The sequence below is a fragment of the Electrona antarctica genome, assembly GCF_951216825.1.
Source record: "Electrona antarctica genome assembly, chromosome: 4".
Lineage (NCBI taxonomy): Eukaryota > Metazoa > Chordata > Actinopteri > Myctophiformes > Myctophidae > Electrona > Electrona antarctica.
The window spans coordinates 38,177,358-38,244,539 of NC_136809.1; the positions used below are offsets into that span (position 1 = coordinate 38,177,358).

At 40.0% G+C, this 67,182-nt stretch overlaps 2 protein-coding genes and 1 long non-coding RNA gene across 7 annotated transcripts; 2 read left to right on the forward strand and 1 right to left on the reverse strand.

Moving 5' to 3' along the window:
• Positions 1-399: 399 nt before the first annotated feature.
• On the forward strand, positions 400-14,655 carry ptcd1 (pentatricopeptide repeat domain 1; the record flags this gene model as incomplete). 2 transcript variants are annotated; one of them, XM_079498919.1, is made up of 13 exons in its annotated part: positions 400-632; positions 1,552-1,810; positions 2,284-2,424; positions 4,005-4,223; positions 4,745-4,846; positions 5,538-5,712; positions 6,459-6,587; positions 7,382-7,812; positions 9,280-9,396; positions 10,421-10,603; positions 11,202-11,299; positions 13,593-13,693; positions 13,991-14,655. In XM_079498919.1, 13 exons carry the CDS (start codon positions 400-402, stop codon positions 14,083-14,085), a joined length of 2,283 nt encoding a protein of 760 aa, XP_079355045.1. In that variant the 3' UTR covers positions 14,086-14,655. The 2 variants fall into 2 exon arrangements, with proteins under 2 accessions (XP_079355045.1, XP_079355044.1); XM_079498918.1 differs by having other exon boundaries at positions 1,540-1,810; positions 13,991-14,654.
• Positions 14,656-15,004: 349 nt separating this feature from the next.
• Positions 15,005-39,493, forward strand: LOC306922567 (uncharacterized protein). 4 transcript variants are annotated; one of them, XM_079500254.1, is made up of 21 exons: positions 15,005-15,077; positions 16,888-17,089; positions 17,365-17,473; positions 18,024-18,114; positions 19,400-19,550; positions 22,518-22,599; positions 22,886-23,011; positions 24,093-24,155; positions 24,433-24,549; positions 24,836-24,991; positions 26,067-26,135; positions 26,784-27,013; positions 27,763-27,842; positions 30,537-30,626; positions 32,125-32,202; positions 32,309-32,416; positions 33,661-33,784; positions 34,781-34,876; positions 36,594-36,654; positions 37,985-38,044; positions 38,757-39,493. In XM_079500254.1, coding segments are annotated over exons 1-21 (2,124 nt in total). In that variant the 5' UTR covers positions 15,005-15,047; the 3' UTR covers positions 38,758-39,493. The 4 variants fall into 4 exon arrangements, with proteins under 4 accessions (XP_079356380.1, XP_079356381.1, XP_079356382.1 ...); XM_079500255.1 differs by lacking the exon at positions 37,985-38,044; XM_079500256.1 differs by lacking the exon at positions 34,781-34,876.
• LOC306922568 lies at positions 38,975-39,616 on the reverse strand. Its single transcript, XR_013789942.1, has 2 exons — positions 39,196-39,616; positions 38,975-39,036 (listed from the first exon to the last, which is right to left on the reverse strand). It is a non-coding gene; the product is annotated as an uncharacterized lncRNA (long non-coding RNA).
• Positions 39,617-67,182: the final 27,566 nt, after the last annotated feature.

Sequence of the window (67,182 nt, forward strand, 5' to 3'; positions counted from 1 at the left end):
ATCATTAATGCAGAACTCCATATATGGATCATCGAGCATCCAGCCGACTGGCATTGTCATTGTGACAAGCATCCAGCCAAGCCCTATATAAATAGTGGTTATTAGGCCTACCCACAACCCAATAAGAAGGCCTATTCGTTTATAAAATTATATTTGTCTTCATGTCTCATACAGCCAGGAAGAAAAGAAACGGAGCCAAATCTACGACATAACCACTAGGGGGCAGTAATCACTATAATCCGTGCATCGACAAATCCATTAGCCAGGTCTATGTGTGGTGTGCTGTATCGACGATGGATTAGCCAGGTCTCTTGTCAGAAATCAAAACACATGATGGCGTGTTGTGTGTCTCGTCTGTCTTAACTTGATCAACTTTAAATTAATACCCAGCCAACAAACATGTTAAAATGTGTCGCCTGTTCGTGCATCATGAGAGACGGGAGAACAATGCTACTGGGGCATGTTGTGGCCAGAAGAGTCTCCATGGTTTACACCACGGCTAAGAAGAACTCATCATCATTATGTTCATCATCATACAGAACATTGAGAATACTAAACCACACTCCGTTGTTTACTGAAGGTCACTGCTGGAGGGGAGTCACCGGATCAGTCACACGTTTAGCCCTTTCCAGGTACATATGATCAGACCTTACATTTTGATTTAACCTTGAACTTAGCTGTTTAGGCCAGGCTTAGCCATGGTTCACATATGACGCTGTATTATGACAGTCATGTTTCAGGGCCAGGCTAACCACAGGTGTTTGTAGCAGTTGTGTGCTAGAATAAGTGTCAAATATCTCATTATTGTGAGGGGTCTTTTCCATGCCAAGGACCTATAGCTGAGAGAGAGAGAGATGAAGCAGGGACCCCCACTACATAAACGTTTGCTGCAGATTAAACTTTTTTCATAGATTCTTCTGACATATAATCAGTGTTGTGTTTTTAGTTTTTCATGTGTATTTTCAGACATAACCACTTAAACCCACAATACTTAGTAAACCTGGCCTTTGGCTTTGTACTTGGTCTGCTCTACTACACCAAACCAGATATGCTATAAAACTAAATGTTCCTATCACACAAAGATTTGGTGAAATTGGCAACCCACTTAAACAAATTAATGGGCTTCTGAAAATGTGTTAAAGTTACTATATTTACCCAGGGTAACTGGACTAAGCATCAGATACTTGTTTACAGCCAGGCCCTGCTCATAGAACATTTCATGGTAGTGGTTCAATGCCTTGCTCAAGGGCACTTCAGCGGTGGTAATTTTTAATGTGCCGGTCCGTGGATACGAACTGGCGTCCTTCCGGTATCAAGACCGCTCCGCAAACCGTTCGGCCACCGCTGCCACTTGTTCAAGAGATGGAGAGACAGGGACACCCCTGCTACTGGAAACACACAGTATAGCAATGATTACTATCAGTGCTTTGACCGTTTAACTAAAATAAACATCACTTACCCCACCTTACACTAATCCGGCTAATCATTTTTGGCCCATAATCGTGCAGCCCTAATTATGACGATTTATAATTGTCACAGGCCTCCTTCCAGGGGAGATGTGGTGTCCTCCTCGGTGTCCCCAGAAGGGTCTTCAGAGGACGACCAGCAGGGGAGGCACTTCGGTGCCCTGTCCAGCGACGTGGCCTCCAGGAGTTGGTACCGAAAGAGCAGCCCGGAGCTCCAGAACGCCCGCTACCAGGAGGATGACGACCATGTACAGGCAGAGGGAGAAGAGGCATTCCGGTCCCGTGGGAGAAACACCACCTACTGGTACCTCTTACAGTGCAAGAGACTGATCAAGGAAAACAAGGTGTGTGTGTGGTCTGTCACTCATAAACAAACACACACACAACAAACTATTGCTGCCTACTAGATGTGTGTTTTTATTTGGTGTGACCTCAGTGCCATCTGTCATTTTTTTAAATGCATATTTACAACACCTGTCCACAGGAGGCTTAGGAAAAAGAATCCACAAAGATAGTACATTCACAAATAGCCTACCAAAAAATACATGCGAATGCATTCACATATATATCCTATAAATACTTATAATTATATCTATAAATACCCAAACAAACCTGCCTTAAAAGTGAGTAAGAGTAGTTCACCCAAAAAGTGACTTATTTTCTATCAATTACACCCCATGAAGCCTTGGATTCATGGATTTTGTTTTCCTTTTTTTCGTATTCCTAAGCCAATAATTTGATGACGGACTCTTTGAAGACTCTTTGAGACTCTTGTCATATTACAGTTGTCCTCTTTGTGTCCTGTGTTGTCTCTCAGCTCCAGGAGGCCATGGATGTGTTCAGCAGAGACATGTTGAAGGTAGAGAGGCTGCAGCCAGAAGAATACAACTACACCATTCTGATAGGAGGCTGTGGGCGCGCTGGACGCCTCAAGAACGCCTTCAAACTGTATAATGATGTACGTATGCATACACTCACGCCATGACTGTTGGATTGGTAAATGGTTCTCAAATAGAAACTATTAGATTAAGATTATGCAGTATTATACAAAAAGTTAATTTTTTTCAACAGTAAATTCACAAAGACAAAAAACAGCCAGTAAAAATGCAGTTCTTTATGTAAATGCATGTGTCCATACTAGTTCCCGATTTATCCCTCTTAGGCCCCTTTCAGACGACGATGGTCTCCAGATAAAACGGCAAAGTCCCGTTGCGTTCTCAGTTTTTATTGACCCTTGAGAACGCACACTTTATGAAAACGCTATAATATCGCTAGGTGGCGGTAACGGGCTGCCAAATAGACCAGTCACCCACGTTATGTACAAGAAGAAGAGCCAGCTCCCCCTTCACGCAACAGTTTCATTGTTCCCTGTGTCAATCACACTACAACACACACTACAAGTACACACTTCAACCCCCACTTTTCAATGACTTACATAGCTTGCTGTGTTAGGTGTTAGACTACGAGACCATTGTCCCCATTGGCCGTGAGTTCAAGCCTCACAGCCGACAGTTTTTCGCGATTTTTGCGGTCACTTTATTTTCTCACATATTAAAAACGCTACCAGATTAAAGTTAGGAATAAATAATACTGAGGTAAATGTTAATTAATAGGTTAATAGGGGAGGGTGATTCCTTTTTGTTTAATCACCTGGGGAGTAGGGAGGGTGATGGTGGTGACAGACAGCCCAGAGCATGCAGGCAGAGCGCGCCACAGGATGGTTATATATTTTATAATACATTAGGCTACATAAACGCTGCTGCCGCGGCTGCCACCTATCACAATTAAGGCATTTTATTTACATCATGGTTTTACATTCACCATCGCTGATGAGCAGCGCTTTGTAGGCGAGGAGGGAGGCTTGTTCAGGAACTCCATTATATCATAATTATGCATCAATGTAATAATATATGCGCTGCGAGCCAACGTGAGCCATGATGTCATAAGTTTTGCGGATTCACCGTTTTGCCTGTTTACACGGAGAAGGGATAAAACGGCGTTCTCAAAGATTTCCACTCTGGGAGGTGGTTTCACTTTGATGCGTTTTCACCTCCTGAGAACACCCTTCTCGTCTAAAAGGACCCCAGCAAACGATACTTTATTTTGCCGTTTCTTATGAACACCATCCTCATCTAAAAGCCACCTTAGTCTTTTCATTCAGTGTGTGTTACAAAATATTTTTAAAAACATCATTAATCTGTAGTCTAGCACTCTAATAATGACATGGCCAAACTAGGAACTTGAAATTGGCTAAATTGGGTAATATCTGAGTGTTTGAATGTGTTCCAGATTAGGGCTTCAACTATCGCTAATTTGTTGTGGCTATTCTAACGATTCCTTTGGTATACATTACAAACTCACATCGCATCGTGATGCAACACATATTTTCACTATTTGAACATTTCTGACTATAATGACATTCCCAAAATATTGATTGATCATTACTTGATTATTTTATTAAATTAGTGACGTCAATTAATACATTGATTCAATTGATTTTGTTTGACTAAAGTGGTTGCTCCCCCTCTATTTTCCCAGATGAAGAAGCGTGGTTTAGTTCCCAGCGATGCCACGTACACGGCTCTGTTCAACGCCTGTGCAATGTCGCCGCATAAAGAGGCGGGACTTCAGCGGGCGCAGCAGCTGGAGCAGGAACTCCGGCGTAAGAACTACCCCCTCAACACCATCACCTACCACGCTCTGCTGAAGACCCACGCCATGACCAACCACCTGCCCGCCTGTATTCACACTTTCAGGGTACCAATGAATGAATGAATATTACATTTTTGTGTCGGGACAATTGCTTGACCCACATGGGACAAGCGATTGTCCCCACATGGGATTATCATTAATTAAAACACAAAAACTTTCCAGCTATAGTAAATATACTTTCCAGTATATTTACTATATTTTATATTTTACTTTTGGACAGGTCCATTTGTTAAAAGTTTCTTTAAATCACATATGGGTCAATAAAACAATAACATGCAAAAATGTGTATGTTCCCGCTCCAAAAGAGCCACAACCCTGGTATCTTGCACCATTAGCAAAACACCAGTACATACAAATAAGACTCATTAACATTGAAGAAAATAAACAAGTCAAAGAAATTAAGTATACACAGTAGGATATGCAACAATAAATGATGATAAAAATAATAAATATAAATATAAAATACACAAAACGTAGATAATAATAATCTCAGTTACAATGTCAAATGGATAAATGAAGAGTAAGGATTTGACTTTGTATTACTATAAGTTTGTGTGTGTTTATAGGAGATGCTACAGAACGGCCATGCAGTAACAAGTGAGACATTCCACTACCTCATGATGGGATGTCTGGAGGACAAAGACACAGGGTTCAGGATGTCCTTACAGGTGAGCTACATGCATTCAGTGTTGGAAAAGATGATGACCGTAGCTTAAAGGGATATTCAGTGATTTCACTTAATTCAAATATCACTTATTTTGTCTTATTTTTTGGATAATCCTCCCTACTATAGAGTGTGCTGACCATATAAGGAGTTCCTCCCTGTCCCCAGTGAGCCCCTGGGGTCAAAAAACCCTAGTTTCGGTTTGGGCTTTGGGTGGCAAAGCCTTCATCCAATCAGGATGAGAGGGGCCTTCCTCCAATCACGAGTGGTGCACGTGCTGTTGGTCTGTTGTACATCCCCCACTGTAGAGCGTGTGCATGTGCACATCTTGTTACCGGGCGGACCAGGGTTTTTTCCAAATCACTGAATGCTCCTTTAATGTGCAACACATTGTTTTCTCACTAAACGGTAAACCAGAAATGCATTACAGTGTAAGTGTGTACAGGTTATCTGCATATTTCTAATGTGACAAGTGTGTGTGTGTGTGTGTGTGTGTGTGTGTGTGTGTGTGTGTGTGTGTGTGTGTGTGTGTGTGTGTGTGTGTGTGTGTGTGTGTGTGTGTGTGTGTGTGTGTGTGTGTGTGTGTGTGTGTGTGTGTGTGTGTGTGTGTGTGTGTGTGTGTGTGTGTGTGTGTGTGTGTGTGTGTGTGTGTGTGTGTGTGTGTGTGTGTGTGTGTGATGACTTTACTGTTTCAGGTGTGGCGTCAAATGCTGATGTCAGGCATCAGCCCAGACTTACAGAACTACAACCTGCTCCTGCGGATGGCGAGGGACTGTGGCATTGGAGAGTCCGCCTTGGCCTCTGAACTTCTGCTGAGCCCAGTGTGTGCCGGAGGTCAGCGAGGGACAGGCGTCACCACCAACACAGAAGGTAGGGCTGCAACTATCCATTAAGCAGACGGATACTGTACAGAGATCTCATGTATATGCACAAAAGGGACACAGACAGACGGTTAAAACGGGTGCTATGACAATTGATATAACGGGTATTGCATACTAGGGTGGGGTATGCATTCCTGATTTTCATTGTTTCCAATTTGCATCGTTCCCAAGTAGGCCAGTGACGGACAGGCACAGATCTAGTATTGTTTTTTGAGGGGCGCTAGCCCCTCCTATACACAGGTTTAATGTTTGAATATAGCTTGTCTAGACAAACATTAAAAACGCCATTGACAATGGACAGAGTTTAATGTTTGTTTTGTCTCCAACACAAACATTAAATGCCATTAACCATGAACAGAGTTTAATGTGTGTTTTGTCTGTCACTGAGCAAATCGGCATATGCATGTCAGAGGAAAAACTCGGCCAATAAGGGACCATGATTCTTATAAACTTCTCCAGACTATACCCAATTCCGTCCACGATGATGTAAGATGGGTTGGTAAAGCGCCCCTCACTTAGTCACGACTCACTTCACACAGGTGTGATTTTTCTAGAATGTATTTGAAACTTTCTGCCTGTAATAATGGCATCCCCAAAATAGGAAGTGATTATTATTCAATAATTTTATTAGAAAGTTATCGATTCTAAGGATCAAACTTGTCGATTGAATTGATCATAAATCATGTATAATCAATTCAATTGATTATTTCAAATAACTGTTGCACACCTTTTCAGGGGCACGCGGTTCTATAGATGTTGATCTCCTGGAAAAGCAGCTGTTCATCCAGCCTTCCTCGCACAGTGACCGGTCAAGCGGTCAACAAGACGACAGCCTCTGTGGCCCGTACAGTGCCAGTATACCAGGTAGGTCTGTCCCAATCAGGGTTGGGATCCGGTGCCGGACAAATCGGATCCAACATTGAATCGGTTCCATGACATTTGGAACCGGTTTATCACACTGTCAGAGCTGGTATGTGGACTTCATGTCTGCTGTACTGGTGGTTCTCAAACCTTTACATCGCACCTTTACCACCATACAGTAACTCTGAGGCTTCGTACACACATAAAGAACGAATGTTCTGTGCTCTGCCTGTGTTTCATGGCCGTCCCAATGCTTTTCCAATGGAAGTCACGTGGTTTGACCAAACACTTGTGTTTGATTGCCCCCCTCCCCCCAATCAAACACAAGTGTTTGGTCAAACCACGTGACAGGCAGAGCACATAATATTCGTTCTTTATGTGTGTATGAAGCCTGAGTGGTTCCATTTGTAGTGTACACTCTCAGAGTTACAGACCTTTGAGGGTCCATTTGGAAGCGCCTATATGAATCATTAAAGGGAACCGTTCAGAACCTGGGGCTGGGTCTCTGGCTGCCCCCACCCTCTGGAATTAACTCCCCCCTCCCTCCCTACCTTCAAAACTGCCCTGAAAACCCACCTTCACTTCAGAATAGCCTTCCCGAGTTGACTTTGATTTTAACTTGTCACTTTTAGTGTTTTATTGCTTTTCTTCTCTTCTTTACCTTTTTCTAATAAAGTTGTTATTTTGTTTTGCTTTCTCCCCCGGCCCCCACACATGTAAAGCGCCTTTGAGTACTTTGAAAAGCGCTATATAAATCCCAGATATTATTAAATTAATCTTCAACTATAATGTGACAGCCCTACTACCAGGAGCACAAGAGGAGGCAGGCCGCTCCTTGCAGCTGGTACCAGTGAGGGAGACGAAGCCAAATGACCTGCCCAGTGTTCCACTAGAGGCTCTGTGCTCTGTGCCTGCGGTCCCAAACCTCCTGGACATCTTCGAGGGGAAGGAGAGGGGTGGAGTGGTCTCCCTGGGCACCATGGCCGGGCCGTCTGATCGGCTCGCCCTGATCGGAGGGGCCCGGGGCGTTCTGGAGAAGATGGCGGCCGACGGACTCCGCCCCGACATCAAGACCCTGACCGTGTTGGCCGACACCATGGAGCCCGGCGGCCAGACCCTACCGACCCTCCTGCAGGCCGCCAAGCAGCACCAAGTGAAGCTCGACGGCGGCTTCTTCAACTGCGTGATTCGCCGAGCAGCGAGAGCCGGGGATTTGGGTTCAGCAAAGGTAAACACACCCTGAGAGAAGCCTTATTCTCGGACACCCAGATTTATAACAGCTTTTTCATGTCAAAGACCACATAATGGAAAAAAAATATCTTCAGCCAGGGTGAAGGTTGAGAATTAATTTTATTATGAAGATTCAGGAACAGAAAAACAGCATACAGATCATAGAAACAAGCCTCCTGGCCTGTTCTGGCAGCACCTCAGGGCACCGGCCTCTTGAGCACCAATCTGAGACAGTTCTTATAGTGTCCACAATTATAGTGTAACAGAAATGCTATTCTAAATACTAAATAGTCAATAGTCTATGCTGATGATACCCAACTATATCTTTCTGTAGATCCAGATGATCTCTGTGCCTTAGACCCGCTGTTGACCTGTCTGTCTAGCATTAAATGCTGGATGAGTGAGAACTTTCTCAAGCTAAATGAGGATAAGACAGAAGTTCTCATAATCGGTTCTAGTGAGCAGAAAGAATCGATAAAAAGCAGACTTGGTAACCTGACTGTAGAAAGTAACAGTACAGAACTTGGGGATCACTATTGATTCTGAACTGAATTTTAATTCACACATTAATCATGTTACCAAGATTGCCTTTTTTCATCTTAGAAATATTGCACGAATCAGAGCCTATTTGTCACTGGACGATGCAAAAACGCTAATCCACGCCTTTGTTTTTTCTCGGCTTGATTACTGCAATGCACTTTTTTCTGGATTGCCTAAGAAATCAACTGACAGATTACAACTTGTCCAAAATGCAGCAGCCAGAGTCTTAACTAGAACTAAGATGAGAGAACATATTACTCCAGTCTTGGCCTCATTGCACTGGCTTCCGGTTGTTTTTAGGATTGATTTTAAAATTATTTTACTTGTTTATAAAGCTCTCAATGGTCTCGCACCTTCCTACCTACATGACTGCCTGCCGAAATATGTCCCAAACCGCCCCCTAAGGTCTTCCACTGCTGGCCTGCTCGCTTTGCCTAAAAAAATGGCAACTAAAAAATACGGGGATGCAGCTTTTTGCTTCTACGGGCCGACGGCGTGGAACAAACTCCCACTGTACCTTCGACAGGCAGCCTCTGTAGACATTTTTAAAGCTCAGCTCAAGACCCACTTTTACACCCTTGCTTTTAATTGATTTATGTCTTTTAAAAAAAATGTTATTCATGTCCTCACTGTATTGTTTATGCCCTGCCTTTCTTTTCTTTTTTGTGTAAAGCACTTTGAGCTGCATTTCATGTCATGAAAGGTGCTATACAAATAAAGTTTTATTATTATTATTATTATTATATAAGGATATATTCTAAAGACGACACACAAATGGTTACGCAAGTACACATTCGCTGACAGAGTAACACATAGACATAGTAAGCATGGAGAAGTCAGGTCAGCTGTTGGATTGACAATTGTAGTCGAGTTAGAATTAGCTGCTGTCAAAATCAACACTTTCTCCATCTTCCCGCTGTTCCAGGCCGTGTTGTGTACGATGAAACAGCGGCGCATCAGTGTGGACGTACAGACCTACGGCTGTCTGGCTCTGGGCTGTGACAAACTGCAGGACGGACTGCAGCTTCTCTCTGACATGCAGGTGAGTTCACACAGACTTCTTACTGGAACGCATCTGTGACACCTTAGCTTTGAACCACTTTAACCATCGTGTGCGTGTGTGTGTGTGTGTGTGTGTGTGTGTGTGTGTGTGTGTGTGTGTGTGTGTGTGTGTGTGTGTGTGTGTGTGTGTGTGTGTGTGTGTGTGTGTGTGTGTGTGTGTGTGTGTGTGTGTGTGTGTGTGTGTGTGTGTGTGTGTGTGTGTGTGTGTGTGTGTGTGTGTGTGTGTGTGTGTGTGTGTGTGTGGCTGCGCAACAGTGACACTTGGTGGTCAACAAATGCTATTTCCGTACTCGGATGGAAACGTACGTACATACATAGGGACACACATAGCTGTCTATAGGAGTGGCTAGCACCACTCAAATAACGTGTGCAAATCTTTGAATATATATTATTTCACAGAAAATGTTTTTTACTCATATCTTTGCTTCTGGGAGGTCCCTGGAACAATATATTGGAGTTGGCCAATTACATATCATTTTTGTGGTCCTTGACGTGAAATAGTTTGAGAACCACTGATATAAAAACATAGGTTTTTCAGAAAACTGCCATGATTTAGAAGTCATTTGTAGAATCTGATCTCAGCCTCAGGTCTCAATGGGTTAAGTAAAGTAGCAATAAAAACTGTGTAGAAATACTTGCGTTGTATTAAAACACAAGAGTTCTCATTATGCAGAATGGCCCCATTTCATGATCACATTATATGATTGTCTTTAGTATTTATTAATTAATGCATTTACTGTGTTCATCACTTTAATGTCACAGCTGGTAAAGGTGGGTCTGATTTTAATTCCTTTATGTGCTGCTGCGTTGCTTAACCTATACATCATTATTTATTATTAAGGATGTTTTTAAAAGTCCATAGGGTGGTGGGAAGCTTTGATCCTCAAAGGGCGTTTGTTCAATAACTTCGGTGCCACACAGCAGCACAGATCAGCTGCTACTTTTGACAAATGTCAAATTGTCAATGAAGCATCATTTCTTTTCTTTCTTTGTGCTTATTGTAGTCGGCGGAGCTGAGGCCTAACGTCTACGTGTTCTCTGCTCTGATTGGCCGAGCAGCTCGGAGGCTGGACTACCTCTATCTGAAGGAGCTCCTGAAGAGCATGAGAGACCTGGGGGTGTGGCCTAACGAGGTCATCATCAGACAGCTGGAGTTCGTCTCGCAGTATCCACCCAATTACGACCAGGTGTGTAATGATGTGGGGCTTGTGGGCCATGCTTATATGTTCGCATCAGCCCAGAGATGAGTCACTATTTTTTGTCTGAAATTGCTGCACGTTAATTAACTCTTGTATTGCGGCTAGCTGCTAGTCAGTGAAAGTAATACGTCAATCAGTTCTCAGTTGACACGACTGATTTCAGTTATTTGGATTCATGTCTTCTATGGAAGCATGTTGCACAGCGAAAATAGCCTATTCTACAAGCTCTTGTAGATAGGCTACTTTCGGTTATTTCTTCTAAAAAGATTAGTGCATTTGAAATGGTCAAACTAGCAATACTTTTAGAAGCATTTTCCATAAAACCCTAACGATCTCGGATATTTCATAAAAGCAAAGATTAAAGCCTCATTCTGAGATTTCCTCACCTGTTTGGCAGTATGTAGAACAGCAGGAACGATTATTACTAAAACATACCATTTTACATATAGTGTTAATTGTTTAGGAAACAGCACTACTAGTGTGGGTGGGAGCTCCTTTCACACCGTTTCACAAATCCCATAGACATTTTTTCTTGAGATTTTATTTTACTTTAATCAATGTGTCATCTCCCTTTCCAATCTCGCAGTACAAGACCAGGAACAACTATCTGGTTCAAATCGATGGATTCCGTGGTTACTACCAGGAGTGGTTGAGGGCCATGCCTGCCCAGAGCACTGAGTCAGGGTAGGAACCGTTACAGTTATTACTATGGTTGGGATAAACGATTCTGGTTCCTTAACAGTTCCCTCTTAAAGGTCAGATTCTTTAAGTGGTTCCCTTTAACGATTCTTCTAGGGAGTTCCAAATGGACCCTTACAGATCTGTAACTCTGAGAGTGTACAAATGGAACCAAATGGAACCTCACGGGTTAAAGAGTTTGAGAACCACTGGTATTGTAATTGTATTGCAGAAGTGAAGGCCACATATACTGTACCAGGTCTGACAGTGTGATAAAACCCGGTTCCGGAAACTGTTAAAATGTGATGGAACCGATTCCAGTTCCTCAATGTTGGATCCGGTTTTCCCGGGTCCTCCGGTTCTGGATCCCAACCCTGGTTATTACATAATCATCAGAATTGTTTTCCATTCATCCATTCATCCGTATAAAATAATCTGTTTTATACAGATATTAAAAAATATATCATTTTCATAAAAGAATAGCACTTGCTGACAATATGTCATGATGCGATGCGTTGTGACCCTTAAGATCGGCTATTTCCACTATTTTACAGATTTGTTTTCAAATATGTAGAAAATATGGCCTATTTTGATTGTATTTTGATTATTTTTAGCAGTTATTTCTGTCTATTTTAACTTATTTGTCATATCTGCCCTGTGCCATTTCTATTTACAAAGCCTAAAGGCTAAACAGTGTGTGACGCTGTGCTGTAATATGATAGGGTTGGGTTTTCATTTAAAAATAGAATTGATAAGAGGTTTCTGCCCGACAGCAACGACATGTTCAATACACTGTCACGTGGACTGCGGTCACGTGTGTGTTATGATTTGTTATGATTAGTTTTGTTATGATGTAGTATAGATATATATATATGAGGTAACTGGTGGTATTGTTATAGTTATATTGTATATATATGTTTAGACCTATCTTTGATATCTCTTATTATATATATATATATATATATATATATATATATAGCTATACATCCAGTAGACTTGTTATGAACCATATATTGGAATAGAGGGCGCCTTCTATTATATATGTGTTCTTCTCCACTCCAGGTTGGATTGGCTGTGTTTGCCTTGTAGTTCCATCAACGAGGGGCCGGCTCTAGCCCAGCGTCTGATCAACGCTTGGCTTCCTGATTGGCTGCCGGTCGCGTGCACTCGCTGCAGCAGTGCACTGTGTTCTCTACTTAGCCAGTTCATGTCTGACAGCTCGCCGGGGAACATCACTAGGATCTTCCCCCGACCCGCTGCTACTGATACGTGTAACAACTAGAGTACTAACTGTCAACTATCTAAAACCTTATTGTTTAAACCCATGTTGTGTCCGCCCTTCGGAAAGGCTTTGTTTGTTTCTTTTGTTTGTTTGTTATCGAGCCTTATTGTAAATATCTTTTGGAGTTATGTTTTATTATATATATAGTTTTATAATAAAACTTCCACGGGTTAGGGTTAGCACGGTTTCCTTGTTCTTCAGTCACATGTTACCTACCTACTACCCCTAGACTTATGATTCGTAACATACACCCCCCCCAAAAAACAACAACACAATTAAATCGTTTAATGGCCATATGAGTCAGAGACAATATTCTAGGTGGGGATGGTTATGCTTTAATTTAACATGATATCATGGGGAGAATTCGGTGGTGTGGTAGTTCTGCCAACAAGCACATGGATCAGAGTTATACAGTACTGTAGCTGCTTCAAGGACAAGCTGAACTATAACCAGCTATATAGCTATAGAGCACATAAGTCCTGACGTCACTTGTTGATTCCCCTGGTTCGCGGACGTTTTTCTCTATGGAGAATAACATTGGGTTTCTTAAAATCGTCTCATAAGAATTGTGGTCTAAGCGATATATATTGTCGGGGAGGTGGTTCTAGCTATCGTTTACAATAGTCAGTCACTCATATTTGATACAGTCTGTGTCTAGCGAAAATTGTACTAATTTGGCGGCGGTAACGTTAGCGATTTATCGCTGTCAGTTAATTCTTCATATCCATATGAGTCAACCCGCCAGGATAATTAATTTGTTTTTGGAACACAGTTCTTATTTGACTCTGTATAAAAAAGTGTATGAGAATTCAGAATAGGGGAAAAATACGAACGAGGTAGGATGTGTAAATTACATCAGACTTCTGTGCTCTTTTAGGCCTATTAGAGACATCTAGGTTCTTACAAGCTTTTAGCTACCAAATGTCATAATGTATTAGAACTTAGTATTAGAAGTGATAAAGGTTAGATACAAGCAACTATAATAACTATAGTATCATGTATAATTCTTTTACACAGCCCTGAGTCGGAGCAGATTGAAGAGACGGCGGCTGAGACACAGGATGTGACCTCACAGCAAGCAAAACCTGAGGCAGAGAAAGTGAATGTTGTTCAGAGGAGTAAGTCAAAGGTCTAAGGGCTATATCTTGCGCCACCCCTTATCGGATTATCCATGATCCCTAAACTCAATTGCCATTTTTTACTAATGTGAAATACTGAAAATAGCAGATATGCAAGAACATCACCCAAAAGGACGCTGAAATATACGGGCGCCGCCCCATTCAGTTTTTCTCGATTTCAATATGTCGAGGCCAGAAAGTCGTTTTTTTGCCACTCCCGCATAACTTCCGAGTATGATGATGTCATGCGCATACCCTCTATAATGGGCTTACATTTTATTTCTTCTCTCTTTCCAGTGACAGTGGCTCAGAGGAGTCGGCAAGAAACAGCCACAAGCAGATTCCACCTTCCTAAGAGGGAGAAGAAGAGGGAGAAGAAGTCCACTTCATAACTCAATTAATTGAAGAAGGAATCGATAGAATAATACAAATCTATATGTTGCAGCCCTATTTGGAAATGTATCTCCTTTTGACAGCTTGCTTGTGTCAGATGTACAGCTTGATGCAACGTTGCAACAGACTGAATCGTAGTGTAATTGTAGTGGTCAACACGCCAACACGGCATTGCAAACCAGTATGTTGTATAACATTGTAAGTGTATTTATGATAATTTTTTTGATAAATATGAATGCAATTCTATAAAAGATTTGTGTGAATGCTTCTTTTACCAAATTCATTATGGCTTGTAGAGCGTACAGTGACAAACGGCCCCAAAATACAACACTAAATTATATGATTATTATAATCATTTTGATTAATGGTAATGGTAATAGTAAAGCACTTAATTCTTTACATTCATCTGTATTTCTGAGGGACGTTGTTTGTTGAATGACTACAGTGGACTGTTCAGTTATTGCAGAGCTAAAATCATTTGATTCAAGACAGTTACTGAATAACCGAATAATCTTTATGGAGCCTTATTCTTTCCCTGATGCTTTTCATTTTACAAAACAATTATTAAAATGTAATAATAAAAAAAATGGGCAGGAAAAAGGACGGGTGTTTTCGATGAATCTAACATTTTTAAAGTCGAGTTTATCTAAATACTGACTCCAGCAAATTAGTGGGTAACTGTCTGGGGACTTCACAAAAGCCTGAGTAGACGATAAAGTGAAATATCCCTTTAAAAACATTATTATTATTATTTTTACATTTTAGAAGAAATGGTCTATTTTACACCGAGGTGCGGTGCTCACCCTTTGGTGCCCTGATTATGACAACGCTTGTCTGTAGGGGGCGGTAGTGGCACTAGTATAAGCACAGAAGAAGAAGAAAAAGAAACTACAAAAAGAAGAAGAAGAAGAAGAACATCACTTCCGGATCCCTGTTTGCTTGTAAGTGCCTGGCGCCAAACATGAGCCAACAACAACCCGAAATGAACATGGTAAAGACATATACTAATGTTTAATTTATGCTCATAATCCGTGACATTCTGTCACGTTAATGCACACGGATGCGTGTCGTTGCAGTGCAGTGGTACACAGTAGACATCAGACCGTTGCAGGGATGTTTAAGTGACTTTTTTTCTACCCGTTAGTTTTGTTTAGTTTTGTTGAATTGTTTCTGACCTAGCCCTGAAACATGACAACTGAAGCCAGTTTTACGCGATCGCTACATTTACAGTGAAAACGTGTATATAGACATTCAGATTTCAAATATAAAGTATTCACCACGTGGGCCACGGGTGTTAGAAATTTGCTGGTACAACGATTAGCACTGCATTCCGCGTTGTTTAATAAAAAGGCATAACAAATAAGCCATGACGCGTCATGTGAACCATGGCTATTTCTGACCGTAAGGTTACACATAACGTAGCCTAAATATTTAGGCTAGTGCTACACAACGTAAACTTGTCTGTACTACAGACGTTAGACGTTACATAAACTTTAACTTATATTCAAGTTCTCATACGTTCTCAACGACATTTCTTTGCTCCCTTCCATTATAGCAAACCGTTTTGAAGCAGTAAATGTAACGTGCATTGTTATGGCTTGAATCTGCAATGGGTTTTTTTTTGTGATCAAGTTATTTTATTTTTTGTTAAAAGAAAAGGGGGTTTCCCTCATTTTACAACTGTACTTCAATATTTGATATTTAAGGCCTAATATTTCTACAATTGCTACCAAAAACCTTCCTTTCTTCATTGATTGAAGTATTTATTAACAGTTTGCAGAATTACTGTACATTCCAAGCACAACTCAATACAAAACTGTTAACTGCGTGTGGACGACACCATAAAGCATTATACTTGTTTACAAGAGGGTCCACTGTTTTCAATTCTTCATAACATTTAGAGATGTACAAATATATATATATATATATATATATATATATATATATATATATATATATATATATATATATATATATATATATATATAGCGAATTCACAGGTGTTATCAAATTATACGAATTGTCTCTCCACCAGGCCGAAGGTGGTGGAGAGATACTGCTGACACAAAATGTATAAAGTAGCCGGAACAAGTAAATTAACACGTTGAAACAACTGACCGAAGCGCACCTAGTTTTCATAGTGTGCTGCACCCTCAGTGATACTGAACACAAACAAAAAAAGCCATGTGACAGAGTGATCAAAGTTGAATGAAAGTTGCTCTATATGGTAGAAATAGATGTTAATTAATGTTTTTGTTTTCACTAGCCCCATCGGGGAGCATTAAAAAAAGTACGTGTGTGTGTGTGTGTGTGTGTGTGTGTGTGTGTGTGTGTGTGTGTGTGTGTGTGTGTGTGTGTGTGTGTGTGTGTGTGTGTGTGTGTGTGTGTGTGTGTGTGTGTGTGTGTGTGTGTGTGTGTGTGTGTGTGTGTGTGTGTGTGTGTGTGTGTGTGTGTGTGTGTGTGTGTGTGTGTGTGTGTGTGTGTGTGTGTGTGTGTGTGTGTGTGTGTGTGTGTGTGTGTGTGTGTGTGTGTGTGTGTGTGTGTGTGTGTGTGTGTGTGTGTGTGTGTGAGAAATATGTATGTTGCTAGATCAGTGCTTCTCACATTTTGTCATGTCAAGGACCCCTCATCTGTGGCAACAACAACCACCTAGGGTAGCACTCTCCATGTGACATAACCACCCAGGGAAGCACTCTCCATGTGACATAATAACCAGTCAGCGGATTGGTGACTTTAAAATAGTTATGTGGCCGCATTATTTACCTTGCCGTGTGTGTTTTATTCTGTCGAACCCACCAAAGTCGAGGACGCCGCTGGCACCAAAGCCGATGCTTCCACCAGCGCAGAACAATCCGCTGACACCAAAGCGGCTGCTGCGGGTTCAGCAACAAGAGCTGATCGTCATAAACAGTGACTCGGAATGTGACTCGGAATGTGAAGGCGAGACGAACTACGGCGACCAGTCAGTCTACATCGTGGACATGGATGTGGAGAAAGAAAACGGTAACCTTTCATGCCCTGTGGTTGTTAATTCATTTATTTAGTTGTACATAGGGGGGGGGCGGGGGGTGCACAATAGCAGCACCCTGACTCTGTTTGACCAGAATGGAACAGAGCCTTAATTAGTATCATTGGTAAGACCTGTACAGGAATTGGAAGAGGCCTGGAAGTAAGAAGAGTTATTTCTAATGTGCATAGAACCTATCGATGCTATAACTACTAAATTAGGGGAGAAAAATGGGTAGAAGACATTGAGATGACTGTGTAACTGTGTGTAGTCCCAGAGCAGTCTCCAAAGGTAGTGGATGAAGACCTGATCATAACCTTCTCCCAACGTGCTAACGTACTGCCCCATGCTCGCTACGACTGTCCTGTTCACCCCTTCCAGTGAGTATTATTATTTTCATTATTAATTATTGAAGTGCTGCCCCATGGATCCAGTGCGTAGACTCAACCCTGGTGCTCTGGGCTAGTCCTGTCACAATTGTTATATAATCTGCAATTATTTTAGATAATCATAATTATTTCGCAAGTCATAATCATAAGTTTGAAAATACATTTTCCCCAAATATCAGAAATAACACATCTACAAGCTTTCGTGATGAGTTGTAAAGCTTGAAGATCAGCTAACTATTTAGATAGATAACTATTTATTTTTCATGTCTGCCCTGTGCGATTTGTGATTATGAAGCCTAAAAAAACCAGAAATTTAATTTGTAGTCATATGTTCCAGTGTTCAATGCCAAAAACACAATTCAATCGTTAATCTCAATTATTTGTTTGGCAATTAATCGTTCATCAACTTAAATTTGTAATCTTGACAGCCCTAGGTAAAACGGAAAGAATACAGTACCAGGGGTTCCAGGTGACCGAACATAGGGTTTTATAAATCATTTAGCATAATACTTCTCTTCCATAACATTTGTGTCCTCCTCAGGCCTACCGAAGTGAAAAAGGTTCCCATCCACAAAAATTTCCTCACATGTGAGCAATGCTACTGTTACATCTGTGACAAGCCCGCTTTACAGGTGGGTGGAAACTGGAGATGTTCCCTTAACCAAAAATATATAACGATACCGATAACTTCGATACAGACTAACAGAGTGCCAATCCGATACGTCACACGTGTGTCATTTTCTTTTAATAATATTTATTTTATTTGGAAAAAGCAGTACAGTATAGACAGCATTTCTCTTAGATATATACAAGGACACAAGTGCAATTCCCAGGATTTTTTCCCCAGGATTTCCCCCCCCCCCTCCAAGTGGGTTTATCTCCAATGTCTCTGTATAATCCTCGCTTTCTTCAGATGGACTACATATGGCATCAAGTCAACACTTAACAGGGGCAACAGGGCAACATCGCTTCAGAGTGTACATTTCAGAAGGAGAAAAAGAAGAGAGTGGGCAGAAATAGAAAGAAAAAAAAAACATTTTCTACAAAGATCATAAAGCAGGAAATTAGGACCAGTGAGATCACACAAAGTCTGCTCTCAGAGGGGCAATGTGTACTATCCAGTTGTTCCAAATTTGATAGAAATTGTCTAGGATTTATGTTAATTTTTCCATTTGAAAATATCCAGGACTATTCCGTGCCAATCGTCCATTGTGGGTGTGATTGGGGTTAGCAATCTTCTTGTTATTGACTTTTTGCTGGCTGCCAAGAGCACCTGCAGTAGCTTTGTCCCAGGTACAAGATTGTGAAGTTAAAAGGTATTGGAGTATTAAATACTGAACACAGTGATTTGTGAATATTGTTCCAAAACGCCCTCAACTTGGGGCACCCCCAGAAAATGTGAAAGTGGTTGGCTTTCTTTGCCCCACACTGCCTCCAGCACGGGCTATCGTCACCTTTGTATTTTTCCTGATACGGGGTCTTAAAATATCTAATAATATTTTTCCAACAATGCTCTCTCCAGTCCAGAACAGGTTGAGGTAGACTGGAACTCCCAGATCCTTCCCCATACTTCCTCTGAGAGTACAATTCCAACATCCCTCTCCCATCTTGTATTTACTTGGCTCCACTGTAAGGGCTGACTTCAGTATGAAAAAGAACTCTGATTCAACTGCAGAAAACTCTTTGAACGTGTGTCATTTTGAATGATAATCTAGAATGGTGGATCTCAAAGTGGGGTCCAGGCCCCAGGGACTCTCTTGAGGGGGTTCCAAGAGTCTGCAAATGTGTGAAATCAGGCATTAGGACGCCATCAAGGCCGCCAAAATCAACTGTAGATATAGTAAAAGTAGACCAAAACCTTTGACTAAACTAAACAAACTTTGCTGTCAAAATGAACACTTGTGTCTGTGTTTCCAGTGTGCAATGTGGACGGTCACTGAGGTGTGTCACTGCAACAGTCACAAGAACAACGACTACTGGAGGGGACTCAGAGACGTCAAACTCCTGGGATTCCTGAGATACTTCGACATCACCCTGTGTGAGATGGACACTCGCTTCCGAGAAGCAGGTCGGTACACCCTTACAGTACTAGTTACACATATCAATCATATTTTTGAGTGGTGCAACCACTCCTATAGAGCGTCGCAGTCCTCTACCATGGACCAGGAAATGATTCTCCGTTCATTTTCCTCATAGACATTTCAGAAAGTATTTATTTAAAGACGTTTACGCCGCAGATAAAGCCAACTCGAGTCGTGACAAATCATGACAACAAACACAATTTTTGGGGCCGAAAAAATAATTAGAAAGAAGAAAAAAACGGCAGGTTACAACACTTTTGTTGTTGTTTTTCTTCTTTGTAATTATTTGTTTGGTCCAAAATATTGTTTGAGTTGTCACGACTCGAGTTGGCTTTGTCCGTGGCGTAACCGTCTTTAAATAAATACTTTCTGAAATGTCTATGGGAAAAATGCATTGGGATTAATTTCCTGGTCCATGGTAGGGGGCGGGACTGCGACGCTCTATAGACAGCTATGTGTGTGGCTGGGTCTGTCCCTGTGTCCCAGCACGAAAATAGCGTTATAGCGTTTGTTCACCACCAAGTGTCTAACACACAGACACAGACAGTTTTTTGCATAGTTACCATCGTGTTATTTTTCCCAGAGGGGGGATAAGGAGATCAAGACAGGAAAGAAGAAAGTTTGAGTGCTTTTACCACAAAAACAGTACAAGTAAAGGGTTTCAGCTACAGCTCCTTATCAAATTAGAATATTCTGTTCAAGTTCATTCTCTCGTAATATTCAAAAAGTTAGACTTTTATATATTCTCAATTCATTGCGCATAAAGTAAAGTATTTAAAACTTTTTTTTTTAAATATTGATGATTATGGCATACAGCTCACGAAAAAAAAAAAAAATCCTTTCTCAAAATATTATTATTATTATATTTTTCGAATTTAGAAGCTCGTTTCACAACGGCACACTCGTTGGGTCTCTCTTTTAGCTTACTTCTTATTTACAATACAAGTAATGGGTTTTCAGATATTTACAGCTAGTTTCACAAATGGCACAACCGTAGGGTTACAAACCTGTAAGGGTCCATTTGACACTCGGAGTTGCATTAAGTTCCCCTCTCGACGAGTCATTTGGGTCCCGCCACCTGGTGGCGGGACGAACAAACAATTTCATTGGATCGTGAAAGTGTCGCTCACGGTGACATCCCCAACCCCACCCACTCTGTATAAAACCGAGGGTTGGGCCCGTGGGCGTCATTCCTCTACCTTTCTGCCGCAGATGCCAGATCACTCTGACAAAGAAATTCACCACCGGCTGTTGAAAAAGTTTTCCCTAGAACGGACGAGTTGTATACTTGTACCTGGAAATTCGCAGCCCCTGCGAGGTGCTTTTCCCACTCACAAACATTGCAGAAGTTTTTCTCCAGCAGTAAGTCCTTCTACGGACAATAAAACACAAGTGAGCAGTCACTAGCTTTGCGCTAGCCTTTAGCTATCTTACTGCTTCGCTTGGCCCAACTGTTAGCTGCCACATTCAGGGTTGCTGCTCGCCCTGCTAGCTTAGCCTCCCTAGTGCTACTAGCTTTCAGCTTCCCTCCTTAGCGAGCCCTGAGGTTACTGAAGTAACCCGAAGTTACAGACCTGTAAGGGTCCATTTGGTTCCATTGTGTAGGAACCGTTAAGGAATCAGACCGTTAATAGAGAATTGTTAAGAAACCCCAATCGTTAAAATCCTCAACGTTCCAACCCTAGTCACACACGCACATCACCATGAGTAAACTAGGTCAGTCAAACTTAATTGTCTAATATTGTTTTAAAAGGACCCCCCGTTTTTTTACAATCTACTTTAATATGATTAATCGATTAACCGCCAATAGGATAAAAAAAATCTAATGTTTTTTTTGTTTTTTTTAATAAAATCTGTTGCAAAGCCTATATTGTTGCGAACGCAGTGAGCATTTACTATGAGACCCACGTCTGTGTGTGTGTGTGTGTCTGTGTGTGTGTCTGTGTGTCACGCTGTAACACCACCCGCCCACCACCAGAGGGCGCAGCTGTATCACACACAACAACACACACACACATGCACGCACGCACGCACACACACGCACGCACGCACACACACACACACACACAAAAAACTTAACTTAAAAAAAAACTTAACTTAAAAAAAACGTAACTTAAAAAAAAAACTTAAAAAGGAAAAACGCACACACAAAAAACTTAACTTAAAAAAAAACTTAACTTAAAAAAAAAACGTAAAAAGGAAAAACGCACACACACAAAAAACTTAACTTAAAAAAAAACTTAACTTAAAAAAAAAAAAAAAACTTAAAAAGGAAAAGCTTTAAGGAAAAACTTAAAAAAACTTAACTTAAAAAAAAACTTAACTTAAAAAAAAAAAAAAAAAACTTAAAGGAAAAGCTTTAAGGAAAAACTTAAAAAAAACTTAACTTAAAAAAAAACTTAACTTAAGAAAAATCTTAAACACAAAAAAGAGAACTTAAAAAAACCTTAAAAAATTACGTAATTTATTCTAATTGTTGTTTTTGCAATTCACGAGCTGCGTTCGCTTCCCGCGTTCGCGCGTCTTACTTGTCATCCAAACCCTGACTATGGTAACTCAATTTTAGAGGATACCATTTATTTTGTTAGCTTAGGGCTTCTTAGGCCATAGGCCTACTGCAGGTGAAATGCTATATGGTGCAACGTTGAGTACAGGCCTACCAAACTGTGTCTGCATTATTGGTATTGATGGTAATGGTATCTGTTATTATTAGCCTGATTGAGGCAACATTTATGTGGATGGATAACGGAATACATTCGGAAAAAAATCCAAATATTAAAGTCTTGTGTCACGGCACCCACTTTGAGAAACCCTGGATTAAAGATCTCAATCGCCATGACTGATTTCAGTCATTTGGGAATCACACATTATAATAATGTGTATAATAATTATAATAGGACTTAAAACATTTTAATAGTCATATGTTATTGTGCTTTATTCCCTGGTTTGTGTAGAGGTGATGTTGGGCAGCTTCACTGTAGAACTGGCAAAAGAGTACTCCTTCTTCATGAGGTCATCTGTAGTCTACACACACAAGTGAGTATGCTTTTTTATTTTTTTTCTGACATGGCAAGCATTGTTAGGATAATAATAGGGCTGTCATGAATTGCAATTATGAATTTAAGTTGTAATCGAGAGTTATAATTGCGATTATTTTTCAGAAACCTTAGTTTTAGTTCGGCCTTTTTATGCTTTAGCTATTCCAAAACGGCTCATCTCACAAGCTTGTAAAATGAGTACATTGGTGGATTTGAATGCTTTCGATATAAAATGATGAGTACACCAGTGTATTTGAAATAAATCATGGTGTTTATTTTTGCAGTTACACGCCGGTGTACGAGTGTGTTTGGACGTTCCTGAATAAAGCCGACGGCCAGGAAGACAAGGCAGCTGCTGTCATGAGGCTGGGAGCGGCCATGCGTTTCATGGCACACACTCAACCTGCGGGGTACACGCATACACGTACACACACACAGGACCCATTTGTGAGTTGCTGACACATTTTTATGGGTCCCTTTATTATGGGTCAAGCCCAAAGGGGCGAAGATGACTCTTTCATATGGGTTCCGCCATTTTTTTGCAGTTTTGGCAGTTCTTTGCTGTCGTTTACCATCGGCAATATGGCAGTGTCGTGAGAATCGCTCAAGAACTGGAGCTCAGTCGTTCGTCAAAGGACCTTTAGATCTCCCAATTTTCGTAGCCTGGTCAACCACTCTCCCTTGAAATCACATTTCCATCCATTTGTGTGGAGTCTGGACCCTGCTAATGCATGGTTGGCTGCGGGAGTACAGTGTTGACAGACAACCCCTTCAGCCAATCAGCATAACAAAAAAGTGACGTCATCTCCAGTCCAACCACTATAAAGAGGAGACACTGTGAAGAGAGGATTGACCCCCTCTTATCGCTGCTTGAGGCTGTGTATCTTTTGAGCGACGCTAGCCGCTCCTATGCACAGCTTTGTGTGTCCGTATGAGCAGCGTTTTTTAGCATTCCTACTAATCTTTCAAGACCCACAATATATTTTGTTCTTTCTTTTGAGATATTTGGTATTCGGTGATTTTAAATATAGTGACGGAAGAGTCTACTTTCATCAGCACAAAAGTGTTTCTACCATGTTCCTTGTTTTGTTATTGATTGTTTTCACCAAAAATGCTGTCTGGGAACAGAAAATGTAATACTTTATTTTGATGAATCCTATAATATTATACTTGATGTGTATTTTATCCTTTTAAATCCTCAATACTTACTACTTGGTCTGCTCTTTTTTTCCCCTCCCTCCACAGTGTGAGGCGTAGTGATCTGCCTTGTAGATTTCCGGCTTGTAGATCGGCTATTTTCGGCTAATGTTCACCTACTTAAGAAAAGGGATGCTATGGTTCAAGTGCTTAATGTAAAAAGAAAAAGTTCCTATGACGCAAAGATCCGACTGTAGTAACTGAAGACCCCTTAGGTGTCTCGGACCCCCAGTTCAAGAGCCCTAATAATAGATAATATTGTAATTATCTGTCTCTCTCCTTCCCTTTCTGCAGGCCGTCAATCTCTCACTGTCCCAAGGCTAGTGCAACTACAGCCAAAGTACTGCTGATTGAAAGGTACGCACGCACACGCGTTATCATACTTAAAATTCTAAGCCTTAAGATAAAGCCATGGGCTTTTTATATTTCTAATTGGCCTCAATCTGCAATTTCTTCATCGGGTCGGCTGTATGAACAGTATGGTGAAAACATACAACATTAGAATGATAATACCTGAAACATAATGTTGTGCCAATTGTTTAGGAAACACTGCACTGTTCCACAAAGCGTTGTTCTTCTGATGGTTGTTTTATTCGTCGTTAACGCTCTTGTCTTTTGTGTTGTGCGTTCCCAGGGTCATAGCGGCAGTCCAGCAACAGATGGTCCTGGCTGACTTTGACCATGTATTCAGTGGAAAACTGAATTGTTTCTACCAGGTCAAAATCCCTCTCCCTTCTCCACTGATGTGGAGGTGGGTTCATTATTTCATTCAGTGCGCATTATAAAAGAAATGGCATTTCTAAATTCTCTGCATGTTTATGTCTGTTGACAGACTCAAGTAGTTAGACCCACAAGAAAAGTGCTGGCTAAAATCTTTGATTTTACGATTATTGCTGTGGATATGTAATTTCTTTTAAATAATAACCCCTACATAATCTGCACTATTTGGCTGATTATGAAATGAATTATACGATTGCATAATCGCATTTATTTCTGAAGGGTCTATATAGTAATGCGTGTGTGCTTGCATGCTGTAGGTTGAAAATGCGTTATTGGAACGACCCGCTCCTTGTGTCTGTGCTGAGGGGCCAGAATGTCTCGGGGGTCCAGGGCAAAGGAGCCAAGAAGGACACCCTGTACGAAGAGTTGCCTGTGATCCTACTGAGAGTACAGTACCTGCAGAAACACTACAGGTATATACAGAACGTGCATGCACAGCACGGGTATAGTCGCTTCATTTCAAACTTTATTCCAGACACACAGGGGGTTCATTGTAGCCTGGCTAGGTCCATAGAGTTTATACAAATCATCATATCTCACACATAAACAAATTTAAAAATAAAAACGTGAAATCATAAATAAAGGCTGACTCTCCAGTGTTTTACGCAGCCTGGACGAGTACCGGAGACAGCTCTTCCTAGGATTGACTATATCTTCAATAATTCTGTTCCGGGACTCATCCAGGCAAGACATGAACCCATACATAGAGTGGACTCATCCAGGCAAGACATGAATCCATACATAGAGTGGACTCATCCAGGCAAGACATGAATCCATACATAGAGTGGGACTCATCCAGGCAAGACATGAATCCATACATAGAGTGGACTCATCCAGGCAAGACATGAATCCATACATAGAGTGGACTCATCCAGGCAAGACATGAATCCATACATAGAGTGCCATAAGAGAGTCTCACATGTGTGGATTCTACACATTACAAACAAGTGACTGGCACTATGCCATCAAGGACCTTAAGTAGATTGCGTCTTTTAAAGCGGTCGGTGGGTGGATCGTTGAGAAGAATAATATTTTATGATTTCTCAAAGGTTGGCAAACACCCAAAATGGCAGTCAAATGGCGTAAGCAATAAAAAAAACAATCCTTCCATAAATGTATAGACTTGGGTAGGTTGGGGCTTGACTGTATTACTATGTATAGGGGGGAGACGGTATAGACTTGGGTAGGTTGGGGCTTGACTGTAGTATGTATAGGGGAGACGATGAGTTTCATCCTGGCATTTGCCAAGGCAGAACTGCCAGTCAAAGTGAAGGCCAATCACAGCGCATCCTTGCTGGAAATGCTTGAAGAGACTCGGGTAATGAAGTCAAAAGACTTCATTGGCTGCCATGTTGTTTGTGTCCAAAGTGGCCACTGATGCCCCAAACCACATAGTGCTGCTTTAACCTTATCTGTGTGAATGTAAATCTAACAGTTAACTTGTATGATGATGTGTGCTGTTAATGCTGAATGCCTGTATGTCCTCAGGTACCGGGAGTTGTATCGTTACCTGCGAGTCGTGTTGTGTGCTGGTGTATCCTCGGCCGAGCTAACAAGGTTTTACATTCATCTAATTTAAAACCATTTTAGCTAAGGGTGATATGGGGAGCGGGGTAGGATGTCTGACTAAGCCACTTTGTGCTGCGTGTATCTGCTTGTAGATCTGCTATTTTTGAATGGCCAACTTAAAAATGGAAAAAGTGGTCATATATTAACTACTTTTGCTGATACAAAAGTAGGGGTCCCTCACTTTGAGCACGCTTGGTTCACTGATAATATCAAACGGAGAATAGCGTTCATCAAAAATAGCCAATCAGCCATTTTTGCCGGTCAATTTTATGTAGAGTGCAATTAAGAGCGTACCAAATACAAATGTGGTCTTTAGAGGTCAGTTTGATCATGTATAGAGGGGTTTAAGTGGTACTGAATTTGGAGCTCAACAAAAGCTAATTCATCCTAGTGTTAGTCTAACTGAGGACAATTTCACAATAAATGATAATCTCTGTGATCCCTAGTTGTATGTTCTCTGTTTTTGTCACGTTGCTACAGTGGTGTTTTTATGTTCTCTGTTTTCGTCACGTTAAAGTGTTGTTTCTATGTGTGGGGACTACGGATGTAAAATGAGCTGCTGCTCGTCATGTTTACATGACATGTTGATGTGCATTGCCCCGTCAAAGTAAAGCGTTCTTACTACTTGTTGTGCAGATTTCAGGAAGTGACAGACTTCATCCCGTTGTATATGTGCTGGACCGCTGAATTTGCGGAGGCGATAAGCCAGTTCTCCACAAGTTCGCGGAGATGCCCCACCCTCCGCCTCACGCCGTTTTTCTTCCGGCTGTACCTTCACATCCTGGAGACCGGCACTGCACCCGTGCTGGACGCAGAGCTGCCCACACAGGCCACGCTGGCCACTGCCAAGTGGGAGAAAATTATAGGTCAGACTCTTAAACAAAGTAATTTAAAAAAAACATACACCACCACCAGTCCACCACAGTAATGGAATGTCTTTTCAAGCTAAATGGACCTACACAAGTGGTTCTCAAACCTTTTCTAGATGGCATATATTCGCTAGACATTTTTAGCCATTGTGGACGTCATTTTGAAAGTCTTTCAACCTTTCCAGAACTTTTTTTTTAATGTAGCTTACCCAATAGTAACAGAATCCAATGAAAAATCAATTATTTGGGGTTTAAACCATAATATACATTACTGACCCAGGTTATATTGGATTAATTGTAAACTGGCCACTAGGGGGCGAGCCCAACTCCTTTGTGATGGTTTTTGGCTGCAGACGGATGCTCTTTTATGGTGGTTTTGAAGGAGCGAAGGGGGTCACAGCTTTTGATGGGTGGTGTTAGGGAATTCCACATTTTGGTGGCATAATAGTATAGTGAATCCATCCCCATGTTTGTGGCGAATCCTGACAGAATTTTGTACCAGGGACCCCCATTAAGATTTGTTAAAACAAAACAAATTGCTTTGGAACAGATCTACAAGCTCACAATGTCACGGCGTGTTGCGAAATTGTAGATGTGTTATTTTCAAATGGGACAAGGTAATTGATTTTGACACTATACGGTATATGAAGTTTGCTGGCGACCCCCAGGAAACCCCTCAAGGACCCCTGGAGGGGTCCCCAGAGCCCACTTTGAGAAGCACACTGACTTACGTCACTCTTCCCTAGGTGCGGAGCCGCAGCTGCATACCCGCTTGGTGGTGCTTTCCCTCAGGGTGATGAAGATCCAAAAAGCCATCTACAGTGATGTGAGTCTATTGAATCATTTACTGCCAGTGTTTTTGAGCTTTTTTTTAATCTTTAAAGACCCACAGAATATACGATGTAAATGCCAAATATCTCAAAGAAAGACTCTACTCTCATCTGCAGAAAAAGATTGTCACACCAATATTTCCGTTTAGTTATTTGCAGTGGATGCTGTCTGGGAACAGAAAGCAGAGAAGTTTTATAATTCCTATAACGTCAGACTAAACCGGATTGAATATTTTTAGATTTCCAGTTGTACGTTTCTTTGAAAGTCACGGGTTGTGGAAGAGTGCCCTCTATCATATAACTGAAAACGCCACATGGCGGTCTGTGTGTTGGTTTGAAATTATGACCTATACTGTATAGGTCATAATTTCAAACCAACACACATGTATAGTATTGTATAGGCTGCCTATACAATCTATATATACAAGTGAGAAGTTGTACCCAACCCAGGAAAAGGGACCCAAAGTCACACACTGCATACGCCACTGACACGTCACTGACACACTGCAACACACTACACTCACACGGCACTGACGTCACACACTTACCCTCCGCGTCGTTCGGCCGCTATCTCCTCATATCGCGCCGAACGCCGACCCTCAAAACCACCCGCGGAACATTACTCATTGCACTGACACCAATGTTGCCTCACTTCCACACTCACCAACTCGCCTCCCTTCCACACTCACGCCACAATCGTCCCAACCACCCACACCCCCTGAACACTGTTGCCAGGTCTATGCAAACCAAGCCCACAAAAAATGCCACTCAACACGCTACTTACACACACTACAACTCGCTTACAACTCGCGCACCTGGCAACACTGCATCCTGCATCCATTGGCTACCATTTTGCCACTGCTAATTTATTGCCACATCTAAGAAAACCAAGCCCGCAAACCCTGACTTCCTACAGGCTACTTACACACACTACCACTCGCTTACAATACACGGACCTGGCAACACTAACATGCCCTCTTCCATTGGCTCTATCCATGCTCTATCCCCAACACCAGCTTCCATGTTACATTGCGCACTTCCGAAAAGACAACCGGAAGTTACACACTACACACACATTACACGAACAAGACGAACACGACGCTACACGCACACACGCACACACACGGGTTGCCAGGTCTATGAAAACGAAGCCCACAAAAACTGCCACTCAACACCCTACTTACACACACTACAACTCGCGAACCTGGCAACATTGTAAGCACAGCACAACACACACACACACACACACACTCATTCTAACTTGGATGGACAGCGCCGCGATTACATACACAGTTTACCATACGTCCTCTTTTGGGGGCCTGTCCGGCCAGTCCGGGTGGTTTTATAAATTCCTTCAAATGTCCGGGGTTTTACACGTATCGCCTGTAGTGTATCGCTACGCTCACAGACCATTCAGACCAATGTGTATTACAATGCACGTTCAATGGTTCGTAGTGGAAAAACATTGTGAGAGGTGGACTTTCAGCCCGAACCCCGGAATGTGTATTCTTCATAACTCTGCAGGCTCGCTGGCTAATAAAAGTTCTGTCCTGCAAGCCCATGTCATGTCAACACAGACAAGCCAGCTGTGCGCGCGGTGAGTCCTGCAAATTATATTGACCCAATATTATTTTGTACAACCTAGCAAAGCATAAGATATGATGGTTTGGAGAATAGGCTGGTCTTTCTTTTTACAAGACATAAGCCATTGCATACAGGTTCTCAAACTTTTTAATTTCAAGGACCCCCATAACTCTGAGAGTCAAACCAAATGGACCCATAAGAGTCCCATTTGATTCCATTTGTACAGTATCGGAGTTAAAAGTTAGAAAACAGTCCATTTGGTTCCATTTGTACACTCTCAGAGTTACAGACCTATAATGGGTCCATTTGGAACCCCCTCAAGGAACCATGAGGGTCCCTGGATCACACCTTTGAGAGCCACTGCTTTAAATAAATACATAACTAATATAGAGCATATTTGATCAATTTATTGTTAGGCTATAGATTATTTTGACATCTGAATTTAACAGAACCGCCCACGCACGCCACATGCACATGCACGACGTGCACGCGCATGTGCACATCCACATGCACGCGCGCATGTGTCCTCTTTTTGGTAATGCAGAATATGGTATGCCTACACAGTTACAATAATGCAAACACGACAATTGCGCGAACGACTGCGTCGACACCTGGCGTGGAACAAACGGGATGAACCGAGGCGCATATATGGATAAGAACAACACTACACGCGCGCGCACGCGCTGCAACACAAAACAGCTGCATAAAACGCGTGTCACTGTGGACTTCTGTATCTGTGGACTTCTGTATCGCAACGCGGGGCAACGCAACTCTGGGATGAGCGGGCCAAAGGCCCGCGAAATTCTAGTACTATACATGTGTCATGTCATGTGTGTTGGTTTGAAATGACATACAATACTATACATGAGTTAAAGACTTTCCACAAATGTCTTCTTTAAAAAGGGTATCTTTGAAAAACAAAGAGGGTCCCGCACACTCTAGGGCTCTATTGCCCTACGCACCTGTCACTAGCCTTCTGAGGTGTGCATCGGCCTTTTGCCACAAATGTCTTCTAAAACGGTTTTCTTAAAAATGTATGTTATGATAAATGTCATTGCTTACATGTGTAATCTTGCTGCTAATGTGTTTTTCATTTGATCTTCCAGTCTAGCTGTTGGGAGGCTCTACTCAGCATGGTGAACACGCCCCGTGACACGCCTGTCCCCCTGGAGAAACCCAGCGCTCTGTACCTACAGGTACATCTTACAAATGCGCCCTATCTCTGTACAAACATGTATGTATCTTTTGTATGTACGTATCTCGAGAACCACTCAACTGCCCAACTACACATTTGTCATGCATGACAGACGACCTGAGGGAGTTCAGTGCCTGCCGTCGAGTCAGTCGGATAGGCGGTTTTCCCGAACCGCCAGAAAAGCATCTGGCCATGCCCCAAAATTGATTGCTAAGGCAACCCCCATAGCCTGTTCAATTCCCCACACCTGCCACTTGCTTAACAGGATGTAACAGGCTTTGTTCCCAACTTGCATCATTCCAGAGAGTTAGGAAAAGTTAGCGGAATTTGTGGTAAATCTGCAAAATAAATGCTTACTCTTAACTTTCTTCAATGTGTTCATAAAGGTGTCTACTATCACCTCTCAATTTGTTCCAAGCCCTTGGGAAACTTTGTGACAGCTGCTGAAAGTTGGGGTACCATTAACAGTTTGACTCCATAATACGATTTACCCGCATTTGAATCAAATATTCTACGCTGCCGAGATTGTTTTATTACCTTTAGATCATACGCTGAAGTATCTGGGCTTTTGATCGGCGAAAATCCAAAATGTGTTTACTTCCATCCCACCACCCGCCATCTTGCTACGCAACATGGCGGGTGGTGTGAGGCGGTTGTAGTCAGACAAAACCCCTGTTCACTTGCATTGGACTCAATTTCCCAGAAGCCCTAGCAGCCCAGCGACTGTCGATTTCCGGTTTCGACATAACATGAAGCTCTCTCCCCCTGCTCCGCGGCAAAGACGGAGTTTCTTTTTAATTATTAAAATACGGCGATTTAGACACATAAAACAAATAGCTGGGATGTCGTATTAAGCAGGGCTTATCGTTTGATCAATCAATTTAAGCAGAGGTGTTGTAACAACTTATTTGCAGGAAAAATGTACACATTTTCATTCTGCTTTAATTAGTAGCATGTGACGGGTCAAACTAGGGGTTTTTCATGATTATGAATCCATTGCAAGCATTTGTTTTGCACTAAAACACTCCCTGGGCTAAACACGGCCATAGATGCTTTTCCAAATATGATGACCTTCCAAATATGATGACCCACATTTGTGATGGGTTGTAGGGTTGGATCAGACTTTGAAGATATGGGGGTGCCATACCTTTGGTTGCTTTGTAAGCCACCATTGTGTTGTACTCTGTAACTGGGAGCCATTTGAGGGAGCGGAAAAGGGGGGAGACATGTGACATTTTTGGTTCAAGTTTTATGATTTCATTGTATAAGAGAAAATACAGTTATAGAAAGACCTTGCTTCTCTTAATCGGTTAAGTCTGTTATTGGTTCTAAAATATATTTCGATGCATCTTCGATTCATTGTCCAGTCCCACATTAAATGATACACAAATCACAATGCATCTGTGATTAATTGCCCAGCCCCACGTTCAATAATACATAATCATGCATCATTGTTTAACACGTATCATTATAATTTTTTCTCCAACCCCGGTGTTTAGGATGCGAGGATGATGGTCAGACACGAACTGAATAAGGGACTGCACATGGACAACATCTGCGTCCCAGCAGCCCTCGTGGTATGTACATTTTACACATGGTTTTGACTTGTTTTTCAGTTTTAATTATTTTGTATTCGTTATATGTATCATAATGCAAAGTGTGTTGACTGAAATTCTGTCACAGGCCATGTATCCACGCCAAGGCTTGCTGCTGATGATGACCGAGGCTCTGGCCATGCGTATCACCAACAGCCTTCTGGTGCCAGCAATCCCTGTGGTCAACACCTTCAAGGTAGCAGTCATATTAAAACGTGACTACTGTAACTCACTCCTTACTGGCGGCCTCGCATGTGCATTTAAGCCTCTCCAAATGAACCAGAATGCCACAACACGCTTGGTCTTCAACCACCCAGAGTATTCACATGTCTCCGCCCCTTCTATTGGCTCCCAGTTATTGCCTGCACAAAACACTGACAGATCAGCTAACACAGGGAAGATGTTCTACATGTCCCAGACTTCTCTCTTCTGGCCCTTTGCAATTAGAACTGTAGACTCACTGCAAATCTCCACCATACGCCAAACACCAAATGCTGTGCGTTTCTGCCCGGTCAGTAGTAGTGCCCTGTGTTTGTACAACGGCAGTCTGGTACAACGCAGGGAGGGAACACAACTGATCTACAAGCCCATAGCACGTTGCATCCGTGACGCGTTGTAGGCTTGCAGATAGTCAGAGCTACAGCAAATACATGTTGAGCCGATGGCTGTGTAACAATTAACTCATCCAGCACGGTCCTGTCGCGTTAGAATTAATCATACCTCCCGTTGTTGATCGCATCGAGAGTGTTTTGGCTACATCAAGCTACTTCAGCCACATCCGGGATAACATCCGGTCCGTCGCTAAATGTGCTACGCTGTTATAAATCGCTGGGCGCTTTGATTTAATGGATTAAATAACCCCGGGCGTTCGGGGTGTTAACATTGCGATTGTCATTTAATCCACCCAAAACATACTTTTGGTAAGCGAAATACAATTGTCGGCCTCCTGGTGGCGCTATAACGGGCCGTTCTGGAAAAGTTGGGGCAGAGGTTCATCGTTTGCATCTAGGGAGTGTGTGTGTGTGCAGAAATTGGCATCGACCGGGTTAAAGGTGCCGGAGATTAGCTGTAATAGCTGTAAACTCTGTACATACTCTCTCCCCATGCCTTCGGCCTGGTGGAGACAACAATGGGCTGGTAAATTAGCAGAGGAGGGACACACACACCAGCTCAATTGATTCCCAACACGGTGAGCGCGCTCGCGCGCACACACACAGACTATTAACGTCACCTGTCTGTACCCCAGACAGACATAGGGACACATTGCTGTGCATTGGAGAGGCTGCACGACTCAAAAAGAGCAGGGGTTCGGTGGAGTCCCCAGCTTAAAGTACTTAACATAGCAGTACACATCAATTTGGGGGTCCTTGGCACGACAAGGTTTCAGAACCACTGTCTGAACTATAATATCCCTGGTTTTCTCTCCTACCCGGCTTGCAGGACAACGAGTGGGCCTTCCAGTGGCTGTGTGACAGCCTGATGTCCTACTCCCCTGATGCCTACCTCTCCTTCATGAAGGGCCTCCTCCAGGAGCTGCAGAGCGCCTCCATCCCCACCGCTGCAGGTGTGTGTCTTCATTTGGCCCTAGAGAGGCCGCTAGGGTTGGGAACCAGAGGAACCGGATCCAACAATGAGGAACCAGGAATCGGTTCTGTCACGGGTTCCAGAAGTTTTCTGTTTTGTTTTTCTATCACTGTCAGAGCTGTGTGGACTTCACTTCTACTGTACAATTACAATACCATTGGTTCTGACATTTTAAAGGACCTCTGAGTGTGTACAAATGGAACCAAATGAACCAACTGGTCCACTTGGTTCCATTCGTACACGCTCGGGGTTACACACTTGTAAGGGTCCATTTGGAATCCACTATAGTAATCGTTAAAGGGAACCGTTTTTTACCGCTCCAATGACTGGCCGCGTGTGTCCCTATGTCTGTTTGGAGTAGGAACAGCTGCAATACTGCTGGGTGAGTTACCTTCAAGTGGCGCTGTTGAGCTTCACACTGCACTATAACTATAGTACATAAATTCACAATACAAGTACAGGTGCACCGCTCAGTTCACACAGATGTGATTTTTTTTTTTAAATTCTTGGAAGGCCTTTTTGAAATTGACAGGAAGATAAAATCGGAAGAATCACCCAAATCACTGTTTAATTACTTGGGAGTGTAGTCTCGCGTGGCCAGACTTCCGTCACACAGTCTGGAGCAACGGAAGCTCTGGAAATTATCAGAGGATAAAAGCGGATGTGACGTCTCCTCCCTGCTTCCGTTTCAAATTTGTCCTGATATAAATCAAGATAATCAAAGCATATAGCTTGCTGCTTATTAGAAATGGAAATTCTAAAATTAAATTTGAAGATATACTAAAATATATTTTCGTGAACACTTTTGACGAACAGAGGACAGCTTCCGTTCTCGGAAATTTGGGATGTTTAGCTCCTGACGCTGTATAGCATTCGGAGATTGATGTCTGGCTACTCAAGACTACTGTACTTAGACAGAAGAGGGTATTTTAGCATTAATGCCTTTGAATTTATTTCCCCACCTTAAAATTTACAGTACTGCATGACGCGACAAACGCTGTATGTGCTTGCGGCAAGATCTGCAAAAGTAACAAGGGGCTACGGACCCACCAGCGCTCCAGTGGATGTAAAGGTGGGAAGATTAATTGATTATTAGATGCATCGTGACACGTACGTGGCTGGTCGATTTTTACAAATGTCAAAAGTTTATTAGGAAATTTAATTTAACATATTTACGGAGCAAAAAGGCAGAACTGAGCTGGTGGCTGATGCTGTCCCGGACAGTTTATGGCGACACGCACATAAATCAGAAAATGCATGAAGAGATGAGAGCAGCGACTTCTGGCCTAAAGGCATAGACTGTATAAAATCACACCCGTGTGAAGTGAGGGGCGCTAATATATTAAAGTCTAACTCATGTTGATTAAGTGATGTAATGGTGATGTAAAACAAACATTAAATGCCATTAACAATAAAGAGACAATATGACGTAATGAGGTACATTATGATGTAAAGTTTCCCTTCATTGTCAATGGCGTTTACAAAACAAATATTGAACTAAAGACTAACTGTGTGTGTGTGTGTGTGTGTGTGTGTGTGTGTGTGTGTGTGTGTGTGTGTGTGTGTGTGTGTGTGTGTGTGTGTGTGTGTGTGTGTGTGTGTGTGTGTGTGTGTGTGTGTGTGTGTGTGTGTGTGTGTGTGTGTGTGTGTGTGTGTGTGTGTGTGTGTGTGTGTGTGTGTGTGTGTCAAAAAATCACACCCGTGTGAACTGAGTGGTGTAAGGTCTTATATAGACTGATCAGCTGTGGTCTGACGTAATGAAATCACACCCGTGTGAAATGGGTGACCATAGCAACCATGCTCATTTTTGAGTGGTGTAAACCACTCCTACAACTGGCTTTGTTAGTCTGTCTGTGCAGAAAAAATGAGCATGGTTGCTACGGTCACCCAGTTCACACAGGTGTGATTACATTACGTCAGACCACAGCTGATCAGTCTATATAAGACCTTACACCACTCAGATCACACGGGTGTGATTTTTATTTTTGGTACGGACAGACACATAAACTAACAAAGCCAGTTGTAGGAGTGGTTTACACCACTCAAAAATATGGACAATGGAAACGCTGACGTGACCCATTGGTTTTGAAGCCCCTTTTTCGGCGAGAATTCAAATCCGCCATCTTCGAACTTCCGGTCCCGAAAAGCAACCAGAAAGGACTGCTATTGGCTGCAACCGCACAGCGAGGGCGAGTCTTCACTCTGTACTGCCCTACTTTATCATTATTTCAATTTTAAATAGCTTGTGACTAAATCCATCCAGCGAAGTGAAGCTACAAAGCAAATCTGGCGATTGTACCTGCTACAAAAGATACAAGCATCTGCCCGTGTGAACGCAGCATCAGACCATAATGCACGCTCACAGCTTGTGGGTTATTTTCACTTGTTGCTACCCAGGTGGAAATGGCTGAGAAATCTACTAGTCTGGACTGTCTGGCTGATAATCGCTGTTATCGTTGATCCTGGATAAAAACTGCTCACAATCTTAGAGATAAAAACTGCTCACAATCGCAGAGATTTAAATTTATCGTGAAATTGTCCTCTGTCATACACTAGGATCAATTTGCTTTTGTTGAGCTGCGAATTCATTACCACTGTTAAAGCGGACCTGGAGTGTGCATTTGGAACGCTCTGATTTCACGACACAAATTGATTCACCAAAATAGCAGATCTACTGCTGGGGGTTCAAGTGGTTGATAAAAGTGTAATTTTATATTGTATTGTTTGTCATGATGTTGTTTTTTGCTTTGTTTTTTTTCTCCATAATAATCATGTACTTTTCCTTGTAGACGGCGATGTCAGCGGCACAGCACAGACCTCCGCTGCGAACGCCTCCTCCCAGTGGCTCCTGTAAGTCCCTCAGCTTGTCGACCACTAATTAATGTATCTGTCTTGTTTTCATTGATCTGTCCAATAAGGTTATCATGCAGCTGACCAACAGAACATTGATAAAACTAATTTAAGGCACGAACATGCCACACCAGACAAATAAAGCCTTCCATTTGAGGTCGAGTAAATCAAAACAATGGCAGCGTTCTAATCCAGTTTCTCAGAGAAGGGCTGTGAACAGTTCAGAAATCTGCTTACCGATGTCATTTCAACCTTTATTTTAAAGCCTAGTTTTTTAGGGCCGCTAGCCCCTCCTATGCCCAGCTTGTGTGTTTGTACCACGGAATGTGATGATTGGATTGGCTGAGCACGGAGCGCCCCTCACTTCATATGAATGTGATTTTTATTATTTCAGTAAACTAGAATGTTTTTCTCTTTGTAGTTCAAGGGACATTTCACTTTCAAAACATGTCTGGGACATTTTAACGTCTACAGTTTTTAAGTTGCTTTATTCAGTATTTAGATATTTGATTATTACTTAATTATTACAATTACATTTTCCCCCCTGGCCCAAAACAAATTATAAAAAATGAAAACGTCCCCCTTACGTATTCACACAATCGGCGCCGGGATTTATTTCAAAATAACAGCTCAGATCAATAACGGCGTCCTCTCTCCAGTGGTTCTTCCAGCTATGCCCCATATGTGACCTCAGTCCCTACGCTCATTCTGTAGCTCCTACAGAATGAGCGTAGGGACTGAGGTCACATATGGGGCTGCTGCTGCTGCTTGCAGCGCGTTGTAAGCTTGCAACAAGCGGTGCTGCTGCATGCATCCTGGTTAACCAGGAAATACAGAGACGGACTAGTCGGATCGTTTTTATTCATATGTACACTTTATAGACCACCTATTATGCTAATGAGCCCCCGACTGGCCGGGTCAGTTTCGGTTAGGTATCCCAGCTCTAGTGGGAACTAACACGTTCACCGGTCACGAGGATGTCCCACATTAACATGTGGTTGTACTCAAGAAAGCACCAACGAGCTGGCCAGATGTATGGAGTACCGGGATGACTGGAAGCAACGGCGAAGGGACGACCCTAGAGCAGCTGCCCGGTTGCTAGCAAACGCCTTGCTCAGCCCTGCCTGTCTTAGCGGCTTTCGCTTCCTGATTTTTGGTGAAAGGGAAAGTGGAATGCTTCAGAATATAAGCTCCCTGCATGAACTGCACTGAATCAACAACTTAAACTGTCTGAGATGCTCACAAAAGCCAGAGTAGACATTAAAATGACTCAAATGTCCCAAAACAAGTGAAAGTGAAATATAATCGTGATGTGATGTTGTTCCCTTAGGCCTCATCCTCTGAGTTACTATTACCCATCACTGTCTGTCAACATAAACATGACACACTGGTAAGTGAGTGTATCCATTTATAGTCTGGCAGCCAAAGTGGTAAATGTGGTGTTTTTGTTTTTTTTAACGTCCAATTTTTTTTGATGAACCACTTATTTTACCCCCTTTTCTCATAGATGCAGATGGATCTCTGATCTACACTTGTCAGTTGTCATTTATGCTTGTAGATCGGCTGTTTATGACGATTTGCTGCATTGTTGGGTCAGACTTGCTCTCGTTGCATTCGTTCAGCCTAGTCAAGTGTCTATTGAATGTTTTGGTACTTGGGTCAAAGTATCGGGGCCGGTTCAGAGTACGAGTACTTGAGGGTGGTATCGGGCCCGAGTAGCCGATACCAGTATCGGAACAACTCTACAAATGCATTTACGCTGTTATCAAAGCAAACCTGGGCTTCCATAACACCTCAATAGTGACAAAGGCTGATCACCTCCATGCCACGCCCCAAGAAGAAAATGAACTTTTACACAATATTCTAATTCATTGAGATGGAGCTGTATACCACATTTCCCACCCCACCTGGCTGCCGGACTATTACACATCACTGATACCGTGTGTGCTCGGTGTATTCCATTTAATTGGGTGGTGGGTGTGTCAAAACAAAAGCAGAGGCTACCAACCCTGATTACATTACTGTTAGACTTGTGATGACATGGCTTACCATGATATATGATATGTGCTGAAATAAATCTGTCTGTGTTGTTTTGTCCATAGATGGATGGTTGGTTCCTTTATTCCTGGAAGTGTCGGTCCCTGATGGTACAGTGAGAGACAGACACGTCACCTGCCTGTACTACCTGTAGCCTGTTCACGGTGGCCTCATAAGAACAGAGTCACCCACATTGTATCTCCCAGTCTCCTGTGGAATATTGGACGGGTGCAGTGGGAGAGAGATTTTATGTTGTTGGTGCTGCGAAAATAGTTTTCAACCACGTCTTCATATATAGTCGGGCTTCGCTAGTGCTCATTATTGTAAGGCATTACCGTCTACTCGCTCTGTGTCTCGGAGGTGGGCCGTGGACAGCTCACAAACCTGCCTACCAGTGATATAATCGTCGGTGGTTATTTCAAACAAGACTTTGTAATGCAAAAATGTTCCATTCGAGACGATGATTTCTTTGGTAGACGGGTTTCTGAAGTGTCCACAGCCCACCTCTGAGACATGGAGCAAGTGGATGGAAATTGTACTATCTTTGATTAACATTGAGGACAAATATATTTGAAGATGAGGAATATGAAGATGGGGTTGAAAATGGATGTTGAATATTTTGCACTTTTAAAAGGCTGTATTTTCTTGTTTTTGATTGTTTTGTCATTTACTGTTTTAGATTGTTAAATTGAACGTTGTTTGATTGTTTTGTCATTTACTGTTTTAGATTGTTAAATTGAACGTTGTTGTTGTTGAGATTTCAGAATGAATAAGTTTAATAAAAATGTTCTGAAATTGTTAATCTCAAATGGTCATTAAACTGCCAATTTAGTATAATCCAGATTGTTAATCTTAATCTACAAAGGATTGAGGGACTTTAGAACAGATCTGGTATCTGTACATGCTAGTATCCCTTGAATGGAATGAGTTTTATAAATATCTTGGGATTTAGTTGGACGATAAGTTAAACTTCAAACACCACATCGATCCCTTAGCAAAACAAAGCTAAAGTTCACGATTAGTTTCTTCTACAGAATGAAGTCCTGCTTTTGTAATGCTTCTCGCAAAAAGGCGATACTGTCTACCATTTTGCTAGCTCCTCAACTCGACCTCAACTTGACCCCCTGTTTGTTTGTTTTGTTGGGGGCACGACATAGGCTAGCGCAGCCAAGCATTTGATCTGAGTCTGGAAATAAAAGCCTTGCTTTTTTTTGGGACCCTGGTCATGGAATGCCCTACAGACCAGACTCAAACTGGCTTTCCCTAGTGAGTTTTAAAAGGATTGCCATGGGATGGGCACACTTCCCAGACATTGACATATAGCAAATGTTGGATTTCTTGCTTTTTAGTTAACAGGTATTAGCAAATTGTTAGCCTTATTGGTTGCATTATTAGACGTTTCTGTTCTTCCTTTGAGCTTCTTCGTTAGTGGGTAGTGTGTTTTTTATTTATGAATGTTACATATCTGTCCTGTTGTCTTGTAGTTATTGTTACTGGCAGAGCTGTGTTACTTATTTTGCCTCTTCTCTTGGCCAGTTCACACTTGTAAAAGAGACTCAATGCATTTTCTTTACTGGGTAAAAGTTTTAAAAAAATGAATTGCAAATATGTAATTGTCGGTTTTCATTATTTAGGTTATTTATTTTTCTTGTATATGTGCTACTGTTGAATTTGAACAGTTTTGCATGATAGGTTTCCACCCGACCCTTGCGCTCTAAAAATGAAAAGGCACACAACTGTAAAGTGCAACACAAATATCACTACAAAATAAAACACAAGGTGACGGATCCTGACAGTACATGGATGTGATGCAAAATTATGATTTCTTTTTTACACATGACATACGGACGGTACATTATGACAATTAAAAAGGCAGACTAAAATGCAGAGAACATGCATAACAAAGGAAAGGTGTCTGACCATAGCACAACATATGTGTAGTAATACAAGACGAGGTTTAGGTTGTCTTTAGACTAATGCTAGGTTCTTCATGTTCCTATGATCCTACATTGATGTGTCTACCTTGCTTACTGTAAGCCGCTCTGGATGAAGAATGTGCTTTATGCGAACATTGTAAATTGTAATTGCTCCACAGCCTGTCACAAATTAATTTCAAATACACTGTAATATGGTTTAGATTTTTTTAATGCAAAGAGTTTCAATAATGTTCAAATCTTGTTGTCATGACAAGCTCTCACTAAAAACCCTCAAATCAAATGTCATCACTAAGAGGATTTCCTGTTTGCTCTTATCTTGTGATCCATATGGTGATGGCATTAGATATTTATAAATAATATAGCTGGTCTAACTAGGATAGACCAAATTCCCTATTTTGACATGACATGCCATGCTCACAAAAATATTGATCTGGTTTAATTTAAACCATACTCCATGTGCATTAATAGAAATGCACATGGATCTGTTTCACATTATGAGCAAAAAACAAACAAAAAAACATGCACTTTGACCTTGAATATATTTAAGAACATTGTCAAATGTCCAGAAATGAGGAAAATTACTGATCTACAAGCTCACTTTGCAATGAGTTGCCAATGTGTCGCCATGTGAACCGCAAACCTGCATGTGGTGCATGCAGACATGCCATGCAGTGCAAAGAGTCCAAATGTAAAGCTCAAGATGACGTGACCAGAATTCAAGCTTAACACGACCAGTCTTTACCACTCATCAACACTGACATTTAATACTGAATATGTACAAGAAAGTCAAGAATTATGTTTAGTGATAATTGCCATTGTACGAGAATTTTGTTTTGTTGAATTTGTTGAAGTTTTGGATATATTAAGTTTCCACCCAACCCTTACACTCTAAAAATCTAAAGGTACTTAACTGTAATATATAATATAATTATATAAAGTGCAATGCAAGACAGGAGACAATACAATATCACTACAAAATAAAACACAAGGTGACAACCAGTTCATGGATGGGATGCAAAAAATCCCAAAAAAACACACTTACATACAGTGCAGTATATTATGACAATGAAAAGGGCAGACTCAAGTGCAGAGAACCTACATAAAGAAATGTGTCTGACCATAGCACAACATATCCATAGTAATACAAGACAAGGTTTAGGTTGTCTTTAGACTAGGGTCTATGATCCTAGTCTACATTGCTTACATGTAAGCCGCTCTGGATCAAGAATGTGCTTTATGCGAACATTGTAAATTGTAATTGATCCACAGCCTGTCACAAATTAATTTAAAATACATTGTAATATGGTTATTAGATTATTTTAATGCAGAGATAAGATAAGAGTTTCTTCTCTTCTGTCGTATGACCTTCAACTCCGTTGCAGCAAGCCAGTCCAGTGTGTCATTGTCTAGGACAGAAGAAGCTGGAGTTTGATTTGATGGGGGACATTGGAGTTCCATACACTGGTCATGCCATGCAGGGCCCTCCATCCAAGTGCCTTCCTCACTTTCAGATCTTCCTCGGTTGAGTAGACCCATGAGCCATGATGACAAATATTTAAGAGTTGTGTTTCTACATATCTTGCTCCTCAAATGCCCCAAAGAACCCCTCAGTGTCTGTGAGTCTGTCTGGTGTAATAGAGCAGAAGAACCCCTCAGTGTCTGTGAGTCTGTCTGGTGTAATAGAGCAGAAGAACCCCTCAGTGTCTGCGAGTCCGTCTGCTCTTATAGAGCAGGGCAGTGAAATGACTCTGACTTGCAGCAGCAGTAATGCCAACCCACCAGTCAATTATATCTGGTACCACCAGAATAAAACCATACCAAAGGAAACTCGACACACCTTCATCATCACTAGTTTTCAATTAGACAGTGGAAATTATTCTTGCTTAGTCCAAAACACAATAGGTGGCAGGAATTCCATCTGTTGGTTGTTGTAGCAGGTAACAAATATCCAACTATTCATTCATCCAGCTACTTATATACTTGCTAGAATTATATTTTCATCAGCAAATATGTTGGATGGATGATGATTTTCTACGCACATTAACAGATTCATAAAGAGTTACTGTCAGTGTTTTAAACTGAGTTCCTGATCCCCATGCAGTGCCTTGGAAAGAAATAGCTGCAGGTGCAAGAATCCCCTTAGTTGTTCTCCTCGTCATCATAGCCGTCTTTGTCTTTCGGTGGGTCAGGTAATGAATTTTGTTTCCCCTTTACACTTTAATCCAAATCAATCTGTTAAATCGCAGACTCACTTAACATTGACTCTTTCATCCATAGACAAAAGAGGGCCTCCAGGGAGCCTGTACCACCAGCACCACCCAAAACCACAGTCCCAGTCCAGGTAGGTTATATACTGTAGCCCAGCTGAGCCAAAAAGTGTTTGTTTGAAACTGACACCTTCGTTACCTTTTGCATCTGGGAGCGAGTCTATATTTTTCCACTGGAGGATTTCCCAGGAATTGCTGTTCCACTGAATTCCACCATTTTTTATATTCATGGGAAAATCAAGCCTATTCGACTGACTGGGTGATGCCTACACGATAGCTCAGAGTTGAGGTCCCGCTTCGCAGGGAGCGAACAGTGGCCAACAGTACCGATTTTTACGCACGTCATCATATACATACAGCATCTTGCAATTCAAACCTGGCCCACATACATTCTGAATCCCACACCCACACATTTTTCCCCTCACTGTATATGTTTTTTTCCCTTTTTACCTCCTCTATGATGATTTCCTGTTTTTGGCTATAGAAGTGTATATTTGTACGTCTCTAAATGTTATGATGAATTGAAAATGGTGGACCCTCTTGTAAACCAGTGTAATACGGAGCTATAGTGGAGGGAGAGGTCGGAGCTACATGGGTGTCAGAAGTGGTCGTAGTGGAGCGTGATTCTTGTGTGAGGGACTTGGCGACTCAGGACAGTGTACCGGCTGGGCGGCTGTGGCTCAGGAGGTAGAGCAGGTCGTCCAATGATCCGTGGGTCGGCGGTTCGAATCCCGACTCCTCCTGTACACATGGCGAAGTGTCTTTGGGCAAGACACTGAACCCCACCTTCAGTGGTTGCCACCATTGGTGTGGGAAGTGAGGACGCTGACTGTTCGCCGCTTCACCTCCAAATGTATGAATGAATGGACCATTGTAAAGCGCTTTGAGTAAGCACGTAGTGCATAGAAAAGCGCTATAAAAATGCAATCCATTATTATTATTATCACCGTGACAGTGCGATGGTGTGCTTCTAAGAACGGAGGGGAGCAGTGGCCGTGAAAGACCCATGACCCAAACAGAAAGTTGAGTGTCAAACACTTTCAAATATTTGCGTCTCCTAAGTAAGTTAGGCCTATTATGAGCTGAATTCATTGAGGAACGCAACATAATAATAATTTCTCTCCGTCTCCCTCTCACCCCCTCAGAACAACTCTGACTGACTCAGATTTTGAGATCTTCGTGCCAAGAGCCCAAGAGGAACCAATGGAACAGCAATTTGATGTTAACTACTCCACTGTCCACTTCACTCGTTATAAGAAGAACCAGTCCACCGTCCAGCCACCACCACAGCCCCAGAGACAGAATGATGTTAACTACTCCACTGTCCACTTCAATCGTTATAAGAAGAACCAGTCCACCATCCAGCCACCACCACAGCCACAGGGACAGAAGGATGTCCACTACTCCAGCACCTAGAAACTCCATTCACACTTTTTGTAATTCAGCTTGCTGTGGAGACACATGCTGGAACCTTTTACTTTGAAATGTTTTGTAGTTTCTGAGTTATTTAACTTAAATGCCCAATGCATTCTCAATGGCAATAGCACAAACTTTGGCATGCTACTAGTCCTACATACTTACACCTAGAAACCCCATTCAAACCTATTTAGGTTCATCTTACGGTGGACATGTTTGCCTGAAAATGAATCTTTGAAATGTTTCATAGTTTTAGAAATATAGTGCTTTCAAATTTGAGAAATTCAGAATGGGGCTCAATGGCAGATATTGGCACGTCAGAAAATCACTTTCACCTAGAAACTCCATTCACACTTTTTATAATTCAGCTTTCTGTGGAGACACATGCTGGAACTTTTTACTTTTAAATGTTTTGTAGTTTCTGAGTTATTTAAGTTAAACGCCCAATGCATTCCCAATGGCAATAGCACAAACTTTGGCATGCTACTAGTCCTACATACTTACACCTAGAAACCCCATTCAAACCTATTTAGGTTCATCTTACGGTGGACATGTTTGCCAGAAAAGGAATCTTTGAAATGTTTCATAGTTTTAGAAATATAGTGCTTTTAAATTTGAGAAATTCAGAATGGGGGTCAATGGCAGATTTTGGCAAGTAAAGATTTGAGTGGGGTTTGAACCGACAATCTCCAGATCATGCAGCCAGTGTGCTAAGTCACTGATCTACTTGCTACCTGCCACAACAAAGTCTGCTGTTCCCTTTGAGTACAACATTGATACAAAAATAAAATACAAAAAATAAAATAACAGGAGATTTGTCTATTGTTTCTTTTGCTGTTGTTTATCTCTAGATGTTCGAATGTTTATGAACCACAATGGAAACAAGTCTCTGGCTCTTCTGTCATTATCTATTCGGCCTTTTAAGAACAGCATGCACAGTGGCTCACTGGGTACAGAGCCTGCCTGGGAATCAGGAGGCTGCAGGTTCAAGTCCTGCCTCTGACATAGTGTCCCAAAATCATGAAAATATGACAAACCATGGACTATATAGTATGTCTTTTTTTCATGATTTTCATATTTTTTTCAAATCCTCCAAAATCATGAAAAACGACATGCTATAGTATGCCGTCCGAAACCATGAACTATAGTATGTCGTTTTTTCATGATTTTCATCTTTTTTTCAAATAGTCCAAAATCACGAAAAACGACATGCTATAGTATGCCGTCCGAAAAAAATTATAACTTTGGCATGCTACTAGTCCTACATACTTACACCTAGAATCCCCATTCAAACTTATTTAGGTTCATCTTACGGTGGACATGTTTGCCTGAAAAGGAATCTTTGAAATGTTTCATAGTTTTAGAAATATAGTGCTTTAAATGTGAGACATTTATAATGGCAGATAGTGGCACGTCAAAATCACTTTCACCTAGAAACTCCATTCACACGTTTTATAATTCAGCTTACTGTGGAGACACATGCTGGAACTTTTTACTTTGAAATGTTTTGTAGTTTCTGAGTTATTTAAGTTAAACGCCCAATGCATTCCCAATTGCAATAGCACAAACTTTGGCATGCTACTAGTCCTACATACTTACACCTAGAAACCCCATTCAAACCTATTTAGGTTCATCTTACGGTGGACATGTTTGCCTGAAAAGGAATCTTTGAAATGTTTCATCGTTTTAGAAATATAGTGCTTTCAAATTTGAGACATTTACAATGGGGCTCAATGGCAGATATTGGCACGTCAAAAAAGCACTTTCACCTAGAAACTCCATTCACACTTTTTATAATTCAGCTTTCTGTGGAGACACATGCTGGAACTTTTTACTTTGAAATGTTTTGTAGTTTCTGAGTTATTTAAGTTAAACGCCCAATGCATTCCCAATGGCAATAGCACAAACTTTGGCATGCTACTAGTCCTACATACTTACACCTAGAAACCCCATTCAAACCTATTTAGGTTCATCTTACGGTGGACATGTTTGCCTGAAAAGGAATCTTTGAAATGTTTCATCGTTTTAGAAATATAGTGCTTTCAAATTTGAGACATTTACAATGGGGCTCAATGGCAGATATTGGCACGTCAAAAAAGCACTTTCACCTAGAAACTCCATTCACACTTTTTATAATTCAGCTTTCTGTGGAGACACATGCTGGAACTTTTTACTTTGAAATGTTTTGTAGTTTCTGAGTTATTTAAGTTAAACGCCCAATGCATTCCCAATGGCAATAGCACAAACTTTGGCATGCTACTAGTCCTACATACTTACACCTAGAAACCCCATTCAAACCTATTTAGGTTCATCTTACGGTGGACATGTTTGCCTGAAAAGGAATCTTTGAAATGTTTCATCGTTTTAGAAATATAGTGCTTTCAAATTTGAGACATTTACAATGGGGCTCAATGGCAGATATTGGCACGTCAAAAAAGCACTTTCACCTAGAAACTCCATTCACACTTTTTATAATTCAGCTTTCTGTGGAGACACATGCTGGAACTTTTTACTTGAAATGTTTTGTAGTTTCTGAGTTATTTAAGTTAAACGCCCAATGCATTCCCAATGGCAATAGCACAAACTTTGGCATGCTACTAGTCCTACATACTTACACCTAGAAACCCCATTCAAACCTATTTAGGTTCATCTTACGGTGGACATGTTTGCCTGAAAAGGAATCTTTGAAATGTTTCATCGTTTTAGAAATATAGTGCTTTCAAATTTGAGACATTTACAATGGGGCTCAATGGCAGATATTGGCACGTCAAAAAAGCACTTTCACCTAGAAACTCCATTCACACTTTTTATAATTCAGCTTTCTGTGGAGACACATGCTGGAACTTTTTACTTTGAAATGTTTTGTAGTTTCTGAGTTATTTAAGTTAAACGCCCAATGCATTCCCAATGGCAATAGCACAAACTTTGGCATGCTACTAGTCCTACATACTTACACCTAGAAACCCCATTCAAACCTATTTAGGTTCATCTTACGGTTGCCTGAAAAGGAATCTTTGAAATGTTTCATAGTTTTAGAAATATAGTGCTTTTAAATTTGAGAAATTCAGAATGGGGGTCAATGGCAGATTTTGGCAAGTAAAGATTTGAGTGGGGTTTGAACCCACAATCTCCAGATCATGCAGCCAGTGTGCTAAGTCACTGATCTACTTGCTACCTGCCACAACAAAGTCTGCTGTTCCCTTTGAGTACAACATTGATACAAAAATAAAATACAAAAAATAAAACGACATGCTATAGTATGCCGTCCGAAACCATGAACTATAGTATGTCGTTTTTTCATGATTTTCATCTTTTTTTTAAATAGTCCAAAATCACGAAAAACGACATGCTATAGTATGCCGTCCGAAGAAAATTATAACTTTGGCATGCTACTAGTCCTACATACTTACACCTAGAATCCCCATTCAAACCTATTTAGGTTCATCTTACGGTGGACATGTTTGCCTGAAAAGGAATCTTTGAAATGTTTCATAGTTTTAGAAATATAGTGCTTTAAATGTGAGAAATTTATAATGGCAGATAGTGGAACGTCAAAATCACTTTCACCTAGAAACTCAATTCACACGTTTTATAATTCAGCTTACTGTGGAGACACATGCTGGAACTTTTTACTTTGAAATGTTTTGTAGTTTCTGAGTTATTTAAGTTAAACGCCCAATGCATTCCCAATGGCAATAGCACAAACTTTGGCATGCTACTAGTCCTACATACTTACACCTAGAAACCCCATTCAAACCTATTTAGGTTCATCTTACGGTGGACATGTTTGCCTGAAAAGGAATCTTTGAAATGTTTCATCGTTTTAGAAATATAGTGCTTTCAAATTTGAGACATTTACAATGGGGCTCAATGGCAGATATTGGCACGTCAAAAAAGCACTTTCACCTAGAAACTCCATTCACACTTTTTATAATTCAGCTTTCTGTGGAGACACATGCTGGAACTTTTTACTTTGAAATGTTTTGTAGTTTCTGAGTTATTTAAGTGAAACGCCCAATGCATTCCCAATGGCAATAGCACAAACTTTGGCATGATACTAGTCCTACATACTTACACCTAGAAACCCCATTCAAACCTATTTAGGTTCATCTTATGGTGGACATGTTTGCCTGAAAAGGAATCTTTGAAATGTTTCATAGTTTTAGAAATATAGTACTTTCAAATTTGAGACATTTACAATGGGGCTCAATGGCAGATATTGGCACGTCAAAAAAGCACTTTCACCTAGAAACTCCATTCACACTTTTTATAATTCAGCTTTCTGTGGAGACACATGCTGGAACTTTTTACTTTGAAATGTTTTTTAGTTTCTGAGTTATTTAAGTTAAACGCCCAATGCATTCCCAATGGCAATAGCACAAACTTTGGCATGCTACTAGTCCTACATACTTACACCTAGAAACCCCATTCAAACCTATTTAGGTTCATCTTACGGTGGACATGTTTGCCTGAAAATGAATCTTTGAAATGTTTCATAGTTTTAGAAATATAGTGCTTTCAAATTTGAGAAATTCAGAATGGGGCTCAATGGCAGATATTGGCACGTCAAAAAAGCACTTTCACCTAGAAACTCCATTCACACTTTTTATAATTCAGCTTTCTGTGGAGACACATGCTGGAACGTTTTACTTTGATATGTTTTGTAGTTTCTGAGTTATTTAAGTTAAACGCCCAATGCATTCCCAATGGCAATAGCACAAACTTTGGCATGCTACTAGTCCTACATACTTACACCTAGAAACCCCATTCAAACCTATTTAGGTTCATCTTACAGTGGACATGTTTGCCTGAAAAGGAATCTTTGAAATGTTTCATCGTTTTAGAAATATAGTGCTTTCAAATTTGAGACATTTACAATGGGGCTCAATGGCAGATATTGGCACGTCAAAAAAGCACTTTCACCTAGAAACTCCATTCACACTTTTTATAATTCAGCTTTCTGTGGAGACACATGCTGGAACTTTTGACTTTGAAATGTTTTGTAGTTTCTGAGTTATTTAAGTTAAACGCCCAATGCATTCCCAATGGCAATAGCACAAACTTTGGCATGCTACTAGTCCTACATAGTTACACCTAGAAACCCCATTCAAACCTATTTAGGTTCATCTTACGGTGGACATGTTTGCCTGAAAAGGAATCTTTGAAATGTTTCATCGTTTTAGAAATATAGTGCTTTCAAATTTGAGACATTTACAATGGGGCTCAATGGCAGATATTGGCACGTCAAAAAAGCACTTTCACCTAGAAACTCCATTCACACTTTTTATAATTCAGCTTTCTGTGGAGACACATGCTGGAACTTTTTACTTTGAAATGTTTTGTAGTTTCTGAGTTATTTAAGTTAAACGCCCAATGCATTCCCAATGGCAATAGCACAAACTTTGGCATGCTACTAGTCCTACATACTTACACCTAGAAACCCCATTCAAACCTATTTAGGTTCATCTTACGGTTGCCTGAAAAGGAATCTTTGAAATGTTTCATAGTTTTAGAAATATAGTGCTTTTAAATTTGAGAAATTCAGAATGGGGGTCAATGGCAGATTTTGGCAAGTAAAGATTTGAGTGGGGTTTGAACCCACAATCTCCAGATCATGCAGCCAGTGTGCTAAGTCACTGATCTACTTGCTACCTGCCACAACAAAGTCTGCTGTTCCCTTTGAGTACAACATTGATACAAAAATAAAATACAAAAAATAAAATAACAGGAGATTTGTCTATTGTTTCTTTTGCTGTTGTTTATCTCTAGACGTTCGAATGATTATGAACCACAATGGAAACAAGTCTCTGGCTCTTCTGTCATTATCTATTCGGCCTTTTAAGAACAGCATGCACAGTGGCTCACTGGGTACAGAGCCTGCCTGGGAATCAGGAGGCTGCAGGTTCAAGGCCTGCCTCTGACATAGTGTCCCAAAATCATGAAAATATGACAAACCATGGACTATAGTATGTCGTTTTTTCATGATTTTCATATTTTTTTCAAATCCTCCAAAATCATGAAAAACGACATGCTATAGTATGCCGTCCGAAACTATGAACTATAGTATGTCGTTTTTTCATGATTTTCATCTTTTTTTCAAATAGTCCAAAATCACGAAAAACGACATGCTATAGTATGCCGTCCGAAAAAAATTATAAGTTTGGCATGCTACTAGTCCTACATACTTACACCTAGAATCCCCATTCAAACCTATTTAGGTTCATCTTACGGTGGACATGTTTGCCTGAAAAGGAATCTTTGAAATGTTTCATAGTTTTAGAAATATAGTGCTTTAAATGTGAGAAATTTATAATGGCAGATAGTGGAACGTCAAAATCACTTTCACCTAGAAACTCCATTCACACGTTTTATAATTCAGCTTACTGTGGAGACACATGCTGGAACTTTTTACTTTGAAATGTTTTGTAGTTTCTGAGTTATTTAAGTTAAACGCCCAATGCATTCCCAATGGCAATAGCACAAACTTTGGCATGCTACTAGTCCTACATACTTACACCTAGAAACCCCATTCAAACCTATTTAGGTTCATCTTACGGTGGACATGTTTGCCTGAAAAGGAATCTTTGAAATGTTTCATCGTTTTAGAAATATAGTGCTTTCAAATTTGAGACATTTACAATGGGGCTCAATGGCAGATATTGGCACGTCAAAAAAGCACTTTCACCTAGAAACTCCATTCACACTTTTTATAATTCAGCTTTCTGTGGAGACACATGCTGGAACTTTTTACTTTGAAATGTTTTGTAGTTTCTGAGTTATTTAAGTTAAACGCCCAATGCATTCCCAATGGCAATAGCACAAACTTTGGCATGATACTAGTCCTACATACTTACACCTAGAAACCCCATTCAAACCTATTTAGGTTCATCTTATGGTGGACATGTTTGCCTGAAAAGGAATCTTTGAAATGTTTCATAGTTTTAGAAATATAGTACTTTCAAATTTGAGACATTTACAATGGGGCTCAATGGCAGATATTGGCACGTCAAAAAAGCACTTTCACCTAGAAACTCCATTCACACTTTTTATAATTCAGCTTTCTGTGGAGACACATGCTGGAACTTTTTACTTTGAAATGTTTTTTAGTTTCTGAGTTATTTAAGTTAAACGCCCAATGCATTCCCAATGGCAATAGCACAAACTTTGGCATGCTACTACTCCTACATACTTACACCTAGAAACCCTATTCAACCCTATTTAGGTTCATCTTATGGTGGACATGTTTGCCTGAAAAGGAATCTTTGAATTGTTTCATCGTTTTAGAAATATAGTGCTTTCAAATTTGAGACATTTACAATGGGGCTCAATGGCAGATATTGGCACGTCAAAAAAGCACTTTCACCTAGAAACTCCATTCACACTTTTTATAATTCAGCTTTCTGTGGAGACACATGCTGGAACTTTTTACTTTGAAATGTTTTGTAGTTTCTGAGTTATTTAAGTTAAACGCCCAATGCATTCCCAATGGCAATAGCACAAACTTTGGCATGCTACTAGTCCTACATACTTACACCTAGAAACCCCATTCAAACCTATTTAGGTTCATCTTACGGTGGACATGTTTGCCTGAAAAGGAATCTTTGAAATGTTTCATCGTTTTAGAAATATAGTGCTTTCAAATTTGAGACATTTACAATGGGGCTCAATGGCAGATATTGGCACGTCAAAAAAGCACTTTCACCTAGAAACTCCATTCACACTTTTTATAATTCAGCTTTCTGTGGAGACACATGCTGGAACTTTTTACTTTGAAATGTTTTGTAGTTTCTGAGTTATTTAAGTTAAACGCCCAATGCATTCCCAATGGCAATAGCACAAACTTTGGCATGCTACTAGTCCTACATACTTACACCTAGAAACCCCATTCAAACCTATTTAGGTTCATCTTACGGTGGACATGTTTGCCTGAAAAGGAATCTTTGAAATGTTTCATCGTTTTAGAAATATAGTGCTTTCAAATTTGAGACATTTACAATGGGGCTCAATGGCAGATATTGGCACGTCAAAAAAGAACTTTCACCTAGAAACTCCATTCACACTTTTTATAATTCAGCTTTCTGTGGAGACACATGCTGGAACTTTTTACTTTGAAATGTTTTGTAGTTTCTGAGTTATTTAAGTTAAACGCCCAATGCATTCCCAATGGCAATAGCACAAACTTTGGCATGCTACTAGTCCTACATACTTACACCTAGAAACCCCATTCAAACCTATTTAGGTTCATCTTACGGTGGACATGTTTGCCTGAAAAGGAATCTTTGAAATGTTTCATAGTTTTAAAAATATAGTGCTTTCAAATTTAAGACATTTACAATGGGGCTCAATGGCAGATATTGGCACGTCAAAAAAGCACTTTCACCTAGAAACTCCTTTCACACTTTTTATAATTCAGCTTTCTGTGGAGACACATGCTGGAACTTTTGACTTTGAAATGTTTTGTAGTTTCTGAATTATTTAAGTTAAACGCCCAATGCATTCCCAAAGGCAATAGCACAAACTTTGGCATGCTACTAGTCCTACATACTTACACCTAGAAACCCCATTCAAACCTATTTAGGTTCATCTTACGGTGGACATGTTTGCCTGAAAAGGAATCTTTGAAATGTTTCATAGTTTTAGAAATATAGTGCTTTTAAATTTGAGAAATTCAGAATGGGGGTCAATGGCAGATTTTGGCAAGTAAAGATTTGAGTGGGGTTTGAACCCACAATCTCCAGATCATGCAGCCAGTGTGCTAAGTCACTGATCTACTTGCTACCTGCCACAACAAAGTCTGCTGTTCCCTTTGAGTACAACATTGATACAAAAATAAAATACAAAAAATAAAATAACAGGAGATTTGTCTATTGTTTCTTTTGCTGTTGTTTATCTCTAGACGTTCGAATGATTATGAACCACAATGGAAACAAGTCTCTGGCTCTTCTGTCATTATCTATTCGGCCTTTTAAGAACAGCATGCACAGTGGCTCACTGGGTACAGAGCCTGCCTGGGAATCAGGAGGCTGCAGGTTCAAGGCCTGCCTCTGACATAGTGTCCCAAAATCATGAAAATATGACAAACCATGGACTATAGTATGTCGTTTTTTCATGATTTTCATCTTTTTTTCAAATCCTCCAAAATCATGAAAAACGACATGCTATAGTATGCCGTCCGAAACCATGAACTATAGTATGTCGTTTTTTCATGATTTTCATCTTTTTTTAAAATAGTCCAAAATCACGAAAAACGACATGCTATAGTATGCTGTCCGAAAAAAATTATAACTTTGGCATGCTACTAGTCCTACATACTTACACCTAGAATCCCCATTCAAACCTATTTAGGTTCATCTTACGGTGGACATGTTTGCCTGAAAAGGAATCTTTGAAATGTTTCATAGTTTTAGAAATATAGTGCTTTAAATGTGAGAAATTTATAATGGCAGATAGTGGCACGTCAAAATCACTTTCACCTAGAAACTCCATTCACACTTTTTATAATTCAGCTTACTGTGGAGACACATGCTGGAACTTTTTACTTTGAAATGTTTTGTAGTTTCTGAGTTATTTAAGTTAAACGCCCAATGCATTCCCAATGGCAATATCACAAACTTTGGCATGCTACTAGTCCTACATACTTACACCTAGAAACCCCATTCAAACCTATTTAGGTTCATCTTACGGTGGACATGTTTGCCTGAAAAGGAATCTTTGAAATGTTTCATAGTTTTAGAAATATAGTACTTTCAAATTTGAGACATTTACAATGGGGCTCAATGGCAGATATTGGCACGTCAAAAAAGCACTTTCACCTAGAAACTCCATTCACACTTTTTATAATTCAGCTTTCTGTGGAGACACATGCTGGAACTTTTTACTTTGAAATGTTTTTTAGTTTCTGAGTTATTTAAGTTAAACGCCCAATGCATTCCCAATGGCAATAGCACAAACTTTGGCATGCTACTAGTCCTACATACTTACACCTAGAAACCCCATTCAAACCTATTTAGGTTCATCTTACGGTGGACATGTTTGCCTGAAAATGAATCTTTGAAATGTTTCATAGTTTTAGAAATATAGTGCTTTCAAATTTGAGAAATTCAGAATGGGGCTCAATGGCAGATATTGGCACGTCAAAAAAGCACTTTCACCTAGAAACTCCATTCACACTTTTTATAATTCAGCTTTCTGTGGAGACACATGCTGGAACGTTTTACTTTGAAATGTTTTGTAGTTTCTGAGTTATTTAAGTTAAACGCCCAATGCATTCCCAATGGCAATAGCACAAACTTTGGCATGCTACTAGTCCTACATACTTACACCTAGAAACCCCATTCAAACCTATTTAGGTTCATCTTACGGTGGACATGTTTGCCTGAAAAGGAATCTTTGAAATGTTTCATCGTTTTAGAAATATAGTGCTTTCAAATTTGAGACATTTACAATGGGGCTCAATGGCAGATATTGGCACGTCAAAAAAGCACTTTCACCTAGAAACTCCATTCACACTTTTTATAATTCAGCTTTCTGTGGAGACACATGCTGGAACTTTTTACTTTGAAATGTTTTGTAGTTTCTGAGTTATTTAAGTTAAACGCCCAATGCATTCCCAATGGCAATAGCACAAACTTTGGCATGCTACTAGTCCTACATACTTACACCTAGAAACCCCATTCAAACCTATTTACGTTCATCTTACGGTGGACATGTTTGCCTGAAAAGGAATCTTTGAAATGTTTCATCGTTTTAAAAATATAGTGCTTTCAAATTTGAGACATTTACAATGGGGCTCAATGGCAGATATTGGCACGTCAAAAAAGCACTTTCACCTAGAAACTCCATTCACACTTTTTATAATTCAGCTTTCTGTGGAGACACATGCTGGAACTTTTGACTTTGAAATGTTTTGTAGTTTCTGAATTATTTAAGTTAAACGCCCAATGCATTCCCAATGGCAATAGCACAAACTTTGGCATGCTACTAGTCCTACATACTTACACCTAGAAACCCCATTCAAACCTATTTAGGTTCATCTTACGGTGGACATGTTTGCCTGAAAAGGAATCTTTGAAATGTTTCATAGTTTTAGAAATATAGTGCTTTTAAATTTGAGAAATTCAGAATGGGGGTCAATGGCAGATTTTGGCAAGTAAAGATTTGAGTGGGGTTTGAACCCACAATCTCCAGATCATGCAGCCAGTGTGCTAAGTCACTGATCTACTTGCTACCTGCCACAACAAAGTCTGCTGTTCCCTTTGAGTACAACATTGATACAAAAATAAAATACAAAAAATAAAATAACAGGAGATTTGTCTATTGTTTCTTTTGCTGTTGTTTATCTCTAGACGTTCGAATGATTATGAACCACAATGGAAACAAGTCTCTGGCTCTTCTGTCATTATCTATTCGGCCTTTTAAGAACAGCATGCACAGTGGCTCACTGGGTACAGAGCCTGCCTGGGAATCAGGAGGCTGCAGGTTCAAGGCCTGCCTCTGACATAGTGTCCCAAAATCATGAAAATATGACAAACCATGGACTATAGTATGTCGTTTTTTCATGATTTTCATCTTTTTTTCAAATCCTCCAAAATCATGAAAAACGACATGCTATAGTATGCCGTCCGAAACCATGAACTATAGTATGTCGTTTTTTCATGATTTTCATCTTTTTTTTAAATAGTCCAAAATCACGAAAAACGACATGCTATAGTATGCTGTCCGAAAAAAATTATAACTTTGGCATGCTACTAGTCCTACATACTTACACCTAGAATCCCCATTCAAACCTATTTAGGTTCATCTTACGGTGGACATGTTTGCCTGAAAAGGAATCTTTGAAATGTTTCATAGTTTTAGAAATATAGTGCTTTAAATGTGAGAAATTTATAATGGCAGATAGTGGCACGTCAAAATCACTTTCACCTAGAAACTCCATTCACACGTTTTATAATTCAGCTTACTGTGGAGACACATGCTGGAACTTTTTACTTTGAAATGTTTTGTAGTTTCTGAGTTATTTAAGTTAAACGCCCAATGCATTCCCAATGGCAATATCACAAACTTTGGCATGCTACTAGTCCTACATACTTACGCCTAGAAACCCCATTCAAACCTATTTAGGTTCATCTTACGGTGGACATGTTTGCCTGAAAAGGAATCTTTGAAATGTTTCATAGTTTTAGAAATATAGTACTTTCAAATTTGAGACATTTACAATGGGGCTCAATGGCAGATATTGGCACGTCAAAAAAGCACTTTCACCTAGAAACTCCATTCACACTTTTTATAATTCAGCTTTCTGTGGAGACACATGCTGGAACTTTTTACTTTGAAATGTTTTTTAGTTTCTGAGTTATTTAAGTTAAACGCCCAATGCATTCCCAATGGCAATAGCACAAACTTTGGCATGCTACTAGTCCTACATACTTACACCTAGAAACCCCATTCAAACCTATTTAGGTTCATCTTACGGTGGACATGTTTGCCTGAAAATGAATCTTTGAAATGTTTCATAGTTTTAGAAATATAGTGCTTTCAAATTTGAGAAATTCAGAATGGGGCTCAATGGCAGATATTGGCACGTCAAAAAAGCACTTTCACCTAGAAACTCCATTCACACTTTTTATAATTCAGCTTTCTGTGGAGACACATGCTGGAACGTTTTACTTTGAAATGTTTTGTAGTTTCTGAGTTATTTAAGTTAAACGCCCAATGCATTCCCAATGGCAATAGCACAAACTTTGGCATGCTACTAGTCCTACATACTTACGCCTAGAAACCCCATTCAAACCTATTTAGGTTCATCTTACGGTGGACATGTTTGCCTGAAAAGGAATCTTTGAAATGTTTCATAGTTTTAGAAATATAGTACTTTCAAATTTGACACATTTACAATGGGGCTCAATGGCAGATATTGGCACGTCAAAAAAGCACTTTCACCTAGAAACTCCATTCACACTTTTTATAATTCAGCTTTCTGTGGAGACACATGCTGGAACTTTTTACTTTGAAATGTTTTTTAGTTTCTGAGTTATTTAAGTTAAACGCCCAATGCATTCCCAATGGCAATAGCACAAACTTTGGCATGCTACTAGTCCTACATACTTACACCTAGAAACCCCATTCAAACCTATTTAGGTTCATCTTACGGTGGACATGTTTGCCTGAAAATGAATCTTTGAAATGTTTCATAGTTTTAGAAATATAGTGCTTTCAAATTTGAGAAATTCAGAATGGGGCTCAATGGCAGATATTGGCACGTCAAAAAAGCACTTTCACCTAGAAACTCCATTCACACTTTTTATAATTCAGCTTTCTGTGGAGACACATGCTGGAACGTTTTACTTTGAAATGTTTTGTAGTTTCTGAGTTATTTAAGTTAAACGCCCAATGCATTCCCAATGGCAATAGCACAAACTTTGGCATGCTACTAGTCCTACATACTTACACCTAGAAACCCCATTCAAACCTATTTAGGTTCATCTTACGGTGGACATGTTTGCCTGAAAAGGAATCTTTGAAATGTTTCATCGTTTTAGAAATATAGTGCTTTCAAATTTGAGACATTTACAATGGGGCTCAATGGCAGATATTGGCACGTCAAAAAAGCACTTTCACCTAGAAACTCCATTCACACTTTTTATAATTCAGCTTTCTGTGGAGACACATGCTGGAACTTTTGACTTTGAAATGTTTTGTAGTTTCTGAATTATTTAAGTTAAACGCCCAATGCATTCCCAATGGCAATAGCACAAACTTTGGCATGCTACTAGTCCTACATACTTACACCTAGAAACCCCATTCAAACCTATTTAGGTTCATCTTACGGTGGACATGTTTGCCTGAAAAGGAATCTTTGAAATGTTTCATAGTTTTAGAAATATAGTGCTTTTAAATTTGAGAAATTCAGAATGGGGGTCAATGGCAGATTTTGGCAAGTAAAGATTTGAGTGGGGTTTGAACCCACAATCTCCAGATCATGCAGCCAGTGTGCTAAGTCACTGATCTACTTGCTACCTGCCACAACAAAGTCTGCTGTTCCCTTTGAGTACAACATTGATACAAAAATAAAATACAAAAAATAAAATAACAGGAGATTTGTCTATTGTTTCTTTTGCTGTTGTTTATCTCTAGACGTTCGAATGATTATGAACCACAATGGAAACAAGTCTCTGGCTCTTCTGTCATTATCTATTCGGCCTTTTAAGAACAGCATGCACAGTGGCTCACTGGGTACAGAGCCTGCCTGGGAATCAGGAGGCTGCAGGTTCAAGGCCTGCCTCTGACATAGTGTCCCAAAATCATGAAAATATGACAAACCATGGACTATAGTATGTCGTTTTTTCATGATTTTCATCTTTTTTTCAAATCCTCCAAAATCATGAAAAACGACATGCTATAGTATGCCGTCCGAAACCATGAACTATAGTATGTCGTTTTTTCATGATTTTCATCTTTTTTTTAAATAGTCCAAAATCACGAAAAACGACATGCTATAGTATGCTGTCCGAAAAAAAATATAACTTTGGCATGCTACTAGTCCTACATACTTACACCTAGAATCCCCATTCAAACCTATTTAGGTTCATCTTACGGTGGACATGTTTGCCTGAAAAGGAATCTTTGAAATGTTTCATAGTTTTAGAAATATAGTGCTTTAAATGTGAGAAATTTATAATGGCAGATAGTGGCACGTCAAAATCACTTTCACCTAGAAACTCCATTCACACGTTTTATAATTCAGCTTACTGTGGAGACACATGCTGGAACTTTTTACTTTGAAATGTTTTGTAGTTTCTGAGTTATTTAAGTTAAACGCCCAATGCATTCCCAATGGCAATATCACAAACTTTGGCATGCTACTAGTCCTACATACTTACGCCTAGAAACCCCATTCAAACCTATTTAGGTTCATCTTACGGTGGACATGTTTGCCTGAAAAGGAATCTTTGAAATGTTTCATAGTTTTAGAAATATAGTACTTTCAAATTTGAGACATTTACAATGGGGCTCAATGGCAGATATTGGCACGTCAAAAAAGCACTTTCACCTAGAAACTCCATTCACACTTTTTATAATTCAGCTTTCTGTGGAGACACATGCTGGAACTTTTTACTTTGAAATGTTTTTTAGTTTCTGAGTTATTTAAGTTAAACGCCCAATGCATTCCCAATGGCAATAGCACAAACTTTGGCATGCTACTAGTCCTACATACTTACACCTAGAAACCCCATTCAAACCTATTTAGGTTCATCTTACGGTGGACATGTTTGCCTGAAAATGAATCTTTGAAATGTTTCATAGTTTTAGAAATATAGTGCTTTCAAATTTGAGAAATTCAGAATGGGGCTCAATGGCAGATATTGGCACGTCAAAAAAGCACTTTCACCTAGAAACTCCATTCACACTTTTTATAATTCAGCTTTCTGTGGAGACACATGCTGGAACGTTTTACTTTGAAATGTTTTGTAGTTTCTGAGTTATTTAAGTTAAACGCCCAATGCATTCCCAATGGCAATAGCACAAACTTTGGCATGCTACTAGTCCTACATACTTACGCCTAGAAACCCCATTCAAACCTATTTAGGTTCATCTTACGGTGGACATGTTTGCCTGAAAAGGAATCTTTGAAATGTTTCATAGTTTTAGAAATATAGTACTTTCAAATTTGACACATTTACAATGGGGCTCAATGGCAGATATTGGCACGTCAAAAAAGCACTTTCACCTAGAAACTCCATTCACACTTTTTATAATTCAGCTTTCTGTGGAGACACATGCTGGAACTTTTTACTTTGAAATGTTTTTTAGTTTCTGAGTTATTTAAGTTAAACGCCCAATGCATTCCCAATGGCAATAGCACAAACTTTGGCATGCTACTAGTCCTACATACTTACACCTAGAAACCCCATTCAAACCTATTTAGGTTCATCTTACGGTGGACATGTTTGCCTGAAAATGAATCTTTGAAATGTTTCATAGTTTTAGAAATATAGTGCTTTCAAATTTGAGAAATTCAGAATGGGGCTCAATGGCAGATATTGGCACGTCAAAAAAGCACTTTCACCTAGAAACTCCATTCACACTTTTTATAATTCAGCTTTCTGTGGAGACACATGCTGGAACGTTTTACTTTGAAATGTTTTGTAGTTTCTGAGTTATTTAAGTTAAACGCCCAATGCATTCCCAATGGCAATAGCACAAACTTTGGCATGCTACTAGTCCTACATACTTACACCTAGAAACCCCATTCAAACCTATTTAGGTTCATCTTACGGTGGACATGTTTGCCTGAAAAGGAATATTTGAAATGTTTCATAGTTTTAGAAATATAGTGCTTTCAAATTTGAGAAATTCAGAATGGGGCTCAATGGCAGATATTGGCACGTCAAAAAATCACTTTCACCTAGAAACTCCATTCACACTTTTTATAATTCAGATTACTGTGGACACACATGCTGGAACTTTTTACTTTGAAATGTTTTGTAGTTTCTTAGTTATTTAACTTAAATGCCCAATTCATTCTCAATGGCAATAGCACAAACTTTGGCATGCTACTAGTTCTACATACTTACACCTAGAAACCCCATTCAAACCTATTTAGGTTCATCTTACGGTGGACATGTTTGCCTGAAAATGAATCTTTTAAATGTTTCATAGTTTTAGAAATATAGTGCTTTCAAATTTGAGAAATGTATAATGGGGCTCAATGGCAGATATTGGCACGTAAAAAAGTCACTTTCACCTAGAAACTCCATTCACACTTTTTATAATTCAGCTTGCTGTGGAGACACATGCTGGAACTTTTTACTTTGAAATGTTTTTTAGTTTCTGAGTTATTTAAGTTAAACGCCCAATGCATTCCCAATGGCAATAGCACAAACTTTGGCATGCTACTAGTCCTACATACTTACACCTAGGAACCCCATTCAAACCTATTTAGGTTCATCTTACGGTGGACATGTTTGCCTGAAAATGAATCTTTGAAATGTTTCATAGTTTTAGAAATATAGTGCTTTCAAATTTGAGAAATTCAGAATGGGGCTCAATGGCAGATATTGGCACATCAAAAAAGCACTTTCACCTAGAAACTCCATTCACACTTTTTATAATTCAGCTTTCTGTGGAGACACATGCTGGAACTTTTTACTTTGAAATGTTTTGTAGTTTCTGAGTTATTTAAGTTAAACGCCCAATGCATTCCCAATGGCAATAGCACAAACTTTGGCATGCTACTAGTCCTACATACTTACACCTAGAAACCCCATTCAAACCTATTTAGGTTCATCTTACGGTGGACATGTTTGCCTGAAAAGGAATCTTTGAAATGTTTCATCGTTTTAGAAATATAGTGCTTTCAAATTTGAGACATTTACAATGGGGCTCAATGGCAGATATTGGCACGTCAAAAAAGCACTTTCACCTAGAAACTCCATTCACACTTTTTATAATTCAGCTTTCTGTGGAGACACATGCTGGAACTTTTTACTTTGAAATGTTTTGTAGTTTCTGAGTTATTTAAGTTGAACGCCCAATGCATTCCCAATGGCAATAGCACAAACTTTGGCATGCTACTAGTCCTACATACTTACACCTAGAAACCCCATTCAAACCTATTTAGGTTCATCTTACGGTGGACATGTTTGCCTGAAAATGAATCTTTGAAATGTTTCATAGTTTTAGAAATATAGTGCTTTCAAATTTGAGAAATTCAGAATGGGGCTCAATGGCAGATATTGGCACGTCAAAAAATCACTTTCACCTAGAAACTCCATTCACACTTTTTATAATTCAGATTACTGTGGACACACATGCTGGAACTTTTTACTTTGAAATGTTTTGTAGTTTCTTAGTTATTTAACTTAAATGCCCAATTCATTCTCAATGGCAATAGCACAAACTTTGGCATGCTACTAGTTCTACATACTTACACCTAGAAACCCCATTCAAACCTATTTAGGTTCATCTTACGGTGGACATGTTTGCCTGAAAATGAATCTTTTAAATGTTTCATAGTTTTAGAAATATAGTGCTTTCAAATTTGAGAAATGTATAATGGGGCTCAATGGCAGATATTGGCACGTAAAAAAGTCACTTTCACCTAGAAACTCCATTCACACTTTTTATAATTCAGCTTGCTGTGGAGACACATGCTGGAACGTTTTACTTTTAAATGTTTTGTAGTTTCTGAGTTATTTAACTTAAACACCCAATGCATTCTCAATGGCAATAGCACACACTTTGGCATGCTACTAGTCCTACATACTTACACCTAGAAACCCCATTCAAACCTATTTAGGTTCATCTTACGGTGGACATGTTTGCCTGAAAAGGAATCTTTGAAATGTTTCATAGTTTTAGAAATATAGTGCTTTTAAATTTGAGAAATTCAGAATGGGGGTCAATGGCAGATTTTGGCAAGTAAAGATTTGAGTGGGGTTTGAACCCACAATCTCCAGATCATGCAGCCAGTGTGCTAAGTCACTGATCTACTTGCTACCTGCCACAACAAAGTCTGCTGTTCCCTTTGAGTACAACATTGATACAAAAATAAAATACAAAAAATAAAATAACAGGAGATTTGTCTATTGTTTCTTTTGCTGTTGTTTATCTCTAGACGTTCGAATGATTATGAACCACAATGGAAACAAGTCTCTGGCTCTTCTGTCATTATCTATTCGGCCTTTTAAGAACAGCATGCACAGTGGCTCACTGGGTACAGAGCCTGCCTGGGAATCAGGAGGCTGCAGGTTCAAGGCCTGCCTCTGACATAGTGTCCCAAAATCATGAAAATATGACAAACCATGGACTATAGTATGTCGTTTTTTCATGATTTTCATCTTTTTTTCAAATCCTCCAAAATCATGAAAAACGACATGCTATAGTATGCCGTCCGAAACCATGAACTATAGTATGTCGTTTTTTCATGATTTTCATCTTTTTTTTAAATAGTCCAAAATCACGAAAAACGACATGCTATAGTATGCTGTCCGAAAAAAATTATAACTTTGGCATGCTACTAGTCCTACATACTTACACCTAGAATCCCCATTCAAACCTATTTAGGTTCATCTTACGGTGGACATGTTTGCCTGAAAAGGAATCTTTGAAATGTTTCATAGTTTTAGAAATATAGTGCTTTAAATGTGAGAAATTTATAATGGCAGATAGTGGCACGTCAAAATCACTTTCACCTAGAAACTCCATTCACACGTTTTATAATTCAGCTTACTGTGGAGACACATGCTGGAACTTTTTACTTTGAAATGTTTTGTAGTTTCTGAGTTATTTAAGTTAAACGCCCAATGCATTCCCAATGGCAATATCACAAACTTTGGCATGCTACTAGTCCTACATACTTACGCCTAGAAACCCCATTCAAACCTATTTAGGTTCATCTTACGGTGGACATGTTTGCCTGAAAAGGAATCTTTGAAATGTTTCATAGTTTTAGAAATATAGTACTTTCAAATTTGAGACATTTACAATGGGGCTCAATGGCAGATATTGGCACGTCAAAAAAGCACTTTCACCTAGAAACTCCATTCACACTTTTTATAATTCAGCTTTCTGTGGAGACACATGCTGGAACTTTTTACTTTGAAATGTTTTTTAGTTTCTGAGTTATTTAAGTTAAACGCCCAATGCATTCCCAATGGCAATAGCACAAACTTTGGCATGCTACTAGTCCTACATACTTACACCTAGAAACCCCATTCAAACCTATTTAGGTTCATCTTACGGTGGACATGTTTGCCTGAAAATGAATCTTTGAAATGTTTCATAGTTTTAGAAATATAGTGCTTTCAAATTTGAGAAATTCAGAATGGGGCTCAATGGCAGATATTGGCACGTCAAAAAAGCACTTTCACCTAGAAACTCCATTCACACTTTTTATAATTCAGCTTTCTGTGGAGACACATGCTGGAACGTTTTACTTTGAAATGTTTTGTAGTTTCTGAGTTATTTAAGTTAAACGCCCAATGCATTCCCAATGGCAATAGCACAAACTTTGGCATGCTACTAGTCCTACATACTTACGCCTAGAAACCCCATTCAAACCTATTTAGGTTCATCTTACGGTGGACATGTTTGCCTGAAAAGGAATCTTTGAAATGTTTCATAGTTTTAGAAATATAGTACTTTCAAATTTGACACATTTACAATGGGGCTCAATGGCAGATATTGGCACGTCAAAAAAGCACTTTCACCTAGAAACTCCATTCACACTTTTTATAATTCAGCTTTCTGTGGAGACACATGCTGGAACTTTTTACTTTGAAATGTTTTTTAGTTTCTGAGTTATTTAAGTTAAACGCCCAATGCATTCCCAATGGCAATAGCACAAACTTTGGCATGCTACTAGTCCTACATACTTACACCTAGAAACCCCATTCAAACCTATTTAGGTTCATCTTACGGTGGACATGTTTGCCTGAAAATGAATCTTTGAAATGTTTCATAGTTTTAGAAATATAGTGCTTTCAAATTTGAGAAATTCAGAATGGGGCTCAATGGCAGATATTGGCACGTCAAAAAAGCACTTTCACCTAGAAACTCCATTCACACTTTTTATAATTCAGCTTTCTGTGGAGACACATGCTGGAACGTTTTACTTTGAAATGTTTTGTAGTTTCTGAGTTATTTAAGTTAAACGCCCAATGCATTCCCAATGGCAATAGCACAAACTTTGGCATGCTACTAGTCCTACATACTTACACCTAGAAACCCCATTCAAACCTATTTAGGTTCATCTTACGGTGGACATGTTTGCCTGAAAAGGAATATTTGAAATGTTTCATAGTTTTAGAAATATAGTGCTTTCAAATTTGAGAAATTCAGAATGGGGCTCAATGGCAGATATTGGCACGTCAAAAAATCACTTTCACCTAGAAACTCCATTCACACTTTTTATAATTCAGATTACTGTGGACACACATGCTGGAACTTTTTACTTTGAAATGTTTTGTAGTTTCTTAGTTATTTAACTTAAATGCCCAATTCATTCTCAATGGCAATAGCACAAACTTTGGCATGCTACTAGTTCTACATACTTACACCTAGAAACCCCATTCAAACCTATTTAGGTTCATCTTACGGTGGACATGTTTGCCTGAAAATGAATCTTTTAAATGTTTCATAGTTTTAGAAATATAGTGCTTTCAAATTTGAGAAATGTATAATGGGGCTCAATGGCAGATATTGGCACGTAAAAAAGTCACTTTCACCTAGAAACTCCATTCACACTTTTTATAATTCAGCTTGCTGTGGAGACACATGCTGGAACTTTTTACTTTGAAATGTTTTTTAGTTTCTGAGTTATTTAAGTTAAACGCCCAATGCATTCCCAATGGCAATAGCACAAACTTTGGCATGCTACTAGTCCTACATACTTACACCTAGGAACCCCATTCAAACCTATTTAGGTTCATCTTACGGTGGACATGTTTGCCTGAAAATGAATCTTTGAAATGTTTCATAGTTTTAGAAATATAGTGCTTTCAAATTTGAGAAATTCAGAATGGGGCTCAATGGCAGATATTGGCACATCAAAAAAGCACTTTCACCTAGAAACTCCATTCACACTTTTTATAATTCAGCTTTCTGTGGAGACACATGCTGGAACTTTTTACTTTGAAATGTTTTGTAGTTTCTGAGTTATTTAAGTTAAACGCCCAATGCATTCCCAATGGCAATAGCACAAACTTTGGCATGCTACTAGTCCTACATACTTACACCTAGAAACCCCATTCAAACCTATTTAGGTTCATCTTACGGTGGACATGTTTGCCTGAAAAGGAATCTTTGAAATGTTTCATCGTTTTAGAAATATAGTGCTTTCAAATTTGAGACATTTACAATGGGGCTCAATGGCAGATATTGGCACGTCAAAAAAGCACTTTCACCTAGAAACTCCATTCACACTTTTTATAATTCAGCTTTCTGTGGAGACACATGCTGGAACTTTTTACTTTGAAATGTTTTGTAGTTTCTGAGTTATTTAAGTTGAACGCCCAATGCATTCCCAATGGCAATAGCACAAACTTTGGCATGCTACTAGTTCTACATACTTACACCTAGAAACCCCATTCAAACCTATTTAGGTTCATCTTACGGTGGACATGTTTGCCTGAAAATGAATCTTTTAAATGTTTCATAGTTTTAGAAATATAGTGCTTTCAAATTTGAGAAATGTATAATGGGGCTCAATGGCAGATATTGGCACGTAAAAAAGTCACTTTCACCTAGAAACTCCATTCACACTTTTTATAATTCAGCTTGCTGTGGAGACACATGCTGGAACTTTTTACTTTGAAATGTTTTTTAGTTTCTGAGTTATTTAAGTTAAACGCCCAATGCATTCCCAATGGCAATAGCACAAACTTTGGCATGCTACTAGTCCTACATACTTACACCTAGGAACCCCATTCAAACCTATTTAGGTTCATCTTACGGTGGACATGTTTGCCTGAAAATGAATCTTTGAAATGTTTCATAGTTTTAGAAATATAGTGCTTTCAAATTTGAGAAATTCAGAATGGGGCTCAATGGCAGATATTGGCACATCAAAAAAGCACTTTCACCTAGAAACTCCATTCACACTTTTTATAATTCAGCTTTCTGTGGAGACACATGCTGGAACTTTTTACTTTGAAATGTTTTGTAGTTTCTGAGTTATTTAAGTTAAACGCCCAATGCATTCCCAATGGCAATAGCACAAACTTTGGCATGCTACTAGTCCTACATACTTACACCTAGAAACCCCATTCAAACCTATTTAGGTTCATCTTACGGTGGACATGTTTGCCTGAAAAGGAATCTTTGAAATGTTTCATCGTTTTAGAAATATAGTGCTTTCAAATTTGAGACAT

Excerpts from the sequence above, each read along its gene's own strand:
- LOC306922567 (XM_079500254.1), top strand. The coding sequence starts at position 15,048 with ATGAGCCAACAACAACCCGAAATGAACATG. Across the intron at positions 17,474-18,023 it reads TGTCCTGTTCACCCCTTCCA|GCCTACCGAAGTGAAAAAGG; the intron begins GTGAGTATTATT and ends TGTCCTCCTCAG. Across the intron at positions 27,843-30,536 it reads AAAAAGCCATCTACAGTGAT|TCTAGCTGTTGGGAGGCTCT; the intron begins GTGAGTCTATTG and ends TTGATCTTCCAG.